The 72089-nt window shown below is 37.1% G+C and overlaps 1 protein-coding gene and 1 non-coding gene across 2 annotated transcripts; one reads left to right on the top strand and one right to left on the bottom strand.

Moving 5' to 3' along the window:
- Positions 1-40309: 40309 nt before the first annotated feature.
- LOC133780972 (small nucleolar RNA R71) lies at positions 40310-40416 on the bottom strand. Its single transcript, XR_009869775.1, has one exon. It is a non-coding gene; the product is annotated as a small nucleolar RNA R71 (small nucleolar RNA).
- An 18617-nt stretch (positions 40417-59033) lies between these two features.
- LOC133777786 (pentatricopeptide repeat-containing protein At2g36980, mitochondrial) lies at positions 59034-61672 on the top strand. The gene has a single exon (XM_062217523.1). The coding sequence runs from the start codon at positions 59380-59382 to the stop codon at positions 61249-61251; it is 1872 nt and encodes a 623-aa protein (XP_062073507.1). The 5' UTR covers positions 59034-59379; the 3' UTR covers positions 61252-61672.
- The last annotated feature ends 10417 nt before the right edge of the window (positions 61673-72089 follow it).

Below are 72089 nucleotides of genomic sequence, written 5' to 3'. Positions count from 1 at the left end.
ATCAGGGCTTTAATTTTCTCGGAATTGGCTTCAATTCCTCTCGAGTTAACTATAAATCCCAAGAACTTCCCTGATCCTACTCTAAAAGAGCATTTAAGGGGATTCAGCTTCATCTGATATTTGTTCAAGACGTTGAAGCATTCCTGCAAATCCCTTACATGCCCTTCTGCCCTTTTTGACTTGACCAGCATGTCGTCGATGTAGACCTCCATGTTTGTGCCGATCAGTTCCTTAAACATGTGGTTGACTTGTCGCTGGTAAGTCACACCAGCGTTTTTCAAACCGAAGGGCATTACTTTGTAACAGTAAAGCCATGTATCAGTTCAAAACCTAGTGTGATCCTCATCAGGGGGATGCATACTAATCTAATTATACCCGAAGTATGCATCCATGAATGAGATAATCTCATGTCTTGTAGTGGCATCGACCAGCTGGTCGATTCTTGGGAGTGGGAAACAATCTTTGGGGCAGACTTTATTTAGGTCTGTAAAATTCACGCACGTACGCCATTTGCCATTCAGCTTGGGAACTAGCACGGGATTAGAGACCCACGATGGATAAAACGACACCCTGATGAACCCATTCTCCTTCAGCTTCTCGACTTCTTATTTTAAGGCCCTTGATCTATCTTTGTCGAGCAGCCTTCTTTTTTGTTGTACTGGTGGAAAACTCTTGTCGATGTTTTGGACATGGTTGATGACTGCAGGGTCTATCCCGACCATGTCTTTATGCGACCAGGAAAAAACCTCCTGGTTCCTCCTTAAAAACTCCACCAATGCTTGTTTTGTTGTTGTCTCTAAATTTTTACCGACTTTCACAACCCTGGTTGGATTTTCTTCATCGAGTTGGACCTCTTCAAGGTCCTCGATGGGGCCAATTTCTTCCTCAAAATCCCCAAAGCGAGGATCTAAATCCCTATCCTCACTTTAGGCAACACCTTATTTGGTGACATTATCACCCGAGTGGGCCTGAGCATCAGTTGCCACTTGCAACTCTTTCCCGTGAACATCTCTCGATACACCATTCTTTGCCTTGGTGATCGAGGCGTTGTAGCACTCCCTTGCTTCTTGTTGATTTCCCAATATGCAACCTATCCCTGCGTCTGTTGGGAATTTCATGGTGAGGTGCCATATCGAGGTGACAACTCGTAGGTCAACCAGAATTGGTCTCCCAATCACAACATTGTATGCTGAAGGACAATCAACTACTATTAAAGTAATGAGTAATGTCCTATTAGCAGGTGTAATACCTACTATAACTGGAAGCCTAATCGACCCTGTTGGGGCGAGCCCTGCACCGGAAAACCATAAATGGTTTGGTTGCATGGCTCCAGGTCTTTGACCGACAGCTTCATTCTTTCCAGCAAAGACTTGTATAGGATGTTAACCGAACTCCCTGTGTTGACCAACACCCTTTTCACCATCATGTTGGCAATTTGTATGTCTATGACCAGCGAGTTAGAGTGTGGGAATCGTACGTGCTGGGCATCGTCATCAGAGAAGGTTATCAATTCCTCCTCTGTACGAGCCTTTTTTGGTGCTCGATCTTCCACACTCATCATCTCGATGTCCTGGTCATGGCGTAGGGTTCGAGCGTATCGTTCCCTTGCCTTCCCACTGTCTCCTGCAAGATGTGGGCCTTCGCAGATGGTGAGTAAAGTGCCTGCCATAGGAGCTGGCTGTAGAGGTGGCGAGCGTTGGCGTGCAAACGCCTGCTCATTGCCACCTTCAGCCTCTTGCTGAGACCCTCCTGTGGTTCGCACATATCTTCTCAAATGTCCCTGCCTGATCAGGAACTCAATCTCGTCTTTCAATTGGTTACATTCGTTGGTGTCGTGCTCGTAGTCGTTGTGAAAATGACAGAACATTGTCGTATCTCTCTTGGAGATATCTTTCCTTATAGCTGTGGATCGTTTGTAAGGCACGCTTGAGCTGGTCGCCTGGTAAACTTCAGCTCGACTTTCGACAAGGGCCGTGTAGTTGGTGAATCTCGGCTCATATCGATTTCCTTTGGGGCATTTACTCTCAGAAGCTGAGGGTTCATTGTTCGCCCATTTTCCACCATTCCTACCATTGCCGTTCCCGTTTCCTTTGCCATTGCCATTGGGCTTTTCCGACCCGTTGGCGGCTTTGGCGGGCTTTTCTTTGGGTCCCTTGTCTTCGGTTGGTGATTTCCCTTCGTTGGCAAACGCGTCTTTGAGCTTGATATATCAATCAGCTCGATCCAAAAACTCTTGGGTACTTCTAACCCCATGCTTTCTGAGGCTACTCCAGAGGGGCGAATGGCGCCTAACTCCAGCAGTTAGAGCCATCATCTTACCTTCATCGCCCACTGTCTTGGCTCCAGCTGCTGCTCGCATGAAGCATTGGACATATTCTTTCAAGGGCTTTCCCTCTTTCTGGCGTATCTCGACCAGCTGGTTGGCCTCTGTGGGGTGTACACGACCCGTGTAGAACTGTCCGTAAAATTCCTTCATGAACATTTCCCAAGATACTATTCTAGCAGGAGGGAACTTGAAGAACCACTCCTGAGCGGTGTCAGATAGTGTCGCAGGGAAGATCCGGCAGCAGGTGTCTTCCGACACGTTTTGTATGTCCATTTGTATCTCAAACTTATTAACGTGAGATACTGGGTCTCCGTACCCGTCGAAGTTTGGAAATGTAGGCATCTTGAACTTACTGAGGGTTTCAACCGTAGCAATCTTCTGTACGAAAGGGGTGCCCCTCCTCCTATCATACTTGATATGGGACGTTCGTCCCCCGACCAGTTGCTGTACCGCCTGGTTTAGGGCATCAATCTAAGCCTGAACAGCTTCCAGGACTGCTGGGGCCGCTGGTGCCGGGGGAGCGTACTCGTCGTGCCTCTCACGGCGTTCGTTAAGTACGTCCCTAAGATCATCGTCTCTATGTCTTTCCTCGCTAGCTCTTAGCCGACTAAAGACATTCGACTGCCTAGGTTGCCCCCCAGCGTTGTGGCTAGCTGGCCTATTTTCTCTAGGTGGGGGGCTTCTGCCTCCACCTCTCCCTTCATTTCTCCGGCCAGCATTTCCTCTGCCGGAAGCAGCTTCATTATAGCCATGGCCATCTCTAAATTATGGCTGACTATGGCGTGACCGGCTGTTCATGCTATTTCCTCCTCGGGCTGGCATCTCCAGAGCGTCAGGGGGAGGCATGCACTGGTCGTTGGGTCCCCGTGCATTATTATGCCGTGGGGGGCCCTTGACCGCAGAGCCTGACTCGATGTTCCTTCTGTTTGCAGAAGGACGCTGCCCATGCTCGGTAGATTAGACTCTTCATCTCCTGGGCGTCTAGGGCTACAGGGCGGCTGCCCTACCTTATTCTGCCTCTGGCATTGGGGATTGCCTCGACTAGCCTGTGATGGAGGCTGCTGCTCAGGATCCCTAGGTGGGACATCATCCTGAGCCATAGGCGGCTGCTCCGGCCTTTAAGGGCTTGTTGGCTGGAGCGGAGGGCTTGGATTGGGACCTCTTCGAGGTGGTGTGCTTGGTGGTTAATCTGGCTGGGAGGCTGGTACAGCTTGACTCCTAGCCAGTGGAATGGATGCTTCAAGGGCGGTCATGGCATCCCTCTGCCAACGATCCATTTCCGCCTGCCGCTCGCTCAACTCTTGGCGCTGGCATTTTATTTCCCTTTGCTGCAGCGCCATCGTCTCCGCAGCATTCTCCTGATTAGCCCTCAGATTGGCCAACTCATCTTGCAACACTCCTAGCATTGCCCTCAGCATTTCAGAGTCTAGTTCCTCCTCATCAAACTCCAAATGTGGTTCATTCTCAGCCACATTTGGAGGAGGAGGTTGGGATGGTGCAGCGCCAGCGGCCTGTCCAGTCTTCTTGGATGTTTTCGCCATTAGATTTTTTCATCGTTTTTTGTCAAACTCTCAATGAAAGCACCAGAATGTTGACCCTCGATTTGGCCAACGACACGGAGTCAAATATACGACAAAAGATAGAACAATAATTGAAAAGGATAATCTAACGGAAAGGAAGAAAACACCAAAGAATTATAGTGGTTTGGCCCCAAAGAATGGTAATGACCTACGTCCACTTAGTGCTATTGTTATTATTGAATCTCAAAGTAGTGATCAAAGAGCTAGAGTTCTTGAGTTTCACCAACTTTGGAAGAAATACAATAAAGCGATGAACAATTCACTATAGCTCTCTTTCTCTCAGTATTTAGCAAAAAGATTCAGGGATCAAAAGTCAAAAGTCCCTCCCTTGAGCTATTTCATGCATATTTATAGGCTCAATGAGGGTTACATATGCCAACGTGCCCTATCTTTCCTTAATAATCGTTTTTATCCCCAAAATTTGAAAATGATGACGTGGCAATAGAAATGACAAATGGCAAGGAATGGTTGGGTGATCTGGCTTAGGAGTGACCCGGTAGGCCAGTGAAGAATTTTGACTGGCCAGTCAAATGTCATGACCGACCAGGCATGACCTTGTCCGACCAGTCACATGTTTGTCTGCCCAGGCATGACCTTGTTCGACCAGTCACATGTTTATCTGCCCAGGCATGACCTTGGCCGACCGGTCATGACCATGTCCGACCAGCCAAGTGCATGTCTGTCCAGCCAAGTGCATGTCTGCCCAGTCAAGTGCATGTCTGCCCAGCCGGGTGCATGTCTGCCCAGTCAGGTGCATGTCTACCCAGTGAAGGTTTGGCCGACCAGCCTGAATGTGATATGGATCGACTAGACAGAGCAGGGCTACGCAAGAGATCCCAGAAACGGCTTCAACAAGAATCGGTTTTGGCTTGCGCGGGAATCTCTCAGTTTATCCCATGAATATAGTATATTGTTATATTTTTAATATTATTGTAAATTCAATATAATGAGAATAACAAAATATCCCGATTATGGGGGACATCATCTGTATGATCCTAAGCCTATAAATACACAGCTTATGGCATCATAAAGAGGGACTTTTTTTTCGAATTCTAATTTTCTAGAGAGAGAGATACTTGTATCTTGAGAGAATTCTTGTATTCTTGTAATCAGCACTGAAGAAACTCAGTTGACTCAGGTTCATCTGATCTTGAGTGTAGATCTATAATCACAACTCTAAGTGGATTAGGCTATTACCAACACATTGGGGCTGAACCACTATAAAAATCGTCTGTGTCATTTATTTCTCTTGAAGGTTTTTGTCGTTTTGACGTCTACACGTCGTTGCCTAAAAACGCGGTCAACATTTTGGTGCTTTCATTGAGAGCATGAAGAGAAAGACAAACGATCCCTGTAGTGTGATGGCCTAAGAACACCAATGCGGCCTCCAAGAAGACAGGCTCCTCTAAAGAGCCTGTCAGATCAAAAGGTCCTGGCCCACAAGACCATGAGACTGAGCCTATAGTCATGCTCGAGGATGTGACTCCAGAGGTTGAACAACTCCAGGAGGCCATGGGGGCCTTCCAGGAGGAAATGGCACAATTCAACGCCAGACAGGAGGCGTTCGCTTAAGAAATGGCTAGGCAGAAGGCTGCGTTCGAGCAGCAAAGATGGGAGATGGATGCCAGGAGTGAAGAGATCCGATGACAGCAGGAGGAGGCCGATAGGCGACATTGCGAGGCTGCACTCGCTCTAGAGGCAGCTACGCAGCTGACCCAGGCCAATGCCTAAGCTGCAGCACGAGGAGCAGCCACCCTAGGAGCGAGGGCCACAGAAGCTGGTCGTAAGAACACTGATAGACCTCATTCTCGAGGGCCAAACAGGAGTGGTAGTAACCCACCTGGTCGGGAAAAAGATGGGGTCTGGTCGGGCACTGCCTTAACTCAAAGGGGGAACTCCAGAACCCCCTCAAGGAGCCACCGATCAGAGACTTCCATGTCTAGAAGTCATAAATCAAGTAGCAAGAATACTCCACCTGAGCAGGAGCACAATAGAGCTCCTCGAGGTAAAGAAACTTCTCACTTCAAAGATGGGCATGGTCGTGATGAAGCTGATAGTCATCACACTGACCAGTCGAAGGAGAAGAATGATAACAACCATCGAGGAGGAAAAGATCACCCAGCTCAGACAGGAAGGCCACCACTACATCCCAACCAGTGCAGTGGCAAGGAGCATGTTCTGCATGGCAAGCCTTCCGAAAAAACTCAGAGTACGGTGTTCGATCGGTTAGGAAAGCACACTTCCCAAAAGGATTTAAGAGATGGCATTGTTGACAGGAGGAGGGCCGTCCCAGTCGAAGGGCGAGATCCAATCCGACCTACCAGTCAAGTAGAAATACTTGATGATGGTCTGCCGGATAAGAGCGCCCGAACAGGCGATCCCGAGAATGAATCCCAAGCAGTGGCCCTAGCCATCCAAGCCCAGCTTGATGCTCTAACAGCAGCAGTTCAGGGTCTGTCAAAATGACCCTCTGCGATCGATCCAGTTGACCACAGAATTGGCAGCCCGTTCTATGCTCAAATTAGAGCAGCCCAGCCACCAGCGAAGTACAAAGCACCGGTACTGCCAGTTTATATAGAAAAGGCAGATCTGATAAGGCGCGTGGGGAAATTTGAAGATCAGATGGAGCTGCTCGGGGTGAGTGATGACTATCGGTGCAGAGTCTTCCCCACCACATTGTCCGACACTGCCCAGGAGTAGTATTGGAAGTTTAAGCCAAACTCTATCACTTCTTGGGAAAGTTTCAGAAAGGAGTTTTGCAAGTAGTTTAGTGCTGCTCGGACCCCTCCAGTTTATGCCAATCACTTGGTGGATATTAAACAAGGGAAGGACGAATCTCTCAAGAACTACATACAAAGGTTCATGAGAGAAGCTAACCGAGCTACTGCAGTCAGAGATGAGGGGAAGATGGTGGCAATTTCTTCCGGCATAATCTATCGGAGTCCTTTGTGGGACAGCATTCATCGCAATCCAATTTCAATGTTACAATAATTTCTTGACCGGGCGGACAAGTACATGAAATTGGATGATGCAATTAAGAAGGGAGAGAAGGGCCTGAACAATCCGAGCGGATCGACTAATCGTCCCAAGAATGGGAATAACGGGTTTGACCGCCACAATGAAAAGAAGGCTAAGTTAGGATCAAATGACAAGCCAACTAAGTATGAACCTCGGTTCACCAATTACACCACTCTTTCGGCGAGCCGAGCGGAGATATATTTGGCAAGTCATAAGGAGGTCCCCTACCGGAAACCCCCACCAATCAAGAAGGAGATGAGTAAGAGAGATATGAACAAGTTCTGTCGCTTCCATGAAGACTATGGTCACGACACGAATGAGTGCATTCATCTCAAGGATGAGATAGAGTTTCTCCTCCGGTCGGGGAAACTGAAAAAGTATCGAGCAGAGAAGACCCAAGGAGAGGGAATTAATAACAATCCTGGGTTCAAGTGGCAAAGATCCCCACCTTTGCAACCTGAGCCTGTGGACTTCACTCTAGACACCATATGTGGAGGTCCACATCTAGCTGGAGATAGAAACAAGGCAAGGGAGAGGTATGCTCGCACCCTTCGTCATGAATTGGATGCAGCATCAACCTCCGAAGTCATGGCTGTAGAGGAGCGGCCTCCGAAGAACCCACGATACGAAAGTGAGTCCCTCACTTTCACTAAAGATGATGCTCGACACGTGAGATATCCTCATAATGACCCTCTCGTCATGACAGTCCAAATTGCGAATATGAAAGTAAAGAGATGTTTAGTCGACACAGGGAGTTCTGTGAACATTATTTATAAGTCATCCTTTGAGAGGATGAAGCTATCTATCAATGACTTGAAGCCATGCTCTCAAGTCATTTATGGGTTCACTGGAGAAGGGTTGTCACCAGCTGGAACGATCAAGTTTCCAGTCACAACGGGGGAGGCTCCCAAGCATGAGACAGTGATGACCGAGTTTTTGATTGTCGATTGCCCGTCCGCCTACAATGTGGTTATTGGTCGACCACTACTCACAACCTTGCATGCAGCAGTCTCTATATGGCACCTTTCCATGAAGTTCCCGACCAGTGCAGGCATAGGCTGCGTCCGAGGAGACCAGAGAGAGGCTAGGGAATGTTATAATGCCTCGGTAGCTAAAGCAAGGAAGGGGGCCAAGGAGAGCAACATGATTGTATGTGCCAAGATAGAGGAAGTAGACGAGATGGATGTCGATCAAAGTTTCACAGTTGTAGCCGATCAGGAAGAAATGTTAGAAGAGTTTGGCCAAGAAAGCATTCTTGGTTTAAGAGAACAAAAAGCCCCATCCGGTGATGAAGTCACCAAATAGGGCGTTGCCTAAAGCGAGGGAAGGGACTTTGATCCTCACTTTGGGGATTATGAAAGTGAGGTGGGACTGTCTGAGGAGTTAGAGGAGGTCCTAATAGATGAGAATGATCCGACCAGAGGAGTCAAGGTTGGAAAAAAGTTGAAGGCAGAAGTGAGAGCACAGCTGATAGAATTCTTGCGAAGGAATCAAGATGTCTTCACCTGGTCTCACAAGGATATGGTGGGTATTTCACCAACTGTGATCAGCCACGTGCTCAACGTGGATGAAAGCTATCCAGCAGTGTAGCAGAAGAGGAGATTGCTTGACAAGGATCGAGCAAAGGCTCTCAAGGAGGAAGTGGAGCGGCTAAAGGAAAATGGGTTCATAAGGGAAGCATATTACCCTGCCTGGGTTTCAAACCCAGTGTTAGTACCCAAACCCAATGGAAAATGGAGAACTTGTGTGGACTTTACCGACCTGAACAAAGCATGCCCAAAGGACTATTTTCCTTTGCCGAGAATAGACCAGTTGGTGGATGCGACCTCTGGTCATGAAACATTGTCCTTCATGGATGCGTATTCAGGGTATAACTAGATTAGCATGCATCCTCCTGATGAAGAGCATACAAGCTTCCGAACAGACATAGGGTTGTACTGCTATAAGGTCATGCCCTTTGGATTGAAGAACGCGGGAGCTACCTACCATCGTTTGGTGAATGGTATGTTCCGTGACTTAATCGGCAAGAACATGGAGGTGTACATAAAAAATATGCTGGTAAAGTCAAAGGAAGCTGAAGGACATGTACGAGACTTGGAGGAATGCTTTGCAATACTGAGGAAGTACAACATGAAGTTAAACCCCCTCAAATGCTCTTTTGGAGTAAGTTCTTGAAAATTTCTTGGGTTTATTGTGAACTCTCGAGGAATAGAGGCGAATCCAGAAAAGATAAGGGCTCTCGCAGAAATGAAGTCTCCGGCCAGAATTAAAGATGTGCACAGCTTGACTGGGCGGATTGCAGCTCTAAGCAGGTTCATCTCTAAATCGACAGACAAGTGTGTCCCGTTTTTTAACCTGCTTAGAGGGAGCAAGAAGTTTAAATGGATGGTAGAATGTGAGCAGGCTTTCCAAGCCATAAAGGAACACTTGGCCCAACCTCCTATTCTTTCGAAGCCAGTTGATGGAGAAGACCTCTTTATGTACCTAGCAGTCACGGAGCACATTATTAGTGCTGCCATGGTACAAGAAGAAGATAAAGTGCAGCATCCGGTGTACTACGTTAGCAAGCGATTGATAGGAGCAGAATCCCAGTATCCCATGATCGAGAAGTTGGCTTATTGCTTGGTACTTGCATCACGTAAGTTGCGGCCATACTTCCAGGCACACCCCATTAAAGTCCTTACCGACCAGCCCCTACATCAAGTCTTGCAGAAGCCGGAGTCATCTGGTCAGCTACTTAAATGGGCGGTTGAATTGGGCCAATTCGAAATCAAGTACCAACCGAGATCTGCTATTAAGGGTCAGGCTTTGGCAGATTTCTTTGCTAAATGTACTGGGATCGCAGATGTTCCCGACCAGCAAGAGCGTGGCACTGGGCAGAAAGAGGAACTTCCTACTTGGCAACTTTTTGTTGATGGGTCGTCGAACGAGCATCATTCAGGAGCTAGAATTATATTGGTCACGCCAGAGAAGCACTGAATTCATTGCACATTAAGGTTCGGATTCAATACTTCTAATAATGAGGCGGAGTATGAAGCCCTCCTAGCAGGCTTGCGCTTGGCTAGAGATATCGTGCCCTGTCGATTGAAGTGAACAGTGATTCCCAATTGGTGGTCTACCAAATCTTAGGGGAATATCAAGCAAGGGGCCTACACATGATGGCGTACTTGAATAAGACCAAGGATCTGCTAGCACAATTCGAGGAGTATACCATTAAGTTGGTACCACGGGAGCAGAACTCTAACGCAGACGCTCTAGCAAAACTAGCTAGTGCAAAAGATGTTGAAACTCTGAATATAGTACCGGTGGAATACTTGGCGGAGCCGAGCATTAGTGAACAAGAAGCCATGCCCATCACAATAGTTGACACTTGGATGACACCCATCATTGCTTACCTTGAGCAAGGAACCCTCCCAGATGATCGTAATGAAGCAAAGAAGATTATGAGCCAAGCTGCTAGGTACATTATGATGGATGGGGTGCTGTATAGAAGAGGGTACTCTTTGCCTCTACTCAGGTGCATAGCACCCGACTAGTCAAAAAACTTATTAGCTGAAGTGCACGAGGAGTTCTGTGGAGATCATGCTGGGGTGCAGAGTCTATCTAAAAAGATTTTGCGGCAAGGATTTTTCTGGCCTACAATGAACGAGGATTCTATGGAGTACGTAAAGAAGTGTGATAAATGCCAGAGATTTTCTAAAGTGCCCAGGGTGCCTTCGAATGTCTTGAAGCAAATTCAGAGCCTGTGGCCTTTTGCAGTATGGAGCATTGATCTGATCGGGAAATTACCCAAAGGGAAAGGAGGAGTACAATTTGCGGTGGTTGTTGTGGATTATTTCACCAAGTGGACTGAAGCCGAACCACTAGCCACGATCACCTCAAAGAAAGTGTTAGACTTTGTGGTTAAGAATATAATATGTCGCTATGGTCTGCCCAAGAAGATAGTGTCTGACAACGACACTCAGTTCGACAGTGCCATATTTACCAATTTCTGCACTCGGCATGGCATCACAAAAAGTTTCTCCTCGGTGGCCCATCCACAAGCCAATGGGTAGGTTGAAGCCGTAAATAAAACTCTGAAGGATACTTTAAAAAAGCGTCTAGAGCGAGCTAAGGGTGCTTGGGCGGAAGAATTGCCAGAAGTCCTTTGGTCATACAGGACTACTGCCTGGACAACAACTGGTCATACCCCCTTCTCCTTGGCATATGGGTATGAAGCCATGTTACCTGTGGAAGTAGACCCACCATCTCATCGAAGAGCCATGTACGACCAGGAGAAGAATCACCAATTGCTAGTTGAATCTTTAGATTCCCTCGAGGAGAGACGAGAAAAAGCAAGCTTGAGAGTTGCTGCTCATCAGCAAAAGGTGGCTCGCTATTTTAATTCCAAAGTCAGAGATCGAAAGTTCCAGGTCGGAGATTTGGTCCTCAGAAAGGTGTTCATCAGAGACCCGGCGGCTGGAGTACTAGGACCAAACTGGGATGGACCGTATCAAATTGAGCAAGTCTTGCCGCCCGGCATTTACAAGCTTGCTCGGTTAAATGGAGAGCTGATCAGGAACTATTGGAATGGCGAGCACTTGAGGAAATATTATCAATGAATACTGCTTATAGAGTAGTAGCTTTGTATCAAGTGCTTAACTTGTTATATAAGTTTGTTTGTGAACTGGCTATTTGCTAACCAGTCATGTTATTTTGAACAATGTTATTTTGTTTGAGACTCGTAATTAGACATGTTTTGTCATTTTTTTTACGAGTAATAAAAGAGATCACGCGCAGTGCGGTCGAATCTTGCTACAAATTTTGTATATGTGTTAATTATTCTGGCTTTGGCAGTGTTCAACTGTCATTATAACTTAAAACAAAAAAGGTCTTCTAAAAGAAATACCGGGCAGTGTTCAACTGGTCGGTATCCATCAGATGAATACCAACATTTAAATAGTTGCATGTTTTTGCAGTGGTTAACTGCTGAAATATCTTTTGTAAATTCTATGTGTTTAACGAGTAATAGCTGCTCGGACAAATTCGGTCAAGTAGCAAGTGATCAAGGATTTTTCAACCCTCAATCACTTGGGGGCACATAGGGTATACTGGCGTACACTTCAACACAGGCAATAAGAGCACGAGCAAAGATATTTGTTTTTAGGCTGACTTGTAAATTTTTGAAGTCCAAAAAGGCCATTAAGCTAACTTGTTTGACAAAGCTTAAGTAACTTGGATTTTTTTTAAAAAAAATTTAAGTTAAAAACAGATATTCGTGTAACAATAAACATTATGCTCATAAAATCTTAAGAGCAATAAGAGTGTGAGAAAGTATACTTTGCATGGACTTATGAAATGTCTAGAATTTCTAAGTTAGAAAACTAAGTACTCATACGAAAATATAAGGCATACATCAGAGTGACTTTGGTATTCACAATAAACTTATAATGTTTTAAGTCTAAAAAGACTTAGAATGTTTCAAGTTTGCCAAAAAAAAAAGTAAAGTATAAATGTCAATAGCTCGGCCATACGAGCAAGAGTACATAACAAAATACAAAACAAAAGTCTACTAAAGAGCTGGTCGGATGACAACTTGTCTGGTCAGATGGAGGCCTCTCTGGTCGGATGAGAGATCACTGGTCGGCTCTGGCAGGTTGATCAACCCCTTCCTCAGCATTAGCTGCTCCTTCCGATCGGAGTGCCAGCAGGATTAGCTGCTTCCTCGGCAGCCTTTGCCTCACATTTCGCAAACTCCTCCGCCTTGACCTCCTCTGTGAGAAAGTCAAGGTTGAGAGGCTTGTTCAGCTTCCACACCTGGTAAAAGCAGTTGAAGCAGATTTCCTCGTAGCGAACAAGATCGGCTTCTTTCTCCCGCCTTAGCTCCTCATTCTCACGAGTCAACTCCTCATTCTCACGAGTCAGTTTCTCCAGCTGATCGGTCAGTGACTTGTTGGTTTGGACTTGCTATTGATTCTCATCAGACAGTCTCCTAAGAGACTCATCCCGCTCAGCCACGGTCCTCTCTGCCTGCTCCAGCTTGGATTTGGAGTCTTTCTCCGAAGAAGTTAGAGTCTCTACTCTAGCTTGGGCATCCACTAGTTGATTATTTAGGACCTTGATCAACTCCTTATAATCAACTGCTCGGAGCTGAGCGTGACTGATGGTGACAAGCGACTGCATGGAAAACAGGAGGTTATTACAAGTGAAAATATTAATAACAGACTGTCTTAAGATAAAACACTTACATTCATCAGCTGAGCAAGCCCTCTTCTTAAGACGACTTCAACGCTAAGCCGAGGAAAGGATTCAAATCTTTGAAGCATTGAAGTATCATGGATAGTCTCATCAAGTAGTTCCTTTCCGAGGCCACTAGCGGTGCGGAGGACCTCACTCGAGCTAGTCAAGCGGGTAGGAGTTAGGCTCGCAGAAGGAGGGAGCGAGGAAGGAGTCAACTGCGGGATTGCGGTTGACTCATTGGGCTGCCTCCCTTGGCTGGGCGGAGTGGTCCTTAGGACTTTGCTCGGAGGGGTGGAGCCACTTCCTTCCCCAGATTTCCTCTTTGGGGCAGAAGGGGCGTTGAAATGCCTAAACATCTCTGAATCTGCAAAAGAGAAAGTACAAGATTTGTTAGTAAAAAATAAATAAAGCAATATGTGGATAAGTACATTACTACTACTAGATAGTTCTATTAATCCCATATGACCAAGTTAACAAACATATCACTATGACTACTAGACCTGAGTTGAGGATTTGGTCGAGGAAGTCATCCTCGTCGTCGGATGATGAGCTTAAGTCCCCCTCAAGCTGGATGGCTTTCCCCTTCCTAGGCTGTGTGGGAATAGCAGGTCTGCGCTGGTCCTCTGGTTGGGGCTCCTTAATGATGAGATTGCCTAGTCTGCGGGAGTGAGGAGATGGTCCAGGAGAGAGCTGATCGGTCACTACCTCAGTGCCGGCGTTGGACTAATCAGTTGCATTATTTTCCTTAGTAGTGCTCTCCACTGTGATGTTCTGGTTACTTGGTAGCAGGCTCACCATCTGAAGATTTTCTACAGTAACCAAAATTTTCACATCCTTCTCCTCGATGCACATGTTGGCTAACTCCTCTGCTCGGTCAAACATTTCTTTTGTGGTGGGCAAGGGTTGCTAGAATGGACCCGCATGCGTAAAAGCCACGTTGCTGGCTTTGATGTCCAACATGAGAAAATACTCTGTATAGTATTTCCCAGGATTCGACTTGTGAGCAATGCCATAAAGGTATTTAACCCCTTTATGCCTATGAAAGAGGTGGAAAAAACCTGTGTTCTTATGGCTTGGGTTGGTTCTGAAGTCGAATAAGTACTGTATTTCGTGAGGAGTAGGCGAATCCCAGCCTTGTAGGAAATAAAGAATGAACAGAGCAGACAACGCCTGAATCCCGTTAGGAGCGATCTAAAAGGGAGAGACGTTGAAATAATCCACTACTAACCGGAAGAAGGGGTGTAGCGGGATGGTAGCTCCTGCATATATATGGTGCCTAAACCAGGCACAGTACGGTCCGCCAGGCCTGTTAACCCTCTGATGAAGGCGCGGACATATCACATTCACCCCTCTCAAGCCTAAGGCTTGGATGTGTTTGTCAAACATCCCAGGGTTGAGTTTCGTAGGCTTGGCGGTAAACCAAGAAGGTGTTTCTTCTCCTTCCTTCCTTGGTTTTTGGATAGCCAGATGCTGGATCTCAGTAGCGAATTTATGGGTAATTTTTCTCCAAGGCTTATTTGGTTTTGGTGTCTGGCAGGGTGGTCTCGAAGAAGCTGCAGTGCGGACCTCACTGTGTTCCACCACTTTCTGTACCGCTCTGCGGGCTACTTGAGGATCCTGGTCCTGCGGGAGTCTGTTGGACTTCTTTACCCTCATTATCGACTGTTCACCTTGATGAAGGAACTGCTCTTCGTGAAGAAAATATAAAGCTGAACGAGGAAGGATCTTCTTAAAGCGGCGGAGGCGATCCTCAGGAGTGCGACTGTCAGGAGACTTCGACGAGGAGTCGCTGCTTTGAGGAGTATCGCTAGACTGCGAGACGGACGTGTCAGAATTCGTGTGGTTGTCACCTCCCCTATAATCGAAGCGATTCATCTACAAAAAATAAAAATGGGGAGGTAACCATACAAATATAATTCAACAGAGCAATGTTTATTTTTCTACTTAGAAAAAATTTATCTAAGTAGTAAAAATATAGCATGCATGAGGAAAAAATAATTTTAGTGCCTAAAAGTGCTTAAAGTGTTTAAAAAGGGTGGTGTCCGAGTGGCCCATGTGGTGTCCGAGCGGACACCTTGAGATGGCCGATCGGGTGCCATGCTTGTCCGAGCGGATGGCCAGCATCCAAGCAGCTTGGTCCGAGGGGCTGCGTGTGGGACTGAGGAGCAGCTTGGTCCGAGGGGCTGCATGTGGGTCCGAGGAGCAGCGTGGTGTCCGAGCGGACACCAGAATCCGAGGGGCGCAACAGGTCCGACCGATCGGATGCGTCTCATCCAGGTGCGTGTCTGAGGGCTGGTGCGTGCGTCCGAGGAGACGGTGTGTGCGTCCGAGGAAAAGGTGCGTGTGTCTGAGGAGTGCCGAGGGGCCTTGTCCGAGCAATGCAGGCGTGTCCGATCAGACCAAGCTAAACACCCAAGCAGTCCTAGGCATATTCATATATTCAAAAGAAAAAAGGGAGCAATGGCCAATCGGCCATACCCCAAACATACCCGAACCTCAACCATAAACCCATTCCGAAAAACAAAGCCCCTAAATCCCTAGGACATAAACACCATTCTTATCCAAAACACATAACCACAAGATCAAAATGGGGAATTTGTAAAGTTTCTAATGTTCTAGAGACCACATTCATATCATCAAATACCCATAAACACATACATGCAATTTAGGTTGAAAAATTCATTTTTCTTCAAATTTCCATGAAATTGAAGACAAGATTGAGTTACCCATAACCTAAATAACATTAAAACAACCACAAAATACATTGCATTTCCAAAGATTCACACATAGTTCAAGGGGAAAAATTTCCAAGAGGGTTTCGGCCAACACTCATATTTTCATGGAGTTTAAAAAAAAAAATAACAACACAAGTGAAGATGAAGGAGAAGACTTACCCAATCTTGAAGAGCCCTTGGATTTTCTTGGAGAATGCTTGAAGAAATAAAAGCTCCTCCTTGAAGATCCTTAGACTTTCGGCCAAGAGGAGAGAACCAAGTGGGTTTCGGCCAAAGAAAGAAAAAGAAAGAAGATGAGAAGTTTTTTTGATTTTTTGCTTTCTTGTGTGTGTGGAAGTGTAAGGGTCTATTTAAAGGAAAAAAAGTGGGAATTGCCACTTATTTTTGGACTCTTGGAATTCCTTAGATATTTTTTCTCCCCACGACTATGAGCAATTAATTGCAGTGATCGTGGTCTGCCATGGAGTTGTGGTCTGTTGCATGGGCGGGAAGATGAACAGTTGGATTTTTATTAATTATGTCGTCAGCTGTGGAGAAAAAAGTTTATTATGTGAGAGCATCATATAATAAACTTGGGGGGCAAATGTTATCCCCAAAATTTGAAAACGATGACGTGGCAATAGAAATGACAAATGGCAAGGAATGGTTGGGTGATCTGGCTTAGGAGTGACCCGGTAGACCAGTGAAGAATTTTGACTAGCCAGTCAAGTGTCATGACCGACCAGGCATGACCTTGTCCGACCAGTCACATGTTTGTCTGCCCAGGCATGACCTTGTTCGACCAGTCACATGTTTATCTGCCCAAGCATGACCTTGGCCGACCAGGCATGACCTTGGCCGACCGGTCATGACCATGTCTGACCAGTCATGACCATGTCCGACCAGCCAAGTGCATGTCTGCCCAGCCAAGTGCATGTCTGCCCAGTCAAGTGCATGTGTGCCCAACTGGGTGCATGTCTGCCCAGTCAGGTGCGTGTATGCCCAGTGAAGGTTTGGCCGGCCAGCCTGAATGTGATATGGATCGACTAGACAGAGCAGGGCTACGCAAGAGATCCCAGAAACGGCTTCAACAAGAATCGGTCTTGGCTTGCGCGGGAATCTCTCAGTTTATCCCATGAATATAGTATATTGTTATATTTTTAATATTATTGTAAATTAAATATAATGAGAATAACAAAATATCCCGATTATGGGGAACATCATCTGTATGATCCTGAGCTTATAAATACACGGCTTATGGCATCATAAAGAGGGACTTTTTTTTTCGAATTCTAATTTTCTAGAGAGAGAGATACTTGTATCTTGAGAGAATTCTTGTATTCTTGTAATCAGCACGGAAGAAACTCAGTTGACTCAGGTTCATCTGATCTTGAGTGTAGATCTATAATCACAACTCTAAGTGGATTAGGCTATTACCAACACATTGGGGCTGAACCACTATAAAAATCGTCTGTGTCATTTATTTCTCTTGAAGGTTTTTGTCGTTTTGACGTCTACACGTCGTTGGCCAAAAACGCGATCAACAATCGCGTATCAATATAATAATAAAGAAATATTCAATGCAGTTATTATAAGATTACAGCTTAAGGAGGAAATAAATCAGGTTATACGACCAGCCTGGTCGTATTAAAAATTAACCCTAACGATGCGGTGTGCTTCTGGTCGATAGTCGAGCAGTACTTTCACCACGTGTCAACCACATGTGAGAAATCTGTGCCACATCATCAGCAACCGTTTTTTGGGTAAATAATAACAACTCTAAGGAAGTAAGGCATTACAAGCTCTGAACCCTCCAGCCTGGAAGACACTCCTGTCAATTCCATCTCTTCACCTGAAAAGAACAAAGAGGAGTTAATTCACAGGAGCAATGCTTCAAAGGTATAATAAATATATATATATATAAGAACAATGATCCTACCCTCCGGGCTAGGGGAGGAAACTATTACGATTAGCTCAGGTGTATGAACCGGGCTAGGCACGACCTCCAACTCTGGGGTTAATGGAGGGGAAGGGGAATCTAAGGCTACAATCTCTTGGATCCTAGGGGGTTAAGGTCCCTCCTCGGGGCTGGATTCATCTACGTACTGCCTAAACCCAGGAGCAAATGCACCTTGGAGCAAAGAAGGCCAAGTCCTAAGGTTAGTCCCATATTCTTCGAAGATAGAGGATCTAAAGTTTAGTGTGTTATCAACTACAATGGTGCCTCTGGGATAGTTGTGGTCATAGCGTACCACCAAGCGATCCACGCATTGGAGGAGGGTTACGTTTGTTGGGGTTTTATGCTCTAATTAAAACCCAAATTCTTTGTAATCTCATTTTATTATCAATAAAATAATAGAAATTAGTTTTTTGACTTGGTCAATCACTTTGCTCACATGTTTTATTTTCATGATTATTTGTTTAATATAAACTTCTATTAAATCCCGAGCATATAGCTAATCTTATTTATAGTGACGTAATCACAGTGGAATATAAATATGATTATATGTTCAAAATAAGTTAGTCCTAAGATTAGTCAGTGCACAGGATTTACACTGACTTGCCAATCTACAATATGATCTACCTACACATTACAGTGTTATGTTCTTTCCAGAACATTAGCAAAGTAGATAAGATCAGATGTATTTGTTACATCAGATTGGACTGATATTGACATTTGATAAGATAAGTAAACATACTGTTATTATCTATTCTAGTCATATCATATAGTTGACCATAGGTCAATTCAATCTCAATTATGAGTGGTTAGTATTCTAACTGATTGTATTAAATGAGTTGTTTGACTTGTTCGTTACCAGCTTACCCTACGGACTAGCCCATACTTACATCTTGGGAACTCGGTAGTATAATTGAGTGGGAGTGTTAATCATAGATATGAACATATATAGCTTCTGATGAAGAAGTGAAACGATGGTTTCCTTTTAGTTTGGTTCAAGGTGTTAAATGATAGAGATCTCATTTCAGTAATTAAATTAGTTTACTGTTACAAGGAACTAAGAGTTTTAAGGATAAAATACAATGAGGGGTAAAACAGTATTTTAGTCCCATCTCATTGTAGATCGTCTATAGAGGATTGAGTGACAATTATGGTTGTAACAATGGATAATTAATAGCGTATCTATATTTGTTATAGAGCGTTCTATGAATTCAAGAGTGCAATTGCGAGTCTTTAGTGGAGTCACGAGAAATTAATAAGTTAGTAAATTTATTAGTTAGATTTATGATAACTTATTGGAGCTTGATTTCATAGGCCCATGGTCCCTATTGTACCTTGGATAAAATCATCTAGATAGTCTCAATTAATTAATTTAATTATCAATTAGAATTATCAAATTTGATCAAGTCAATTTTAGATAGTTTCAGAAAGTTATGTAATTTTGAGAAGAAAAGATTAATTATGGCAGATTTATCAATTAAGATAAATTGGTATCTAAATTAATAAATAAGTTTAAATCAATGTTCAAATTATAAATAATTAATTTGATAAAGGATTTAAATAATTGTTTAATCAATTAAATCAATAGAAAATAATACAGGCATTGATTTTAAGTTTAATGGGTTTATAATCAAATGGGAAATTTCACGGGCCTAAAGCCCATGATAATTTCGACCTAGGGCTTTAAAATGCCTATTATTTTATTGATTTTTTAACTAAATTAAATGGCCTAATTGAGTCTATAAAAGGAGTGCTTAGAGAGAAGTCAAAACATAAGTTTGATAAGTTTAATCACTGGTTTTTTGATAGTTTTAGATTCTCTCTAAACACAAGTCATTTTCCAAGCATCTTTGTTATTTTCTCTTCTTCTCTCTATATCTATCTCATGTGTTGAGAATTGCCCACACTAGTCTATGTGATTCTAAGGATACATTGGAAGATTGTGAAGAAAATAGAAGATCAGTTCAGTTTCTTGATAATACTCTGCGACAGAGAGGATACAAGAGTTAATGAAACTGAAGGAAGGACTCTTTCATTCCACTGCGTATACTATAAGTATTCTATTCTTTGTTTCTCTTTGAATTTAATTTTAGAAACATGTTTTAGGCTATCTCGTATTAATTTGTTTAATATTAGATATACATGAAAATAAATAAAGATCTTGTATAAAGTTTTCCCAACAACGTTTAGATCCAAATCAGTGGGATGGCGGCTAACGAGCTGGTTGGGATTAAGACGTATTTACCTAAAGCTAGCAACAGTCCGATCTAACTCTCTAAAGGGGTATGGGTTACCTTGGTCGGAGGGGCCGGCTGCTGCCCCTGACGCAGCTCGGTCAAGATCGGGTCCCTGATCAGCTTTGGGAGCCCGTCTTTTTTGCACAAGAGGCACCTCGGCCTCTTCCTCATCAGTGTCCTCAGTGGCTGGCAAGGCCTCTTGAGAAGAGGGAAGCTCGACGATAACTGGGAGCGGAGCTCGGGTCCTCAAAGCTAGTGTTTGACCCTCGCTGATCAAGTTACATGCCAATATCGTGGCATCATTCACGACCTGGTGATAATCTTTTTCCCCGGGGGGAAGACTAGACAAAGTCTCGTACTGACCCCCAAGGGTCACAGATTTGCCCGTCCTTGCAAATATAGCTGCACGAGGAACAAACTTAGTCAGAACATACGTAAAAAAAAATAGTTTACAATGAAAGGGACAAAATTCACGTGATGAGATTACAAAGATATAGGACTTACGAGGACGGTTGAAGTATTGATATTCACAGTTCTTGAACCCATTCGACATAAAGAATAAATATTTATAGTCGTTTGGATGTCTGGGAAGCTCGATGACGGAGGTGGAATTCGGAAACCGCGTAAGGTAGTAGAACCCATCACCTCGCCCTTTCTGGTCGGGGCTTGCTTTGTGGCAGAAGAAATATAAAATATCTACCAGAGTGGGGAGCTCCCTGTAACGCCCTGGGTAGCCAAGATCGTTACATTGTGTATTTATAAAGGTGTAGGACTTGCTAATCAAGTCATTTAGTTGAAAACGTGTCACTAAAACCATTAATGAACTAGGGTTAAAAGATTTTGGTTATAAAAGATATATTTTATATAAATAAACATTTTGTACATGGGATCCCAAAAGAAATAACATTTAAAGGTCAGTTTACAAAATTTCTAGAGTACAAACAACCACTAGCCACTCTAAGGGCAAAATAGACATTTATGGTCCTCCTGTTCCTGTCCCTCCCTCAACAATGGCGGTTGAGCAGCTATTCATGTACATTCCGCCTCTAGAGTTCTCCAAGTCAGGGCTGATCAAGCTTACCCTTACCTTTACCTACACAACGTAGCACCCGTGAGCCAAGGTCCAACAAGAAAACATAACATCTAGCACAAACAATGATAATAATCAAATAACTCTTTATGCATGTTCATACACTTAGTAGTCCATACTAATCACATAGTCCATAGACATAACCAGAAAATCCACAAACTAATACTCAACTATTCAGCATGTTATATTCAACAGTTAACAACGATAACCAAATCACATAGTAATCAGGGTCGACGTTCTTAGGTCGCACCCTCTGTTTACCCCACTGACTCCGGTCCGCTACCAGTGGCTGAGCTGCGCCCTGTGCGCCAATGTAAACCCCAGCAATCTTAGGCCGTTTGTTTACTATTCATATGGCATAATACCAACTTTCATAATGCATACAAGAATATGGAGCCCTTAGTCCCGTCATTAACTCACAACCGGGTGTAGTTTTCTTACCTTTAATTCCCAAGTGTTTTGATTACGAGCGATGACCCTTGAGCACAATTCATTTCCCGAGCCCTAGCTTACACCTGGTCACAACCAAGATAAGGGATTCTATCAATAATTGTATAAAGGTTTTCGGACTAAGTTCTAGCCTCCGGGACATTGAATTCCACTAAACATGGTAGTGGAATTGATCTCGAGCACCCTAGGTTAGGTTCCCGCACCTAAAATCTCCATAAAGCCATAAATTCCCTTAAGAGTCGCGGCCCAAGCTTTCTATGCCGCAGCCCACCCCTATCCAGAGGCCCAGCCTCACTAGTCAACAGACACGGGCCGTGGCCCAACACTCCCCATGCCACGACCCGCCCCTCTTCCTCAGCTCCCATTGGCTCCAAAGGGCTGCGCCACAGCAAGAACTGAGCCGCAACCCGACCCCTTCGATCCCAGAAAACCCACCATTTTTAACTCTCAAACCTCACTCAAATCGACCCAAATCCATCCTAATGACACAAATCAATTAACACAAACATTCTAACATGCTTCCAGCGGCATAACCCAACAAAAATCTAGCCTAGAAACCCATCAAAATTACACTTTAATCCTTGAAACCCATAAGCTCAAGAACACCAAAACCAGCCAGGAAAACACAGAATTCAGACACTAAACCATAAATTAGAGCTTACCTTCACTGAAGAACCAATCCTCCAAGAAATTGCTGAGCTAACTCCCATGTCCTTAGCCTCAATTCAGTCTTAAATTCAAAACCCAAGAACTCTTAGAATCCAGCCCAAAGCTACATAATCAAATGACCAAAACTGTAATTCAAGTCTTACCTCAACTCCTGGTTGAATTCCTTAGCTACTACTGAGATAATCTCCAAAGCTTCAACTCAATTCTCTGAGTTTCTAGCCAAGTCCTCCTTTTGGTTTCACTAGCTTCCTTGAGAGAGAGTTAAGATGATAGGAATGAGCTGGGAGGAAAAGAAAGGGTTGGTTTGGCCTTGTTCTACTGATTTCTTAGTTTTGTTTAATCTATCCTTAATTAATTAAGTCAATCCCGAGGCTCGGGGTACCAAAAACGTCCCTGAGGGCAAAATGGTAAATTTCCCCAGTATTCCCTCCTAGGCTTCCTAACCTCAAATATGTCTCCAATTATTTATTTCCATAACCCGATAACCCAAATAACCATCTAATACCCAAAATACCCCTTGACTCGGCCCGAGCCAAGTATTGGGTCCCGTTGTGACTTCCCCGCTAACTGGCTCCCTAGGATCGCCTCAAGTCGCATGCTACAGATATATCCACATAATAATGTGGTCCTCACAATTATAACATATAATCACATTTATACCCTCGACGGGCTAAAATTACAAATATACCCCTTTAAGCTAAACAGGCCTACATGCATACTAATACTCGTAGACATGCATTTCATATATCCTTATACTCATATAAGCATGCTTATCACAGAATCATGCATTACATTATTTAATTCACACATAAACCAATTATGCCCTCCCGACATACTAATCAAGGCCCTTAAGCCTTATTAGTGATTTTTGGGTCGTTACACTCCCACTCATGCCTCATAAACAGATACTTTAGTCCCGCCAAAAGTTTGTAGGAATTCGGGAGGAGCTGAAAGGGATCCGAATTTCACGTAGTTTAAAAAATCTACGAAGTATTGGTTCAGAGGGAGGAACTGTAACACCCTGTTTCGAGTACCTTTAAACGACTCGGGTCGAAATTTTTTCCCTGAGTTAAGAATATTATTTTAAATAATATTATATTTGTTTGGAATTTATTTCCATGAGTTATTGCTAGCCAAATTATGAATTTTGTGATTAAAAGTCAAGATAAGACTTTCGGTCTTGGATCGACACAAAAACTCTAATCGGGTAAAAATCTCAGAAAATAAAATGAAAAACTATGGCAAATATATTTTTGGCATAAAATACATTCATAAAAATTAAATTTTGGTAAAAAAATAATAAACGGAAGAAGAAATGGAAATTTTAGGGCATTTTGTGTTAAAATACTTAATTTTACCGAATTGAGGAATTTTATTCCATAAATGGACCTTAGGTTAAATTGTAATGTGTGACTAATTGAATTAAAGACATTTAATTGAATTATTATGTGTTAAGTTTTGTTTTTAAAACTTTATAAGAGTGAAAAAGGTGATAGAAAAGTGATTAAGCTTTAATCACATTTTATTAATGTTAATGACACAAAGTGACATAAAGCAAAAACACTCAAGTGTTTTAGATATTTTTAGAGTTGTATAAGCTCTTCCAACCCCCCCAAAACCAACCTCCCTTTTCTCCTATCACTCTCATTTTGTTCAAAAATTTCCTCTCAAGTTTTCTCACCATTTTCAACTAACAAAAGCCCTAAGAAACCTTGGAAGCTTAAGCCTTGATCTTGGAAGAGTTTCTCTAAGGTAAAAGTTTCAAAAACTTGACATTTGTAAAGTTTTTAACCACAGTTCTTTCAATAACTAACTATATATGTTGTTGGGGGAGTTGGTTTAAGGTTTTGAAAGAGTTTTAAAGGATCTAAAGCTAGTAGAAACATCAAAAACCCAAACAAGAACAACAAGAGGTAAAAAGTTTACTTTTTCTGGTTGTTTTTGTATAGTTTTATTTTAAAGCATTATTTTGTGTATTTAATGCTTAAAGTTTCTTGTTGATGATGTAATAAGGCTATGGTAGTTTCTCGATAATTTTTATGATGCTTGTATGTTGATTTTTGAAAATAGGGACCCAAAATCCCTAAGGGTATTGTTGAAAACCCTAAAACGCCGTGACTTCCAAGTGTCCAAGCATCTACTATAAACTGATTTTGTAAAAATAAATTGTACTGTAATGTTTTTGAGATGAAGTACATAAATTTGACCTTTTGAAACACAAAAAAACGTTTAGAAATGAGTGAGTTATGTTATTTCAAAGTTTAGGTAAAAAAAAACTTTTTTTTTTTCGTATTCTTAATTTCGAGACCAAGTTTGGACAGCCACTGTATAGGGCAAATGAGCCCGTTTTTTCTAAATTTTGGTGGACATATTCTTGGCATAACCTAATATTCTACTGTAAAATATAGTAACAAAATAATGAATGGTTTGAGAGTTATTAAGTACCAAAGTTTGAAATAAATAAGGACTTGAAAATAAGGTCATTTTTACTTCAATGTTTGGAAAATATTTTCACCAATAAAAAATGCTCCTTTTGACTTAAGATTTCATAAAGACCTAAATGGCATACCAAATAAAGAATTGAGAAATTTTTGTAGCAATTGGGTAAGTAAATTTCAAGTTATAACCTAACAAATTATGTAGTTAAAAAATATGAAAAATTGGGTTTTCACACTTAATGTAAAAATGAGATTTTGGAACTTAAGATAAAAAGTACATTTGTGCTTATTGCAAGATAAAAACTTGGTAAGTCTTAAAAACATTTTGACCTAAAATACCACTTTGAGTTTAGTGAGAATTATTTTTATTAAAGAATTTTTATTCTTTCTAAAAATAGAATATTTAATTTATTAATAAGTTGAGAAATTAAAAGAGGGTTTAAAAACCCTATATTTGAGAAAATAATTAAGTAAATTATTTTTCTAGTAAGTAAACATGATTAATTGACTTCGGAAAATTAACTAGTTAAGATAAGAAATTATTAGTGATTTTCCTAATTAAGTTAAAATAGACTATTTTCTTATAACAGGTTTTAGAGATTAAAACCTTAAGAAAAATAAAAGGAAAATTAAGAGATTATTTTCTTGAAAAATAATTAAGGAATTTAATTAGTATTTCTGGATATAATACCGGATAAAATCCTTTATATATTTAACCGCCTGTTGAAAGTACGGGTTAATAGCGGAACTTTTAAAGAATAAGATTTTTAGCGGATTGTGGGAAAATACTATTGCAATACCCGAGCTTAAGTATCGAGACCATAGGATAGGTCTCCCTGAGACTTAGGGTTTAGTCTCAAATTTCTCAATATGAGTTTCTTGAATGGGTTTAAAACCAAATAAGGATCTTTAATCCTTACAAGTGATTTTTAAAATGAGCAAACTGTCCAAAATAATAATAATGAATTATGGAGTGCCATAATTAATCTGAGTATATTATATGGATAATTACAGTATTGGCTAAGCATAACAGGACTATACATTGGAGGGTGAAATCCTGCTGAGAGCTAAGGACTCCAAGTAAGTCAACTTCTTTTGTGTGGCTACAACGTGAAATGACTACTGTATTGTATGTTAGTATAGAGACACATGCACATATATACACTATCGTAGAAAGTTTGCAGAGAGACGTTAGTCTAGTGGGTGCTGATTAAGAAAATATGACCGATAGATATCTGTCATATTCTAGACGGCTAATCCCCGTCACACTCATTGTGTTATTATGTCTGGTTCATTACCGCGACGAGTGGCCAAAAGGTGAGGATTGTTGGTTTAAACCTAGGGCGCCAAAATGAATGGGACCTAGGGGCCCTCATGCTTACTTAATTAGTGAACGGTTAGAACCCGAGCAAGTGCTCTAATAAGTTATTCCCGGATAGTAGCCGTGAATATTGGCCATTCAGTGAGAGTGCATAGAGATACTAAGGGTTGTTAAGTTTGAGTGAGGCTGAACACCCTAGGGGCAATTTCTCACCAGCACCACTGATTAACATAGAAGTCTCTGTAAAATCGTGTAATTTCAATTACACTCTTGAATAGTAGCAATGCCCTCGGTAGCTTGATGGTTACCCTTGTGAGGGATTTACTCTTGGATAAGTAGCGATGTCCTAGGTAGCTCGATAGTTACCCTTGATGGGGATATTTATTGGCTAGATCTTAGTGTTGAGACTCGATTCTCTCTTACAGGTTAGCATTTATGCTGGAGGGCATGATACGCTCGAATTGTTGGAAATTGTCGAGCGTTGGTCTTGAATTATATTGTGATATATTATATCTGCTTGCTCTGGGATTTTCTGAGTGCATGGATTTATTTATCTATCTGTAATAGTTTGCCATTGGTTATCAGGCATGACCATAAGTTTTCCAAGACGCTTTTGCGTCCTTGAAATTGATTGTTTAGGGTCCAGATGGATCCGGAACCCTAATTATGTTAAGATATTGTTACCAGTGGTCAGTGACCACTTGTCTTCTCTGCATGCTTTTTGTTTAAAGTTGAACTTACTAAGCGTTTTTCGCTTACCTAGTTGTTTCATTTTGTAGGTAAGAACAAGGGCAAGGCAGAGCAGTGAGCGTTGAAGTCTACCTTGTGAATGTACATGTGGACCGACCTTTTGGGAAGCTGTTTTTTTTTTTTTTTTGGAAAAGTCATTTTATTTTCATAAACTAGGCTCAATTTACTCTTCATAAACTATGTTTGTATTAAATATTAAGTATGGCCATACGACTTTTAAAAAGTTTTTTTTATACGGGTTTTTGAGACATTTTGTTACATGAAAACGTTTATATTTCCGCATTATCGAGTCTTGAAAATCCGGGTCTTTACAGGAAATGCACCAGCCTTCAGGTGCTCATCACTCCAAGCCCCAAAGTCATCTTGGAAGGGGGCACAACTCCTTTCTCCTTCAAATGAAGGTCGGGCGAGGAGACTGTCAGCTCCCATTTTGATGTTGTGGCTCAGCATAATTTTGTTCACCTTTCCTTGAGTCTTTATCTTTGAGACTATACACTCAGCCTCGAAGAATGCATTGGGGTCGATGGTAACTTCTCTCCCCACCACCAGACCAAAATGTGGGATAAGAGATTCGAAGGCAATCTACTTCCCTTTGTCTTTGTGTTGAGTGGATGAGCTCGCGACATTCTTCTTAGGAGGTGCCATCAGATCACCTGACGATAAAGCGACCTAGTTTGTAGGTGACCTAAGATGGTCAATAACTATGGTCATGGAGGTACGAAGGATGAAATGGATTACTTGCGTTATACGAGCTAAAGTTTGTCCTAGCCTCATCGCGTGATGCCACGCGATATCCTAGGCTACGTGCCTTGGTTTCTTAAAATCCGCAGATACTTCAGGATCCGCGTGTCAAAAATATCAAGCCCACTACTTTCTTTTGAAAAGCGATTTAGTGCAAAACCGCCTAAGGAATCATAACCCCTAAGCTACCTGGTATCAAACCTAAAAACCATTAGGTTTCTATACCCCAAATAGGTATTTAAACCAATTTGCCATTAGGGCTACCCTAGATTAACCCATAAATTTGTCTATTTTTATGGATGTATTATTTCTAAAATACGTTTGGGTTCGCTCATGGAGCCTAAACCGAAACCTATTTCCTATTAGCACTTAGAAATAGGCTAATGATACCGAACAATGAACATTGTTGAAAAAAAAATCTCATTGGATAAAGAAGAACAAGAAAAAACTTTTCAAACCGGTGATAAAATACTTACAGGAAATATGTTCGATTCGAAGAGGGTGTAGATACGGCCAGGGGAAGTTTTTGGAAAGCTTCTGAAGGTCTGGGATATGATGAAAAGTTCTGGGAATTCTTAAGAAGGAGAAAGGAAGCTTGAGAGTTTGAAATGGGAGATTTTTTTAATACAAAGGTGGTGAGGTTTGAGGACTAATCACCCTATTTATACGTAAACTACAGAAATTAATCTGGGCCATCCAATTGGGTTAGCTCGAGATCCAAGGGCCAAGATTAAATAGACTAGATGGCGGCAAAAAGTTGACAGGACAATTATTTCAGTCCTCGAAACCCGAACAAATGCCAATCGCAGAAGGCCACGTGTCCAGTACTTGAGTAGTAGGCAGGCACGATTTTGTGTGACAAAAGTCTAAAAGCCCGTACTGTGTATGTCAGAAAGTGACGACATCAAACACGAGTAGAGCTTGGGGGGCAAATGTTGTACCCTAATTTTAGCATGAGTTCACTCACTCAGCTCGGGTACAGCTGGCAGGTAAATACGTGGAAAGATAACCTAGTAGAATAGCTGATTATTAACCATGAGCAGCTTGAGATTCATAATGGCTAGACCTAATATTAGGCGTCCAGAGTTCATTCCGAGCTAAGAGTACAATAGCTGTCAAACACGAGCTCGGAGTCAGATAGCTGTCAAAGCACGAACTCAGGTGAGATATGCAGCTCGTGATGACTTAGACATAACGCATACTGAAGGATCTCAAGAGTCGAGGATTCTTTATATGCTCATTAATGACCAGGTTGTATCGTATTTATGTAATTTATTACGCGAGATAACAAGAGCGTATTTATTATGTTATCAAATCATATTCCAACATAAATGGGAATAATCTGTATTAATTATATACCATATGTGTAATTACGCGGTTTGTTTACATGGTTACCCAAACCTGTCCATGGAATTCCCCTATAAATACTGGGAATATTAGACAGGAAAGTGGACCATTATTCGGTATTACCGAAACTCTGCCAAAATAGAGAGAGAAACAATAATAATATTGACTCGTGCACTAGGTGGATTTTAACCACTGAACCACGTAAAAGTTCTATGTTTTTGAGTGAGTTCTTGTTATTTCATTATGGTTTACTATTAAGCACTAATCTACCCATTTTATTTCTCAATATCTTGTTGGCGAAAAATCGTGTCAACACGTTAAAACCAATAATTTTCGTTATCTACACACTTATTATATAGAAGAGATATGTGATTTTAAATAGAGTTTGCAAAAATATAGTTTTTTTAAAAATTATTTTATGGCATTTATTTATTTATTTTTTACTTTTATGGGTTTAGTTTCTTATATTTTTGTATAAAAGTTTGTTTATGTCATAGTTTTACTCTTAATCAAGTTTTATTAATTTGGAAGGGTATGTTTGTAATTTTATTATTTTTTTAGCTTATTTGATTTTTTTATATATAACTATTTTTAAATTAAATTTTCTTTGGTTGTTTTGCAATTTTTTTTTCCTAATATGAATTGTATTTATTTTTTTATTTATTATAAAAAAATTTCATTTTTTTAGATTGTACGTTTTTTTTTTTCAAAGTTTGGTAAGGTAACCAGTTACTTGATTGATTTTTCACAGTTATATATATAAAAAAAATCCTAGAGCTATGTTAAATAACATGTATGAGGAGAGATAACCAATTACTTGTTTGATTTTTCACAATTATGTAAAAAAAAACCTCCTAGAGTTAGGTTAAATAACATGTATCAAGAAAGGTAACCAGTTACCATAAGAGGGGTGACGGGTCACTCATATTAAAAATGAAAAGAAACATCAAATTTGAAGGAAAAGAGGAATAACACTTCATTAAAAAAGAAAAAAAAGAAGTAAGTATGACTTTAGTAACATAGATAACCAGTTACCATAAAGAACCCATAAATATACACACACATCGGAACATGAGGGTAACCAGTTACTCCTAGAAATATATACACAAAGAACGTGAAGGTAACTAGTAACCACAGACCCGAAGATAGAGAAAAAAAAAACATATCTGACCACAAACCACCCTCCTCCCTCGCCTTCGACCACCACCAGAACCCCCCATCCCCTGCGCGCAGAACCCCGTCGCAACCCCAACCATCCCCGTAGTTTTGCGCAGTTCCGAGCACCACAAATCGCACTAAGCCTAGGCACCACCCTTCTCCCTCGCCTCAGCCTAGCCCCGTTGTTCTGGATTTTCGAGCTCGCCAATGGAATCGCGCAGAGATGCGCGGATTGGGGCTGAGTTCGTCGATGGCATGCCTGGGTGTTCTGGGCTGGGTTTCGCAGAGGTGCACGCCTAAGGTGAATCTCATGTGGTGAGGGTGGGTGGGCGGAGATGGTGAGGCAGGCGAGTGGAAGACAATGGAGGTGGCGGCTAGAGCAAAAGGAAAGAGAGAATCGTGCGGTTGGGTTTGGAAAGAGAAAGGGTTTGTGTGGCTGGGGTTTGAGAGTGAAGAGTGAAATGTTAATTTACAATGGTACCTCTATTTGGCTGATGTGATTTGGTTTTAAATTTAGCTTCCATATTTTTGTTAGCTAGTAATTGTGTTTCTCATATTTTATTTATTTTTTAATAAATTTTCTCATACAAATTATGAAAAGTATAATTCTCATATTTTTGCACAGCGATGACATAAAAGTCATATTTTTTAAAAATTCCCTAAAAATTATATAAGAACATGGATGGGCTTACTTAAGTCCACAAGACAATTTTCTTTTCTTTGAGAAATTATAGTAAATGGTTCAAAGGAGTAACATCAATAAGCTAATGTCTTTGTTTTAAAAATTGTAGAAAAATGACCATTTTACATTGGTTGATTACTTAGATTTCACTTATCATATAAGTCTTTCATTTGCATCAATTGACCTCTCTTTTTTAGGGTGATAATTAATGAATGTCCCTTATTTTTAAGTTAGAGAAAAATAATATTTTTTCAAAATTTTAATTTTACTATATATTTATTTTTCCAATTTTATATTTTCTATCATTTATTTATTTATTTAGAAGTGTATGACTTTAATATAGTGGTATATATTAGTTTTGTTCAATTAGTTTTTATTTTAAAGTTATATTGATTTTTTTTTTCATTTTTTTATGGGTTGTTGGTTATTATTTTCTTACTAATATATATTTTTTTGTATGATATATCATTTTTTTTCAATGATATTTAGTTTCTATCTTGTTATACATAATGGTAGTATATAATTTTGTATCATGGTATATACATTTTAATGGTAGTAGATAATTTTGTTAGCATAATATATATATTTTTGAGTAATAATTTTGTAAGTTTTGTTGCTATATTATTTTCCATCTGACTATATGTATTTTGTGATATGGTATATCATTATTTTTTAGATAATGTTTAGGTTTTATCTTGTTATATGTAATGGTGGTATATAATTTTATTAGCATGATATATACATTTTAATGGTGATCTATACTTTTGTTAGCATGATATATACATTTTTTTTAGTAATAATTTTTTAACTGTTGTTGGTATATTATTTTCCTACTCAGTATATATGTTTATTGTGGCATGATATGTCATTTTTTTGTATATGATATTTATTTTTTATTTTTTTATATATAATGGTGGTGTATAATTTTGTTAGCATTGTATATACAATTAAATAGTGGTATATAATTTTGTTAGCATTATATATACATTTTAATGGTGATATATAATTTTGTTAACTTGTTATATATATTTCATTTTTTTAAGTGTTGGTATATTGTTTTCCAACTCGGTATATATGTTTTTTTGAGGTATGATATATTATTTTTTTAGATGATATTTAGTTTATATTTTGTTATATATAATGGTGATATATAATTTTATTAGTATAATTTATTCATTTTAATAGTGGTATATAGTTTTGTTAGCATTGTATATACATTTTTTGAGTAATAATATACTAATTTTATTACATAGTATATTAATTTAATATATAATAGTACAACAAATAGATATATCATGCTATTAAACATATACACCACTTTTAATGGTTACTACTCATGGATGCTTATTTTAATGTTAACCATTAGGTTAAGATCAATAGTTCATATTTATAGTTGTTAATTAATATTTCTAAAAATAAAATTTAATTTTTTCAAATTTTTGGAAGGGTTACCTGATGAAAAAACGTGTATTTATTATGAAAATATAATATTTGTAAACTTTTAATTTTTCAAATGCATGTCAATTTCTAAATATAGCTAGTGTTTCTTATTGGTTGGAAACACCATTAATTATGGCAAAAAAAATGAAATTCAAAATTAATGTAGAAAAAAATATTTACTTGTTGGTGACTTGCTATACCAAATCACTATGTTGTCACATTATCATAATTGTTAGTACCCATCTATGGGTAGTAACCATTGAGAAGTCTTCCATACATGTTATTAAACATATATATAATTTTGTTAGCATATATATGTTTAATAGCATCATATATCTATTTATTGTACTATGATATATTAAATTAATATACCATGTTAGTTTACTTATATATCATAATTTAAAAAAAAACACAAACAAAGTCAATTAATATAAAATAATAATAACGAAATTTGATATATTATTGCACAAACAATGAATATACCGTGTTAACAATAATTAAAAAAAATGTAATATTTATATAATATTAACCATACAACTTTGATATATCCTCCCACAAAAAAAAACATATATACTAGTTGAAAAATGATATACCAAAAGCTCATAAAAAATGAAAAAAAAAATCAAAATAACTTTAAAATAAAAACTAATATACATATACCATAATATTAAAATATTTAAAATGGAATAGTATCAATTTATTTTGCTAAAGAGCATACTCGATAATATTGAAGATGGTTATGCTATTTTACTACAAAATTGAAAACATAGTCATTTACTTACTTTCACGCACCATTAAAGTTAATTTTGTACCAAACTTCATTTTCTTTTCTTTTCTTTTTTCTTTTTTAGGCAATCTAATCATTGTAAATAGAATTGTAGAGAAACATTGGGATAATTTCCATCCAATGGTTTATTGTCTAACCAAAACATATGTAAACTAATTCATTAATCAATTAAAAAAAAAAGCAATCAACATAAAAGATAGTTGTCCTAAAAAATTAGATAAAAAGCTATACAGTTGAAAAGAAAAAAAGAGTTTTTTCTTAAATATATATATTTTTTGTTTATTTTACTTTTTTACAATTTTTAATTATTTTTTTTAAAATACGTACTCAAATTTTCAAAAATATGATCCTTAAAGTTTCATAATTACAAAAATATAGTCTTAGGAAAAACAACTAAAAATCAACTTGAAAACAACTCATTGCATCAACCCAAAATAAAATAAAAAAAAACAAAAAAATAGTATATATTAGAAATATTAAATATTAACAAAAAAATAAATAAATCTAAAAACAACATAAAAACAACTTGAAAACAATAACAACAACAAAAAACAAAACCATAAAATTGAAATATATATTTAACCGTAAAAATAAATTTTTTTAGCAAAATTAAGTATTTTCTGTAAAAATCTTAAAAAAACATAAATAATAAGTCCAATAGGAATTTTGAGGGTCTTTAAAATATATGTATAGGAATTAATTAATAAGTTTACTAGTAAATAGTAAAACTTAAAAAAATAGAAAGATAGAAAAATATTTCTTTTATTTTGTTTGGTAAAAATAAAAGAAAATAAGATGACAGTGAAATTACAATGGAATAATGTTATGCAAATTATTTTAAATTAAAAATAAAGGTAAATAAATAATTTTATTTAGATATATTTTAGAGCACTCCCAATGGATACTCTACTCCATATTTTAAAATACCTCCAAAAAATACACATTTTTCTATTTTACCTATAAGTTTTACATTATACTATACATCAGATTCTTTATATATTTATCTACATCATTTAGATATTATATCTTCAAACATATTTTATTAATTAAAGTAAAATAAAATAATTGAAAAAGAAAAAAGAAATAATAAATATATATATACTAAATGGGAGAGAGAAAGCTTATATAGAAAAATAATAATATTAAAATATTATATAAATGATATGTAAATGTGGATATGGATTAATTGGAGTTTGTGCATAGCTATTATAAATATATGTATAAATGAGCTGATGGAATGTGTTTTTGTGAGTTTTAGCTAAATATTATAGATAAAATGTATTACAAAATACATCACCAAAACATATATTTTTTTATAATTTATCTCAAACTTTTACATTATACCATATATCAACTTCTCTATTTTTTCTCTACATCATTTCAATATTATATTTTTAAAAAATATTTTATTCATTTTAAGAAATAAAATAATTAAATATAATAATATCATACTCATATATATACAAAAATTTATAAAAAAATAATAAAATATTTATAGTTTGATGAATAGTGTTTCACTACAAATAAAGAAATATTATTCATTTAGGTAAAAAAATATAACTTTACATCACCCATTGGAAGACTATTTAACAATTTTTTCTCTATATTATAAAGAATTAGACATTTTACCTCTTTCATTAGGAGTGCTCTAGTAAACAAATTCTTTTTATTTTTCTCTTCAATTCGAAAGAATATAAATTGGTGGGTATTTTTCTCTTTTATTCCTTTTTCTCTAATCTATCAAAAATTGCAATCCAAAAAAATTTAAATACCCTACCAATAATACTTAATGTAATTCGAGCATAATCTATTAAAAAAATATTATCAATATAATTTAAATACTTTTTTTTTTCAGGATAAATAGCAATTCTATTAAAGGTCTAATAAGACATAACTTATTACATGTCGAAATTACTTTCCTTGAGTAAATATAAGTTTTCCAAATGAAATAACTAAATTATGCAAACCAGCCTTTAAAGATTTCAAAAACTTTTGAAAAGAAATACATTATAGAATCTTCAACTAAAAATACAATAACGTCGTGGCAAGTTTTCTTGTAGTGTGAAGGAACCTCACTTTGTATTTTATATGAGAATATTAAAGTTTATAATAAGAGCAAAAGGCCAAAAATCTTTCAAGAGATTAAAGATGATAAAAATATTAGGGTGTTTGGTGGAAGAGTTTTACTTTGTGGAATTTAGTTGGGAGGGTTAATCTCAAACTCAAGTGTTTAAAGAGTTTGAGATTACCCAAAAAAAAATACATTAAAATGGGACTCATTTAAACATAAACATTCCACTAAAAATCATACCTAACATAAGTTTGGTTTAATATTCTCATTCCCAAGAACTCAATCCCCATAACAAACAACCCTATTATTAAAACATAAAACAATGCTAACAATAATGTAAAACTAAACTAGCAAGCAAACAAAGCACCAAAACACACACACACCCACATCATTAAAGATACACAACAAAACTTCAGGAAAAATCTTGCAACAAAACATCAAGTAGGAGAACCTGAAATATGCAACCACGCTAGCCATCACCATTGTTGTCCAGTGTCAATTCTTTGACCACTCCTTGCGACATCGCCACCATCATCATCACCTTCGTCATCTTGCGGCTCAACAAACGATGATACTTGATTAGAGCTCAAAAATATAATTTTATTAGTTTTAAAGTTTAAAATAAATTAAATTTTATTTAATATTTTCATGGATTTATTGTAATATATTTTATATTTGAAAATATAATTTTAATTTAATTTGTGTTCAATTTTCATGAAATAAAATGTATTTTGACACAAAGAAAAAAAAAATTATAAATAAAGAAATGATGAAAAAGTGACATTTTTTAAGGTAAAATAGGCCCAAACCAAGCCCAAAAACCACCTGCAACTGTCACGTGTGGGCTTTTGATTCACCAAGCCAAGCTGCCAGTCAGCTGAGCCGCCAGCCCAAGCTACTTCGGAGACGCCACGTGTTCGCGTGCTACACTCCTTCTGAGCCGCCAGCGAGCTGAGCTGCCATGCCTGGCAGCACCTAACGTGCGCACCTGCCAGCTGCTGCCACCGCTTGACGCGTCAGCCTACTGAGCCAACCAACATGCACCACCGGTCCCACTCGCCTGTCATCTGTCTCCCACGCCCCAACACATTTCTGCAGAGCCAATCAGCGCGTGACACATGGTCAACGTGTCTCCTTTACTACTGCAACTTGTCTCCTACTTTTTCCACTTTGCTACTGCAACGTGTCTCCCACTGTTTTGTACACGATTTTAACACATTTTGAGTCATATTTCCACTATAAATAGAGTCAAATAGAAAAGAAAAGGAGGAGATGAGGGAATTAAGTGTGGAGAGTATAGTTAGAGAGAAAAACATTTATTTCTTATTTTTCTTTCATTTCTTTTGCACTTTTTGAGTGAAAACAATATCTATTTTGGGCTAAATTCTCTTGTGGAAAGGCTAGAGTGAAATTCATGTTTCAAATTATATTTTTAATATGTTGATTTTTTTCTTCATTTCTATATATTTGTTACAATTAAATTTATTTTCTTCTAATTTTTATTCTAAATTTATTGATGTCTTTTACATAAGTCTAGTCATGCTCTTCTTATGTAATTTAGGCTATTGATTTAATTTAAGATATTTGTTATATTATATGTTTTTTTACTGCATTCTGTCATTGGTATTTTTTCGCTCTAAGGTATATAATATGATATGTTTTTAAAATTAGAAGTTAGTATAATTTAATTAAGAATAATTTTTAAGGTGATCTTTATTATATATTTTTTCCAACTATAATTAATGGTGTAGAATTATAATTGAGTAGAATGAATCAATTTTATTAATATATATATATATATATGTTTGCATGAATGAAACTTGTGTCTTCCATATTTTCTTTTTGATTTTAATTCATCAATTTTGTTTATTTAGTGTTTAAAAATTATTCTTTTTCAAAGTTACATTATTTCAAAGTTTCTTATTTCTAATTTACTAATCTTTCTTTTTACTTGTACTTTACCTATCTGTGGATACGACATAGCCCGATTACTACTGCTATTGCTTAGAAGTTTATTGGACGATATCAATTTTTGATTTAGTATAGTCAGAGAGAAAAATATTTATTTCTTATTTTTCTTTTACACTTTTTGAGTGAAAACAATGTTTATTTTAGGCTAAATTCTCTTGTGGAAAGGCTAGAGTGAAGTTCATGTTTCACATTATATTTGTAATATATTGATTCTTTTTTTTCTTCATTTCTATATATTTGTTACAATTAAATTTATTTTATTCTAATTTTTATTCTAAATTTATTAATGTATTTTACATAAGTCTAGTCATGCTCTTTTTATGTAATTTAGGGTCTTGATTTAATTTAGGATATTTGTTATATTATATACTTTTTACTACATTCTGTCATTGGTACTTTGTCGCTCTAAGGTATATAATATGATAGATTTTTAAAATTAGAAATTGGTATAATTTAATTAAGAACATATTTTAAGGTGAGTTTTATTATATGTATGTTGGCGCGGTTCTTCAGCAACAGATAATTAATAGAATAAAGAGTGGGATTAGTGCTAAATAATGAACCGTAATAGATGAATGATCTCGAAGTAAAATGATAACACGACTACTTTTTTAGGTGGTTCAAAGGTTAAAATCCTTCTAGTCCACCAGCCAATATTATTAATATCTTTCTGATATTCTTTACAGGGTATTTCTTTACAAAATAGAATCCAACCCCTTGCAACTCCCAGGGTCTCCATATTTATAGAGAGAGGGCATCTGGGGGTTGGCAAGGGAGGCCATCCCGTGACCTTCTTACCCATCATGTCACTTCTGTGACATTCATGATTAATTCCTAAAACCTAACACTGAAGTGTGGTCTAATCAATAGGTAAGGGGGATAATGGGCCGCACGGCCCAACCCAGTCGTGGGTGCCTGAACACACACGTTTATGCTGCGTGTCCGAGAATTCAGGGATGGATCAGACACGTGATGTCTGATATATGCACGTTTACATTGCGTGGTTGACTTTACAAGGGGTCAGGGATGCCAACTCAAGCTCTCACTTCGAGCTTGATGTACTCTCAGCTCGTGGTGTCCATACTCCTGACCTGACTCCTTAGTAATCTCATTAAGCCTTTTGTTACCTCGAGCTAAAGAGGTAGGACCTGGTGACAGCAGCTCCGGGTATGTGGCATCCACGTGGCTGATATAATTATGCCATTTCTCAGCTCGCTAATAGCCAGTGGATATTTAGGGCGTACAATGTATTTTCCAACAATAATTAATGGTGTAGAATTATAGTTGAGTAGAATAAATCAATTTTATTAAAATATATATATGTTTGCATGAATGAAACTTGTGCCTTCCATATTTTCTTTTTTATTCTAATTCCTCAATTTTGTTTATTTAGTGTTTAAAAATTATTCTTTTTTAAAGGTACATTATTTCAAAGTTTCTTAATTTTAATTTACTAGTCTTTCTTTTTACTTGTATTTTATCTCTCTGTAGATATGATATAGCCTGATTACTACTGCGACCGCTTAGGAGTTTATTGGGCTATATCAATTTTTGGCGCCATTTTTGGGGAGGTAATTCTACAATTAAATGTTTGCATAGTAAATTAATTTTTTTTATTTAAAAAAATGTAGTAAAATTGTTTTAATTTCTCTTATTAATTTTTTTCCTTAGTAATTTTTATTTTTAGTTATGTATTTATTTATTCATTTTTTTGTTTTTGTTTTTGTTATTGTTTTATTTTATTTATTTACTTTTAAGTTTAGAATTTTATTTTCTAGATTTAGATTTTTTTTCGAAAAAAAGCATAAAATTTTGAATCATAAAAATTTAATGCATAAAAAAACAAAGTATTGAGAACATATGTGTAATTTTGGAAATCAATAAAAACCAAACTTGTTTTGTCTTAGAAAAGTTGGTTCTTAAATAAGGTATGTGTTAGCGTTACCCTCCAACCTTTTCTAAGAACCCCAGGGAGTTCTAGAAAAGTTATTGGGCCTAAAGTGGTATCTTGGAAGCCTTCCCAATTGGCCTGAGAACTAGGGGTGTTCGTGGTGTGGGTGGTGCAGTTTTTCTCTAATTTTTTAGACCGCACTGCATATGCGGTTTGAGCAATTTTCCAAACCGCAACCCGCATTACATAGACCTTAAACCGCATAAGCCGTACCGCAAAAATGCGGTGTGGTGCGGTGCGGTGTGGGCAATTTATACCTATCGCCAATAATTTAACAATTAAACATTATAATTAATAAATATTCATAATAAATCTCATAACCATAGAGTGTTTAACAAAATAATTAAATGTACAACAAACTAATAAATTTTTAGCAAAACAATAAAAATATAACAAACTAATAACAAAGAAAAAATGTAATATAGAAGTAAAGATTTTAGTAAATGAGGAATATCTTTAGATTGAAGTAGAATATGTGTTAACATCCTATAAAACATTATATATTTTTTCTAGATATTGTGTATATTTTACCATATAAATATTTATGCATTAATTTTAAATGTGGTAAAAAAGAAAAAAAATAGGTAAAAAGTTAATATATATAATGATGCGGTGCGGTGTGGTGTGGTTTGAATCGCATTTATAAAATTTAAAACTGCAAACCGCACTGCACCGCGCAGTTTGGAAAAAATACAAACTGCAACCGCACCGCGAAGGATTCTAAACCGTAAATTGTGGTGCAGTGTGGGCAGTTTGTGCGGGTGTGGGCGGTTTTATGAACACCCCTACTGGGAATATTTTTGGTGTATACTTATTACACTATTACACACTTGCGCTTATAATACTTACAAAATAAATAAAAAATAACAAAACTTTATGCCACGAAATAGAGACGCACTAGAGAGATTCGTGAGACAACAAGTAGAAGCTTTAGAAAACTCTCCTAGTTCGTCATTTTCTTCCATTCGTTCAAATTCACCTGATTCACTGAGACTTCCTGAACCACCCACGATGGCTCATCAAGATGAAGTCCAACCAAGAACGCTATATGATTATTTACATCCTACGCGTATAGCCACACCTTCATGCATAATGTATTCCAACAATATGCCAAATTTCGATTTCAAACCCGACATGATTAACCTCTTACCAACCTTCCATGGGTTGGAAAATGAGAGTCCATACGTGAATATACAAGAATTTTAAAAGGTGGTGGCTACATTCAACAACCGAGTTGATGTCACCCACATTGTGAGATTGAATTTTTTTCCTTTCTCTCTCAAAGACAAAACAAAAAGCTGGTTGTATTCCTTAAGGCCTAGATCTATCAGAATATGGGACGAAATGACAAAAGCATTCTTCGCCAAATTTTATTCGCCCCATAAGACTAGCAGCCTTAAGAGGAAAATCTCTACCTTCATCTAGAAAGACCATGAAACTTTCCATTAGGTCTGAGAGAGGTTTAGAGATTTGATAAATCAATGCCCACATCATGGATACGGAAGCTGGCGTCTGATCAAATATTTCTATGACGGTCTCACAACTGGACAAAGACAATTCGTACAAATGATGTGCAATGACGAATTCCTTCAAAAAGATCCCGATGAAGCTTTCGAGTATTTCGACGATCTTGTTGAAAACTCCTACACATGGAATGGACCGAGTCCTATGGACAAACCACGATCAACCGGAATCTACCAATTGAGGGAAGATGACAACGTCAAAAACCAAATTGAATCATTGAGACAACAATTTGAGGCTTTCAAAAATCAAGAAGGTAGAGGAATCCACATGGCCACAAAAGTAGAGACACGAGATCCATGCTTCATCTGTGGAGGGACGGAACATCAGCCGAAAAAGTGCCTAGCTCTTGGTGAGTTAAGAGGAGGAAATGAGGAACAATGCAATGCTTTAGGAGATTACAAGAAGTCTTATAACCCTTTCTCAAACACTTACAATCTCGGTTGGTGCAACCATCCAAATTTCAACTGGAAGGATTCAAACCAAGCATCTCGGAGCCAATGGAGGCCTAAGCAGAAACAACTGCCAAAAGCATACATTGCTCCTCAAAATAACATGCTGTCAAGTAATTCTCTTGAGAATACCTTGCAAATGCTTGCGCAAACACAAATAGCCTTAACTCAATAGCTCAAATCTTGTTTCACACAAATGGTAGAGGAAATGAAAGACATAAAAATCCAAATGACAAAGCTAAACACTACTTTGGCAATTCAAGAGCGTGGTAGACTTCCATCTCAACCACTAATCCATCAAAAAGGGCAACACATGGCACAAACCTCCTCCTCTATAGATACAAATTTCAAAGAGGTTAATGTCATCACTACTCGAAGTGGTCAAAGTACTGTTTCGCCATTAACTAAGACAACGAGTACTTCAATGCCCGCTCCAGATGATGATGTGCCAATAAGCATTGCAGTAAAAGCTTCTTTTCCTCAAGCTTTGAAATCCACTGGAAAGGTACTGGAAAATCATGGTGAAATCCTAGACCTTTTAATACAAGTGAAGATCAACTTGCCATTGTTGCATGTGATCAAACAAGTGCCAGCTTATGCCAAGGTTATCAAGGATTTGTGCACTGTTAAAAGAAAGAACCATGTCAAGAAAACTGCATTCTTGGCAGAACAAGCTAGTGCGGTAATTGACTGCAAGACACCACCTAAGTACAAAGATCCTGGTTGTCCCACCATCTTATGCCAAATTGGGGAACATGAATTTGGTCAAGCCTTTCTAGACTTAGGAGGAAGTGTAAATCTCATGCCATATTCATTATACTTGCAATTAGGTCTAGGAGAACTCAAGCCCACATCTGTGGTGCTACAATTGGCCGATCGATCAGTCAAGAAACCTCGGGGATTAGTAGAAGACATTCTGATTCAAATTGAAAAATTCTATTAAGACTAAAGACATAACTTAGATCTTAAAAAAAAATACTAACACCACACAACTGTACACTGTTGGACCACTGGACCAGAGCAACCCTAAAGCGACAAGTTGCAATATTGAAGCTATGGTCAATAGCTAGTCCTAGTAGAGTATTTGAAGGCCTTGGTGACTAGCAGAGTGAGAAGAGTTTCTGACTTCTAGAGAGAAAATGAACGAGGCGGCTAGGGTTTTTTTTCTTAAGTTTTAAAACCATAAGTATTATTTATAGCAATTCATTTTTCTCTTAACATTCCATTAAAACTCCTAAATTTAAAATAACAATCTTGCCCCAGCACTAATCCTAATAACAATCTAATTTAAGTAAAAAAATTAGAGTTAAATATGTAATAACTTAAAATACTACTTGTTTATGAATGAATATTAAATAAATTACTTAATATTTATTAAATAAAACACATAATACAAAGACTCATGTCTCATATGGTTATAAATTAAAACTTAGCAATTATAAAGAATAATACAAAAAAATTAAAACTAAAAAATATAAGTAAATAAATATTATAAACTCAACTGACAATCAACATAGTTTGACTACAACATAATTATCAAAATTACAGTATGCTCTTCTTTTTCAATTGTTCTTTTATTTAAAAAAACTCCATACAAACATATTAAATCATTTGTCTAATAAATTCAGTTGGTGTTATAAAAAGATTGAATAATACAAAATTTTTCTATTATGGAAGTCTTCAAGCGACATGGAAGCCTTATCGCTTACCATTTTTTTTCTTGTCTTGTCAGTCTTTTTTTTTTTTTTACGGTTCAACTACTTTAATGTGTCTTACATCTTTTAAAGAATAACTAGCATGTATTATAAATTTATATTCTTCTAGGATACAAATAGTGGTCAACCTATGAATCATAGAGACATATAAGGAGCAAAAAATTAAGGAGTGGACAGGATTAAGAAGAGGAAAGGAAAAAAATAACATTCCCAAAAATGAAAAGTCACATTAGTTAAATATACATGTTTATTTGTATCGATTATCAATATATTATATTTCAGTTTTATGTTTTAGCTAAGTTTTCAAGCTTTGTAAATGATACATTATTTATTGACCATTTAACTACTTCTTCCCCCTTCAAATGTGTATTAAATTTCAAGAATTTTTAGTGAATCCGTGTCCACGTCAACTTTCATCTTACTATATTTGAGTAGAGATTGGTTTTTGAGTCGGGAAAAAAAGAACTTGTCACAAAGTTTTATTTTATTGTGGAACAACTTAAATGATTTGAAAAATAATTAACTCATATGAAAGTCTTCTAACATGTCTTCAATAAATTAACTCCAAGTATATTTTCTTTTTCCAAGCATTCAAATGGACATACCCTAACAAGGCAAAGGAGAGGAGTGTAAAAGCTGAAGAGCGAGGATGAAGGTGGGCAGCTGGCGATGGTGTTACGTGTATAGTGAAGCCTGTGAAGAAAAGATCTGTTATGGAAACTTGAGTACTATATTTGTAAGAATGACCATCAAAATTGGTCATACTCACAAACTAAGCAACAAAACAATTGATATTTTAATATATTCTATGACAAGTGGATATTTGAAGGAGTTTTACCATATCACTGCTTTGTATTATAGATTATTGTCTTTTTTCTTTTGTCCAATTGCTTTGTATTAAAGATTACATGTGAATAGAGAATAACATGTCAATATAAAAAATTAGTTATAAAGAATCTGTCCCTAAACTATATATAAAACATAAATATATTATAGACCTGCTTAGTTGGGGAGAAGAGATGCAACTATAGCAAGGTTGAGCTCAAATTTATTTACATATAACATGAAGCATCAAATCATATAACATTTATATGAAGTTTATAAATCAACTTGTATGTATATGCATATAGAGAAAATCGAGAATATCGTTTTATCTGTTAGCTTTAGAGAAATGAATTATATCTTTTCTCTTTTGTCTCATAACACTTATAAGTATAATAACACTAGTTTACTATACAATCTAAAATTTCAAAACAACCATTTTCAAATGTGTATGCACATACAACTATACATATACAAAGAACATAAATAGTTCATATAGAGAGAAGACGTACTGAAACAACAACTGAAGGCTTCATTATTATCTTTTCAAAAGGAAAATAAATAACAAGACACGTGGGATTCGTTCCAAAAGTAAGCAACAACTTCAAAAAGAGGAGTTTATTTTCCCTATATTTTTCATAGCAACACCATAAGTTTATTTACAAGCTAATAGAAAACATGTACAATAATAATGAGAAATCGAGAAAGACTAATTCAGTAAGAGAAATGCAGACAAAAAAAATAAGAATAACACCTGAGAAGCTAGATAGCTTGAGAAGCAATATTTCAAAGTGACCTAATTGAATTTTTTAAACTATGAATTTTTGCACATTGCTTCTGTTGTTTCGTTAAACTATGAATTTTTTAATATATATATATTTATATGTATACATACGAAGGAACTGAATTCTTTTTGCATGGCAGTGCATTATAAAAGGCAGAGGCAAGAATAAACATAGACACATTTTTACAAACACCTCATACGCATAGAAGCTATATGGTCGAAAAGTGGGATAAACGGTTGAAGGTCATATATCATGATGAAATAAGAACCATGAAAAAACCTTTTAAAGTGTTTGGTTATAATTTATATGCAGGTCCAGTTTTGTCCAAAGCTCAATAGGTGAGATTTTGTAGGCATGTAATCTGTGGAATAAAATAATGAAAATGGTAATGGTTTAATCCTTTTCAATTGGAACTCAATTCTCGTCAAAAATAGAAGAAAAAAAATGATGCGAACAAAATGTAACTACCGACGACAGTAAACATAAAAGACAGATCCAATATGAGAAGTAAAGATATATGAAAATTGACAACTACCTAACTTTCAATTAAGTCGTATGAGACATCGAGGCCTTCCTGTAGCTGAGGTAGTCGAACTCCTATGAACGATAGTAACGAAAGGAACAAGTTGAAGTCAGACATCAAGGCCTTCCTGCAGCCGAGGTAGTCACACTCCCATGGAGTGTTTGCCTAAGTCGTCTAAAGCTGCCTCTCAGAACGCGTGAAGCTGTCGCCCAGTCCGCCGATGTAGAGGAGAACAGAAAAAAAAAGTTAAAATGTTGGAGAAGAAGCGTAAGTGAGAAGAGAACGGTGAGGAGAAGCTAAGGCAGAAGCTTTGAGATATCAAGCAACGCGCGAGAGAGATGACAGGGTAACGTGGGAAGATGACAGGAGAGTGGGTGATGATGTACTGAAACAAGGATGGGCAAAACACTTTCCAAAAAAAAAAACCCAGACAAGTCCAAAACAAAAACCGCTCAAACTACCTAAATAACCTTATTTAAATGAAGAATTACATGTTTTTTGATTAAACAGTAAAAGTAATATATAGAATAATTAAGGGATAAAAATAGAAAAAAAGATGAACCAATAGCTGCTTATGCGCTCTTTTACTAATAGTATAAATATTAGGAACACATAAATATTTAATTTCAACCTCACAATTTCAAATGATATAGCTAAAATCAATTATACATGATTATGTGTAATATTCGTATATGTCAAGCGTTACTCTTTTTTAAATATAGTTTTCAAATTGATTATGAAAATAACATTGAATGTGTGCAAACAATTTGGAATTTTTATTTAGATAGTTTATAAAAGGAGAGACCAAAGAAAGAGAAACGCAAAATGTGTGGGGAAAGAAATAGGATAAGGTTAAAAAAGTAAGAAATACTTTAAAACTCAAACAATTATTGTTAGTTTAACAATGTTAAAAAAAAAAAATTTAAAAGATATTTACAACATTAAGTATAGCCAATATTTTTTCTTTTACGAGAAAAATACCTAAAAAAAAAACGAAAAGAATGTATATATATATATTTTTTCTATAATACAATTTATAACTAATTTATATGCAAATAGATTTATATACACTATTATTAAGTTTTAAAAAAATGTATAAAATAAAAAAGCATAAACATAATAAAAATTAATAATATCAAGATAATCGAGATAACATAGTTATTAATATTAATTATAAAACAACGATGTAAGTAAGAATTTTTTTTTTAATAAAACATTAATTAAATTTATAAAAATATTAAATATTTTTAAAAATGCCATAAAAGTATTTTTTTCTCCTGTCATATTTGTTATTGTCATAAATTAAATGTCCAAATATTTTAAGAATGATTCACCATTTATTATATATTTTTTTATGTATTTCCAAAGAAAAATTAAACAAAAATAGCATTTAGGGACCTAAATGATATGATTTGAAAATGTTGGGGACCTAATTGATACTAATATCCCCAAAAATTCAGTTCGATGACGTGGCAATCAGAAGTGAGAAGTGGCAATGCATGGTCAGTAAATGGCACATTAATAGTCAATAAATGTATTGGCTCTTCGGATTTGTGATATTTTTGGTCATGAAAATTATTTATCTGGTTTGAGAGTGATTTGACCGACTAGGTAGAATTTTTGTCCGACCGGTAAAGATTTTTGACTGACCAATCAAATGCTTTGGTCGACCAGTCAATTGTTTTGGCCGACCAGTCAAGTGTTTTGCTAGACCAGAGATGTGTCATGCTAGACCAGAGCAGTGTAATGCTAGACCAGAGATGTGTTATGTTAGACCAGAAATGTGTCATGTTAGACCAGAAATGTGCTAGAGGAGTGCTTTTGCTTATGCTGACCAGTAAGTTGTCTTGTCCGACCAGTCACTTTGGGGATGGATTTGGTTGGTGCACGGATCAGAATCTTAAAAGTTACCGCCTACTTCAATAAAGCCTCAGTAACAACTTCAACCCAAATCATTCTCAACTGCCGCGGGAATCTCTCAGATGTCCCGGAATAATAGCTATATTATTGTAATTTAGATTTACTTATATTTTATTAATTAAAGTCTGTTGGAAGAACCAATGACCCGGTCAAAGGGAATATCTGATGTACGATCCATGAGCCTATAAATAAATGGCTCATGGCATCATTTTGGGGAACTGATCTTTTTAGACTGAGAAAAACTCTCTAGTTTTGAGACGTTGGGATTGATTCTTGGGGCATTTTCTTAGAGCTTAGAGAGATAAAGCTTGTATTCTCTAGAGAGAGAAACTCTGTATTTTTCTACTTACACTTAAGAAGCTCAGTTGGCTCAAGTTCATCTGATCTTAACTGTAGGATCTATATATCACAACTCCAAGTGGATTAGGCTATTACCAATAAATTGGGGCTGAACCACTATAAAATTATCAGTGTCGTATTTTCTATTGAATGTTTATTGTAGTTTTGACATCTACTCGTCATTGGCCAAAATCGTGGTCAACATTTTGGTGCCCAAGAATGTTGACCACGATTATCATATCAAGATGGCGCCCAAGAATACCAATGTGGCATCTAAAAAGTCAGGCATGTCGAAAGAGCCTGCTAGATCATAAGGTCCTGGACCGCAGAACCCAGAGACTGAGCCCAGGGTCTTTCTCGAGGAGACCACTCCAGAAGTTGAATAACTCCAGGAAGCAATAGGTGCTTTCCAAGAGGAGATGGTGCAATTCAATGCTTGGCAAGAGTCTTTCGCTGAAGAGATGGTTAGGCAGAGAACTGCGTTAGAGCAGCAAAGGCGCGATATGGAGGCCAGAAGCGAAGAGATTAGACAACGACAGGAGGAAGTCGACCGGAGACATCGTGAAGCATCACTTGCTCTAGAAGCGGCTACCCAATTGACCAGATGGTAATGCCCGACCAGGCGGTCACGACCTTGGAACTTCGTCAGTTGCACCAACCATCCAAGCCCAGCTTGACGTGCTAACGGCTGCAGTGCAAGGTTTGTCAAAACGACCTTTCGGGATGGATGCGATAGACTACCGGAGTGGTAGCCCATTTTGTGCCCGGATTAGAGCAGCCCAGCCGTCGAAAAAATATAAAGCACCGGTGCTACCAGTATATACAGAAAAGGCAGATCCCATTAGACATGTTGGGAAATTCGAGGACCAGATGGAACTGCTCGGGGTGAGTGACGATTATTGGTGTAGAGTTTTCCTGACTACTTTGTCAGATACCGCCCAGGAATGGTATTGGAAGTTTAAGCCGAACTCCATTACCTCTTGGGAAGCATTCAGGAAGGAGTTTTGTAGACAATTCAACACTGCCCGGACTCCACCAGTTTATGCCAACCACTTGGCATATATCAAACAAGGAAAATATGAGTCTTTAAACAATTATATACAGAGATTCATGAGAGAAGCCAATAGAGCAACTGTAGGAGATGAGGGGAAGATGGTTGCCATATCCGCTGGGATAACTTATCGGAGCCCTTTGTGGGATTGTATACATAGAAATCCAATTTCGACACTTCAACAATTTCTTGACCGAGCAGACAAGTATATGAAATTGGATGATGCAATCGAGAAAGAGGAGAATGGCATAAATAATCCGGGCAGATCAGCTGACCCTCCTAAGAATGGTGGAAAGAAACGTGGGAATAACGGGTCTGACCACCATGAAGAAAAGAAGGCCAAGTCTAGTTCAAACGAAAAGCCAACCAAGTATGAGCCTCAGTTCACTAATTACACCACTCTCTCGACTAGCCGAGCGGAAATATATCTTGCTAGTCATGAAGAGGTTCCATACAAGAAAACTCCACCCATCTGGAAAGAGATGAGTAAGAGAGACATGAATAAGTTTTGTCGTTTCCATGGAGATTATGGTCACGCAGGAATGAATGCAATCACCTCAAGGACGAGATAGAATTTCTTCTCTGGTCGGGCAAGTTGAGAAAGTACCGGGCATAGACACCCCAAGGAGAAGGAGGCAGCAACAATTCTAGGTTCAAATGACAGAGATCTCCACCCTTGCAACCTGGACCTGTGGACTTTACCTTAGACACTATATGTGGAGGTCCACACTACTGGCTGAGGATAAGAACAAAGCAAGGGAGGGGTATGCCCATATACTTTGACATGAGCTGGAGTGCTAGGATCAGATTGAGTGAACGAAGCTTGATCAAGAACCACTGGAATGGCGAGCATCAGAGGATATATTCTCACTAAATACCGCTTTCAGAGTGGTAGTTTAATTTCAAGTTGTTTAACTTGTTATTTAAATTTGGTTTATGAGCTGGTTATTTGCTCACCAGTCATCTATTTTTGAACAATTTGTGTTGTTTAAGACTCATTATTAGACACGCTTTTTCCTTTTTTTTACGAGTAATAAAAGAGACTACGCATAACATGGTCAATTCTTGCTACAAATGTGCATGTGTGTTAATTATTCGAACAGTGTTCAACTGGTCGGTAAAATTGGACAGTGTTCAACTGGTCGATACGTTCAAGCAGTGTTCAACTGCTCAAATATTTTCCATATATTCTATGTGTTTCACGAGTAATTAACTGCTCGAACAGATTTGGTTAAGTAGCAAGTGACTAAGGATCTTTCAACCCTCGATCACTTGGGGGGCACATGGGGTATACTGATATATAATTTAACACAGGCAATAAGAGCACGAGTTAAGATATCTGTTTTTAGGCTGACTTGTAAATTTTCGAAGTCCAAAAAGGCCATTAAGCTAACTTTTTTGACAAAGCTTAAGTAACTTGGAATTTTTAAAAAAAAAAAAAATTCAAGTTAGAAGCAGATATTCGTGTGACAATAAACATTATGCTCATAAAATGTTAGAGCAATAAGAGTGTGAGAAAGTATACTTAGCAGAGACTTATGAAATGTCTAGAATTTCTAAGTTAGAAAACTAAGTACTCATGCGAAAATATAAGGCATACACAGAGTGACTTTACTATTCACAAAAAACTTATAACTGTTTAAGTCTAAAAAGACTTAGAATGTTTTAAGTTAGCAAATAAAAGTAAAGTATAAATGCCAACAGCTCGGCTGTACGAGAAAAATATCAAAGATGCTAAGCAACAATTGTCTTCACAAGAAAAAAGAGTAAACTACTGGCCAGGTACAAAGTTTAGCTAATCAGGTGCAAAGTTTTCCTGGTCGAGAGAGCAGATACAACTTCCCTGGTCGGCTGAGCATATATCATTGGTCAAGTAGGAAACTCTGTTGTTGAGCATGACTAACATCGATGAGTCCCTGGAGTGAATCAAACAAACACGAACAAATAAATGCAAAGAAAAAATATTTACTACCCAGTAAAATATTTTCTCTTAGCAGTAAAATATTTTACTACCCAGATAAAAATTTATGAGAGCAACAACAATAATCATAAATTTTTGGTGCCTAAATGCATAAGCCATAAAGTTCTGAACAAGCCTAAGGAGCTAAGAGGGCCATGTATCCGAGCGGATGCTGGGGTGTGTCCGAGTAGACTGCTTGATGCCCGAGCGGATGGGCGTATGTGTCCGATCGGAAGGCGCGTGTGTATGGGCAGCTGGCGTATCATCCAAGCGGATGTGTGTGAACCCGGTCGGCTGGGCGTATCATCCGAGCAGATGTGGAGTGGTGCTGATCGGATGGCGCGCGCGTGTCTGGGCAGCTGGCGTATCATCCGAGCGGATGTGTGAAGTCACTTGAGCAGCCAGGCGCGCATCCGAGGAGCTGTTGCAGGTGTGTTTGAGGAACTGCTTCCGTGCATCCGAGAAACTAGGTGCACCAAGGGAGGCGCGCATCCGAGGAGCTCTGCCCTGATGCTGAGGAGCCAGCATGCCAAGGGCTGCTATCCGAGGAGGTTATGTGCCCTAAACGGAGAGGGCATTCCCAACCCACAAGGCGGGCGTCCAAGCAGCAGGAAACAAAGCACCCAAGGGTCAGCAGTTAAGAAATTATTTGGGTCCCGAGGACCAAATAGGCATTTCAAATCAGCTAAGCAAGCACAAGTTTACTAAAAAAATGTGGAGCAAACATGTTTTCCTACTCATGGGGTACTACAACAAGATCAAAAAATGGAATTTGAAGAATACAAAAGTGAAAGTTACTGACCGGATGGAAGCTTTTGGATGACCTCAAAAACATCTTGCTAGAGAAAAAGTTTATCATACGAGTAAATCATACAATAAACTGTTAGGAGTGTGTCCTAAAAGCATGTAAAGACATTTGTTTTTTCTGTGAATAAATAAATACAATGGTTTATTATTATTGTCATATTTAGATTGTTAAATTATTGTTTGAATAATTTTGTAAATATCAGAAAAATTCCATATTCATTATTGAGGATGTGATCTTGTATTAGTACGAGAGAATTAAGATCACATGAATGAATAAAAATGGTCAACAACGACAAATTAAAGTTATGGAATTCTTTAATTGGAGTTGTAAGTACGGTTTACTGAGTATCATAATGATACAAATAATCTAGATTCGGATTATTGATGTGGTAAGACATCTCGGTAAAGGTGCTTTATATAATATGATTATATATGACATGGATCGATGTGAATTAAAGTCTTTATCCAAAAACCATTTAACAATAAAGACTTGTAATTCATATCATAACAGATGATCATTTATAGATCAACCTAAATCCTGAGTGTTCATGAACTCCTGTTCATGTTTATTAAATTTTTTGATTCACTCGTTAAGGTCTCTTCAAAGAATGAGGCTAATGACTTTTGTTTTGGAGATTTAATATCATGGATGGCTGGGAACATGTATCAACAACACAGAATCTAATCTTTCCTAACGGATCGTATATTAGTTCCCTTAAGGGTTAATTCTGGAACTGAATGATTTTGAGCTCAAATCTATAATTAGATTATAGATTAATTATTCACTAGTGAATTAATGGTACTTAAGGAATAAGAAATAAATTAGAAAGGTTAAATGGTAATTCTCCCATTCTAATTTATGAACTAATTAATTAGAGGGTTGAACTATTATAAGATGGTTATATCAATGGACGACTTAAGAAAAAGATTTCTGTAAAAGTATATCTATAACATAAAGAGTGCAATTCTGAATTTATAGTGGAGTAATATCAGAATTAATAAATTAACTATTATAATTAAAGAGTTTAATTATTTAGTTTCAATTTATTGGAGCTTAATGTTATAGGTCCATGGTCCCCAGAATGGCTCAAACAATCACTGTCAAAGGCAAATACAAAAATGGGCAAAAATGACTTATGTGATAAGTAAAATATTTTTCTATGTATCAAACATAATTATTGTTTAATTATGTGTAATTAATTAATTAAGAATTAATTAATTATTTGATTTAACAAAAATATAATTAATTTTGAATTAATTTATTTTTGGGATTTTTGGTATTTAAATAATAATAAAAATTGGGAAAAATCACATGCATGCACATGCATGTGGTACACGTGTGGCACATTGCACATGCACTGTGCTACACGCATAAGAGATAGACTTGGTCTCTTGATTCCACAATTTTAGTTATTTAAATATTAAATAAATAATGAGATATTTTGATTTGATTTAAATATTATTATTTAAACAAAAATCTGATAACTGATCAGTTATTTTGAATTTGTTTAAAATAACAAATATTTTAATATATTGGATATTATTAAATATTGGATATCAGTTTTCACAGAACGTAAGTTTTCAGGGATAGAAAAATATCTAGGATTCTCTCAGAGAAAAAGATCAGTGACAAAACAAAGGTCATTGTTCTTCACAAAACGTAGGTCCAAACTTTATCAGATCTCATGTGTTGAGAATATCTGATAAATAGTTATTGCCTATTATTTGTATAGCGAGCCCACACTCGTTCTTTGGGTGACTGAGAACATTTTGGAAGATCTTGGTGTGAGATCTCAAGGATTCAGCCATACGAAAAGATAGCAGCAAGGAAGGACCTGAGGTAATGTTTCTATTCTTGTCCTTGATTCAATATATATATGAGTGTGAAGAAGTAGATCTAGAAATCTTATGGGATTAATCTGACAATTTGATTGTTGTTCCGCTGCGCATAATCTCTGATTTGATTAATAAAAACCAACATAAACTTGGGGGGCAAATGTTATCCCCAAAATTTTAGTTCGATGACGTAGCAATCAGAAGTGACAAGTGACAATGCATGGTCAGTAAATAACACATTAATAGTCAATAAATGTATTGGCTCTTCGGAGTTGTGATATTATTGGTCATGAAAATTATTTATCTGGTTTGGGAGTGATTTGACCGACCAGGTAGAATTTTTGTCCGACCGGTAAAGATTTTTGACTGACCAGTCAAACGTTTTGACTGACCAGTCAAATGCTTTGGCCGACCAGTCAATTGTTTTGGCCGACCAGTCAAGTGTTTTGCTAGACCAGAGTTGTGATATGCTAGACCAGAGAAGTGTCCTGCTAGACCAGAAATGTGTCTAAGAGATGTGTCATGTTAGACCAGAAGTGTGCTAGAGGAGTGCTTTTGCTTATGCCGACCGGTAAGTTGTCTTGTCCGACCAGTCACTTTGGGGATGGATTTGGTCAGTGCACGGATCAGAATCTTAAAAGGTACCGTCTACTTCAATAAAGCCTCAGTAACAACTTCAACCCGAATCATTCTCAACTGTCACGGGAATCTCTCAGATATCCCAGAATAATAGCTATATTATTGTAATTTAGATTTACATATATTTTATTAATTAAAGTTTGTTGGAAGAACCAATGACTCGGTCAAAGGGAATATCTGATGTACGATCCATGAGCCTATAAATAAATGGCTCATGGCATCATTTTGGGGATATGATCTTTTAGACCGAGAAAAACTCTCTAGTTTTGAGACGTTGGGACTGATTCTTGGGGCATTTTCTTAGAGCTTAGAGAGATAAAGCTTGTATTCTCTAAAAAGAGAAACTCTGTATTTTTCTACTTACACTAAAGAAACTCAGTTGGCTCAAGTTCATCTGATCTTAAGTGTAGGATCTATATATCATAACTTCAAGTGGATTAGGCTATTACCAATAAATTGGGGCTGAACCACTATAAAATTATCAATGTCGTATTTTCTCTTGAAGGTTTATTGTAGTTTTGACATCTACTCGTCGTTGACCAAAATTGTGGTCAATAGATACTAAGTCAAATTTTGGGACCTAAGTGTTACAAAGTGTAAAGAATGAGGACCACAACTGAAAATAACCCTAATATCTAATCTTTAGTTTTGGCGGAAAAACTACCCAAAACCCTTAAAAGTGTGATTCCATCACTAGGCAATGGAATAGAAGATTCGATGAATTTATGAAAATAAAGACATCAACAAGGTTTGTTTACTCAAGAAAATAAAGACAGCAACAAGGTCTGTTTACTCAAGAAATCACTGTACGGTTTAAGGCAGGCTCTTAGGCAATGGAATAGAAGATTCGATGAATTTATGCACAAGATTGGATATGACAAGAGCAAGTATGATCCATGTGTATACATGAATGGACTAATATATCTCCTACTCTATGTAGATGATATTCTGATTGTAGGCAAAGAAGAATAAGAACTGAATAAATTGAAGCTGAAACTCAAAGAGGAATTTGAGATGAAGGACCTAGGTGAAGCTAAAAGAATTCTAGGCATTGATATTAGAAGACAAAGACCACACACCATTTTTCTGTCTCAGAAAGGATGCTTACAGAAACTTCTTAACAAATTTGGAATGAAGGATTCAAAACCAGTAAGGACACCACTTGGCCAACATTTCAAACTTACTCAGAAACAATCACCCAATTCAGATGATGAACAAGAACATATGAGCAGGGTTCCATATGCAAGTGGGGTTGGAAGCTTAATGTATGCCATGGTTTGTATAAGAATTCTAGCCTAAATAAGGGGCTTGTATTTTGTAAAGATGATAAGTATTCTGTACAAGTAAATGGATATGTGGACTCAGATTATGCGGAAAGCTTAGACACAAGAAGGTCTTTGATAGGTTATGTATTCACAGTTTTGAGAGGATGTGTAAGCTGGAAATCAAATCTTCAAAAGGTAGTTGCTCTATCAACAACAGAGGCTGAGTATATGGCAGCCACAAAAGCTATAAAAGAGGTTATTTGGTTGAAAGGTCTCACCAAGGAGCTTGGATTCAAATCATCATACATCACCCTACATTGTGACAATCAAAGTGCTCTTCATCTCATGAAGAATCCTATGCTTCATTAGAGGTCAAAGCACATAGATATAAATTTACACTTTATTAGAGATATTGTTGCAAACAAGGATGTTGTTGTTCAGAAGATTAGTACTCATGATAACCCTGCCGACATCTTCACCAAAAGTGTTACTCAAGAAAAGTTTAGGCACTGCCTAAACTTATTGAGAATTGAAGATTGCCGATATCTCTCTTAATGAGAGATATAATTCATTGGAATTACGGAGCAGTTCTACAATATGGCTTGAGATTATTCAGTTTGCTAAGTGACTAAAACAAGTGGAATTGTTGGGGTTTTAGACACTTAACAAACTATTTGTCTAGTAATAACAAAATTAACGGTAACAACTCAACAAAACTCATGTCCTATAAATAGAGGAAGTCAGCAAAGGCTGAGGGATGAGATGATTAGAAGAGTTTTTGTTTACTGTCTTGTAGAGAAAAGAGTCTAGAAGTTTAAATTTTTCTCTCTATTTTTGTTTGAGTTTTGGAGCAAGACTCCTTTGAAGACTTTGTTACCAGTTGATGTTTTTTGATGTACTAGTTGATAATCAATAAAGAAGCCAACACTACTAAGCGAGCCCTAAAAAAGTTTTTCGCGAGTCCTAAAAAGTTTTATTTTAAATTTTTAAAAAATTAGATGGAAGCCAAAGCTCCCGTCAGAGCTTCGACGATGACGGCGGTGCCACCACCCCACGGTGGTGGTTCGGTCCGGTCCTTTAGTGGATTTTGAAGCCCAATGCACAAGGAATGCAGTGGTGATGGTCATTTGGCTTGGGGTGGCTCGAGGGGGTCGGAAAATGCACAAAATGTTTCAGAAACCCACATGGTCATCGAACTTTGGGGGATCCGTCGACTAGGCTAGGGGGCGCGTGAGGCTAGGGGCTCGCGGGGCTGGGGGTTTCGGGGGCCAGGGAACACCGTGGGCTAGTGCGTGTAGGTGGTGGGTGGCCGGAGAGTCGTTGTATGTGGCTGGCCAGTGAGGTTTCATGAGAGAAACCCACAAATTTTTTTGAACTTTGGAGGCTTTGTCGACTAAGCTAGGTGGCGCGTGAGGCCATGGGCTCGCGGGGTTGGGGGTTTCGGGGGCTGGGGAACACCGTGGGCGCGTGTAGGCAGGGGGTGGCCGGAGTGCCGCCATTCGTGGCTGGCAGTGGGGTTTCGTGAGAGAGAGAGAGAGAGAGAGAGAGAGAGAGAGAGAGAGAGAAGGGGGAAGAGAGCAAGGAGAGAGAGAGAGAGAATGAGTTGTTGTTTTTTTTCTTTGAGATTTAATATATAATAAAACTTTAATTAAAACAAAATTCAAAATTTTAGGACACACATAAGTTTTTAGGGCTCGCGTTGCGAGTCCTAAAAGAAATTCTTTAAGGATTCTCAATGAGTGTCCTAAAAAGTCCAGGAACTTTTGTTAAAAAAAAATTCAAACTTTTAGGACACGCATCAGTTTTTAGGGCTGGCGTTGCGAGTCCTAAAAGAAATTATTTAAAGAATCGCAATGAGTGTCCTAAAAAGTCCAGGCGATGTTTGTTAAAAAAAAAATCAAACTTTTAGGATACACATAGTTTTTAGGACTCACTCCGCGAGCCCTAAGAGAAATTCTTTGCGAGTCCTAAAAAGTCTAAAAGTTGTTTTTAGGACTCGCATCTAGGTGAGTGTCCTAAAAAAATGTTATAAAATAGTGTTTTTGTTGTAGTGCAAGCCTATTTGGGCTGTTCTCTCCCATGGAGTAGGTATTTTTGTGATACTGAACCACGTAAAACATTATCTCCATTTCTACTCACTGTTTGTATATTTCTTCTTATATATATTGTGTTTTCATAGGGTTTGTTCATTGTTACATACTCTTGAATATATTTGTATTACTAATTGTTTTTTTGTCTTTGAGTGTCTTTTCACTACAATAAATACTAGGAGAAAGTTCGTGCAATATAAGTTATGTTTTTTTGTTTTATTTAGAATAATATAATATTTAGTAAATTTATTAACTAATATTATTTTTGAAATATATAAACTCCATCTTATGAATATTTGAAACATTTGCATCTCTTGAAAGTTGCTGTTAATATTTGACAGATTCAATTAAAACTAACAACAGAAATTAATTTTGTTAACTAACTTTACAGGATGATAATATTAAAAGTGCAGCATTTGTTGTATATATTTATAGTTTCCTCGAAGTGTATGCATAAATCATTCCTTTACAATCACTAAGATAATCAATATGAGAAAAACCTCATGCTACATTCTTGTTCTCATTGCTCGTCAATTGCTTTCTTATAATCTAAAGTGCAACCTCCATAATTTCAGGTTGACAAATTAGTCTGTAACATTCCTTATTAAGAGGATCCACACTATTGCATACCTCCAATAATTTTCATTTTTCAAATGTAAGAACATCATTCACTAGGAAAGACCCACCGTTGAGGTTTGATGGTTTTATTGAGCAAAGTGTGGGAATTGAACTGTTTGCCCCTGCTCGCTAATATATTAATAACGTTTTCAAATTAATAATTAGCATTGCCTTTGGTATTATTAGGGCGAAAAAACAAATGAACGTCCTTCTCTATTATTGATAAAAAGTTGAAAAAGAAAAAATAATAAGGAGAAAAAATCCAGTGGAACTCAACCCTCAAGTTATGGTACAATCTCATTCATTGCTAACCATTTAATTTTGAAACCAAGGGTCCACAATTGAACCGTATGGGTGGGGCTAAAACATATGCCCCCACTTAAAAAATTTCATACAAATATTTTTTTAGATTCTACATTAATGTATCACTTTTGACATTCTACAAAATTATAATTCAATTTTTTTTTATATGATGATAAATATTATACATGCATCTTACTAATTTTTGAAAAATTATAAATAATTTATGATAATAAAATAAAAATTCAAATAATTTATTTTATACTGGTATAAAAAATTAAAAAAGTGTGCAACCTACTATTTAAACTTTATATTTCACATCTTAAAGTACACGTGAATTGAGAAAAAATTTCAAGCATAATGAATAGCATTTCTCTAAATTAATAAGCTTCTAAGAAATTAGGATATCATTTTTAACTTGAAAAATGTTATATGCATTCTTTTTTAGTTGATATATGTTTTTTTTTTAGTGATTTATAATATATTTAACAGTTACCATACAAAATGTTAATGAAATTTTCTTAGCACTTCTCATCCAATTTTAATGGAAAAAGATGTACATATCAAAATTTAAGGGTATGATTGGTAGCCAATTCAGATCCAATTATATGATTTTGGAAACTTAAAATTTGTGGACCCCACAATAATAAATAATTAGTAGATTATTTTCAAAAACTCATTTCAAATATGTATTCCAATTTTATGAAGTGAAATGAAAAACAAGAAATTCTCGTTTTCTATCTTTTTCTTATATATCTGTCACATAATACATTCTTATATATTTGTTTTCTTGCATATAATCTTATATATATATATATATATAAATACAGTGTAATTTTTCTATTCATGAAAAAAAAAACATTGTTCTAATCTAATTAAATAATTAATTTCTGGATAAATATAATAAAACTTTGAAATCCAATAATTAATTTTATAAAAAAATATAAAATATATAAAAAAAATGTGTCATAACAAATAACTTGATTTTATAATGAACTCTTTTTAATATTAAATTTAATCCTATTTTTTATTTTAATTCTAAACAAGAAATGAAAAATATTGTGAATTGTTTTGATTTACAAACTAAAACGACTTATTTAATTAAAACAAATATATCTTAATTAAAAAAAACAAAAATTTATGTGAATAAATTATTATTAATTTCATGTTTAATATTAAAATTTATTGATTATTATATAACATTTGTTAAAATTTAATTTAATTTAATTAAAATAATTTTCTTTTTTATTTTGATTTTGTTATATTTTCAAATTTTATACCAATCATATATTCTGATTTTAAAATTAAAAATAGTTTACAGACATTTAATCAATTACATTTTCAAAAATATTATACAGATATTAAAAATAATTTATAGATATTGAATCAATTACATTTTTAAAAATATATTTTAGATATAAAATTCAGATTTCTTTTTTCAAAATCACATTTAATTTTAAATATAGTTTTCTAATCTCAGACCAACTGATACTAACATTTTACAGATTTATACTCTCCAGGGGAAAAAAAAGAAAAGGTGCGGTTGTAAGAAAAATTCTCCATTGCTCACTTCCTCTTTCTCGGTTCTTCTCTTTTCCATAATCGGTCGAACTCGAAGTCGTTTGAAGCCCGCCGGAGCCTGGCCTTCGTAAACGGACGCACCACACCGCCAGTCGCCAGAATCCTAGTCCCTCGAAACCTCTGCTTCAAGCTCCACAGCCGCCACGCCAGGATGGGATTACGACAAGGCATGAGCAGAGTCAAACATATTAGCTAAAGTAGGATGATGGGCATCGTTGAGTTTTGAAAATGGAATGATATGCAGTTGGAAGTAATTCGGGTTACATCTAAGATAGTGGCCTATGCGAAGTCGGGTCAAATCACTCATGCTCGCAAGCTGTTTGATGGAATGTCACATAGAGACTCCGTCGCTTGGAATGCAATGCTTGCTAGCTATTCTCAACTGGGTCTTCATCAAGAAGCTCTTTCTCTTTTCTGGAGCATGAGAATTATGGACACCAGGCCTGATCACTTCACCTTCACTTCGACTTTGAGTGCTTGTGCTGGTGCTTGTGAACTGCGGCACGGGACTAAAGTTCATGCTTTAATACTTGTTTTGGGTTACCAATCTTATGTGCCTATCAATAATGCGATGATTGATATGTATGGCAAGTGTCTGAGTCCTTCTAGTGCTACCAGAGTATTTGATGAAATGAATCTCAGAAATGATACATCTTGGTGTTCACTCTTGTTTGCGCGTACGAAGTCTTTTCAGTTTGACATCGCATATAAAGTGTTCTTAGCTATGCCGAGGAGAGTGGAGATAGCTTGGAACATAATGATAGCAGGTTATGCACGAAATGGGGAAATTGAACGTTGTTTGGCATTGTTGAAAGATATGTTGGAGAATTCATGTTGGCCGGATCAATGGACTTTTAGCTCTCTTATGAGTGCTTGTACTGAATCATCAGAATGTTTGTATGGATTCATGGTACATACCTTTATCATTAAAAGCGGTTGGAGTTCAGCAGTGGAGACAAGGAACTCACTTTTGAGTTTTTATGCTGAGCTAGGCTGTCGAGGTGATGCTATGAAGGTTTTCGATTCCCCTGGAAATCTAAGTCAAGTGTCATGGAATGCCATAATTGATGCAAATATGAAATTGGGTGACACTGAAGATGCATTTCTTGCATTTCATAAAGCTCCTGAGAAGAATATTGTTTCATGGACATCTATGATCTCAGGGTATGCGAGAAACGGGCATGGTGAACAGGCTGTTAGCTTCTTTGTTGAGATGATGAGGAATGGTTTCAAGTCAGATGATTATGCAATTGGAGCTGTGCTTCATGCTTGCTCGACCTTTGCAGTGCTAGGACATGGTAAAATGATTCATGGATGCATATTTCGTAATGGTTTCCATGGTTATGTTTATGCTGGCAATGGCTTAGTAAACATGTATGCTAAATGTGGGGATCTAGAAGGATCAAATCGAGCATTTGGCGAGATTCCAGATAAAGATCTGGTCTCTTGGAATGCCATGTTGTTTGCATTTGGTTTACATGGAAAACCTAACCAAGCTCTAAAGTTATATAAAAAAATGGTTGCAACTGGAGTAAAACCAGATAAAGTGACCTTCATTGGCTTATTAATGACTTGCAGCCATTCAGGGCTTATAGAGGAAAGTCGTGAGTTTTATGAAACTATGAAATCAGTTTATGAACTTTCCCCTGAAATGGATCATGTGGCATGCATGGTAGACATGCTTGCCAGAGGTGGTTATATATCAGAAGCAAAAGAATTGGCCACCAAGTATCTAGGAACAGTTTCTTCGGAGTTAAGCTCGTTTGAGGCTCTTCTTGGGGCGTGCTCTGCACATCAAGACTTTAGGTTAGGGACATACTTGGGAAAAGCTTTGAAGGACTTAGATCCGCATAAAGAAATAAGCTATGTGATGTTGTCAAATTTATATTGTGCTAGTGGGCAGTGGAATGAAGCTGAAATAGTTAGGCAGGCAATGCTAGACAAAGGAGTAAAGAAAATGCCTGGTTGTAGCTGGATTGAACTAAGAAATAAGGTAACAACTTTTGTTGCTGGTGACCATTATGCTCCACATAAGGTAGAGTTGCATAAGATTCTAAATTCCCTAGAATTTGAAATGAAGAATCCGTGTTTAGTTAGTTTCGAAAATTGAATCAAAAAGAGAAATCTGTATACTTACAGCATAGCTCATTCAATGTCGCTAGCAGGAAGCAGAACCATACATATCACCATGCAACTTTGTTAAGAACCAACTTTTTTGAAGTTTGAGATTGAGAGCGTTGCTGTACCATTAATCACAGAAGGCCGAGAGTAAAATGAAGAAAGGAATAAGTTGAAACTGCCAATTTTATTTTCTGTGTTGAATTTGGCTGCGTGGAGCTTGCATTGAGCATCAAAATGCTGCTCATATTTTTAACATGATCCATTCATTCATTCATGCTAGACTTAATTTGCTTTAAATTATTGATAAAAAGAAATGCGGCTCTGTATATATGTACAACTGTTCACCAGAGTGATGCCAGAAAACTGTACTTGTCCTTTTCTCTTTTAGTCAAAGGTCTATTGTGGATGTTTGTATTTGCGTTATAAATATTTACTCGAAAATAAAGAAACGAAATATGATGAGAAAATGTCTTTAAAAAAGCAAAGTATGAGAGATATAAGAGAAGAAAAAAGAGAAGGCTTTTCAATGCAAAACCACCTGTGAAGTCAAAGAAATTGACAAACATCTTATTTTTTTTGAAAAGATATCATCTTCATAACAAGGCCAAAAGAAGCCAACGGAATACAACTGACTACAACTCAGGAGGCAACCCTGGCCACCACACCTTAGTGTTGGACAAGCTTAGAGCCAATTTCGCCAAAGAATGAGCACTAGTGTTCATGATTCTATTAGCTGCACCTCTTTCAGCACACCTCCAAATTCGGGGATAAACACAGAGAAACTGAATTTAGAGCTTGGCAAACACGTAAACAATCTGACTCAACCCGTATATCCTTATAGCCCAGTCGAAGACACAAAACAAGGCCCTGTAAAATCGCCATCGCCTCAGTCACATGTGGCTCAATGGTAGAGTTCATCGGCACCGCGGAAGAGCCAAGGCAATGCCCTCCGTTGTCACTGATAACAGCCTGAGGCCCACCTTCATGTTTTCCTCATCAATCCCAGCGTCGACATTCAACTTTACTACACTTTCCGGAACGGTAACCCAACCCATCTATTGACCATCTCCCACAACACCGCTTGGATCTGGAGAAGGATCCTCTACGTTAACTTGAGCCTCTTGATATCTACCAAGATACTCCAACACCCATTCAGCCACATACTTGTCATCCATCCAAATATGTTGATGGACCATTTTGTTCCACCTGTACCAAATTCTCCACAAAAGAACAATAATTTTTTCTCCCTCTTCCTTAGACAGAGACCACATACAATCAAGGAGCCATTCATACAAAGCCATACCGCATCCTATAATCTCTCTGATACGAATAGGAAAGTTTGCTTTTATGCTCTTCAAAGATGAACAACCCCCATAAGGCATGATATAGGTAGTTTCAACCTCTCCATTACAAATGGGGAAGAGGATATCATTAGGGACACCGTGTCTAGCTAAGTTAGCCATTGTGGGGATCCAATTAGATGATGCCTTCCAAATAATTTTTTTTATGTAGGAGGTAAATTCAAAGACCATAAATAGTTCCACCACCCACCAACCACCAACCACCATCCTCTTTGCCGCACCAACCACCAATACCCCCATTTAACAAAATACATTCCAGAATCAAGATAATGCCAAATTAACTGCCTTGGTTTGTGATTGAAAAACAATAATTTTAAAAACTGTTATTCTGAAATGAAAATCTGAATATTGGTTCAAAGTTTGTGAATTGTTTTTGAGTTTTAAAAAGTTGAATTTGTGATTGGTAAAAAATCTGAAAATATAATAATATCAGAATATGTGATTACTTCAGTTAAATCTGAAAACTAATTTAATAATTGTAAAGAAATATTGCATAATATTAAATTTTAATTTATCAAACTAAATTTTTTTATATCATTTACATACAATAATATTATTTTTTTAATATATATTATTCTTTTCAAAATTTTACTTTTAATTATCAATAATATCCTTATATCCTTTAATATTTACATTATCTACGCATTGAACTCTAAATATATATATTTTTTGTATCTTTTTAATTTATAATCAAATATATTATTTTATAATTAATAAATAATTATAAAATTACTTGAATTTAAGTACAAAAAAAATGCTTAAATTTAAAAAATTTTAAGATTTATAATAAACACATATACACATCCAAATAGCATTTCTAATGAAATGGGTAACTGAAATATATTATTAAATATTTAAGTCAAATTTAATGCATTTTTTAAAAAAAAAAAGTCAAACTTTGGGTTTTTTGGATTTTAGTATTTGATAAATTGAAAACTTGATATTATCGTTTTCAGTTTTTGGCCTAATTTTTGGATTCAAATTTGAAAATAATTTTTCAAATCACTGAACCAATCATGTATTTTTATTGGGCTCACTGATTTTCTGTTTCCAAATTCATAAAATAGATATACCAATCAGGCCCTAAAGTATCTTCCCCCATATTCAAACAAGTTGGGACTGAAAGAATTAGGGATGCACATTTTCTCCATGGGGACGGGGCCCGCGGGGAACCGCCCTATTCCCGTCTAAATGGGGAACGGAGCGGAGACGGGGATAATTTTCAATTCCCGAATGTTAAATGGGGCGGGAACGGGGATATCACTCCCCGCCCCGACAGGACCCTGTTTAAATTTTTAAATATTTTATATATTTCTTTATGTGTTTTTGTAGTATAGTAGTAACTTTTTTAGTATTTTAAATTTTATTTAGGATAGTGTTTAATATTTTAAATAATAAATATTGTGCAATATTTTAATTTACGATTTTTATTTAAAAATTTTAATTTAAAATTTATTTTTTAAATAAATGGGTTCCCCGTGGGGATTCCCCACCCTGTCCCCGACGAGAAATAAGCGGGGATGGGGGCGGGGACGGGGATTAGAAATATAAATGGGGACGGGGACGGGGGGAGCACTCCCCGCCAATTCCCCGCCCCGTGTGCATCACTAGAAAGAATCGTACATGCCTCATCATTTGAAAATTTTGCTTTAATAACCTCCACTTGCCGAACCCTAGCCTCATCTTTAAGATCACTAACCATTCCAAGATTCGGATTCCCACTGAAAGAAATTGTCCTTCCTGTAGTATTCTTAGGAATCCACCGATCACTCCTAATCTTCACCGATTTACCATCACCAATATCCCAACGAGACCCCTCCTCCAAAACTTCACGATCCCACATCACACTTTTCCACAAAAAAGAAGCCCTCTTCGAAAGTTTGGCCTTCATAAAAGAACGTGTTCACAAAATAAATCCCTTTAACAACTTTAGGAGCCAAAGAATCTGGATCATTGTGAATACACCATGCTTGCTTTGCTAACAAAGATTGGTTAAATAAGAAGAGATTCCTAAAACTAAGACCCCCATCCACCTTATGCTAACACAATCGGTCCCAAGTGCACCAATGCATCTCCACCCACAAAATCGGGCACACAATCTATGAATTTCATTAATCAAAGCCACTGGTAATTTGAATAAATTCATTGCATACGATAGAATTGCTTGGATAGTCGATTTAATGAGTAACTCCCTTCTCCCACACGAGAACAATTTGGATTTTCAGCCAAACAACTTACTCCACACTCTATCCCTAATATTTTGGAATAGACTATTCCTGCTTCTCCCCGCAAAAACAAGGAAGGCACAAGTATTTTTCGTTGCATGACACCAATGGAACCCCTAAAGCATTGGCAAGCAGATTGCTCTCCTCTATAGGCATCTGCGAAGAAAAACAAACTACGAACTTATTTAAATTCACAAGCTGCCTTGACACTTTTTCGTACCACCCTAACACTTTTTTAAACCAAACACACCCCTCCACTTTTGCCTCAAGGAAGAAAAAACTATCATCTACAAAGAACAAATGAGATATAGTCGGTCCTTGATGACCGCATTTCAATCCATTAATACTTCCTTCCATCACCTCTCTTTTTAAAAGAGAAGAGAGTCATTCCGCACATATGAGAAATAAGAACGAGGATAAAGGATCCCCTTGTCTAAGCCCGTGAGTTGGAAAAAAATCACCCACAAGGTTTCCATTAAGATTAATTGTGTACCTAAGAGTAGATATACACTTACAAATAAGCACAATCCACCGCTCGTGAAAGCCAAGAATTCTCATCATACCACACACAAAGTCCCATTCTACTCAGTCATAACCTTTAGTCATATCTGCCTTAAGAGCACAAAATCCCACTTTACCTTTTTTATGCCTCTTAATAGAGTTCAAGCACTCAAATCCGATCATGGCGGTATCAATGATAAGTCAACTCGGAATAAACACGCTTTGTTCCTCCGAAATGATATCCCCAAGTACCTCCCGTAATATTTGGTAATCACCTTAGCAACAATTTTACACAACACATTACAAAGAATAATAGGCCGAAAATGAGTAGTCTTTTTTGGGTCACTAGTCTTCGAGATCAAAGTAATTACAATATCATTAAGGCCCACGACTGAGGCATCCCTATTCATAAATTCCAAGCAAGCCACATACACTTCTGCCCCCACCACACTCTACTTTTTTTGATAAAATCTCGCCCCGTACCATCTGCACCTGGACTCTTATAGGGATGCATTTGAAACAAAGGTATTCTCACATCCTCATCCACAAACGGTCTAAGGAGCTACTCATTCATAGCTGGTGAGACACGAACTGAAGCCGCATTGAATACAGTCCCGCAATTCATAATAGAAGGGTTATCCGACTTAAACAAATTTTCAAAATAAGACTCAAAAACCACAACAACCTTACCCATATCTTCCACCCAAAAATTATTGTTATCCATAATCCCCGTAATCAAATTTTTTCCCCTCCGCTGGGAAGCACTATGATGAAAGAAAGCTGTGTTTTTGTCGTCGATTTGGAGCCATTTATCCTTAGCTCTTGTAGCCAAATATTTTTCGTCCTTATTTAGTAACACCTCCAACTCCTTTTCAGTTTTGACATATTCTTTCCAAGAACTCCCACCTATAACATTATCCAAACGTTCAAGCTCTTTTTTATTTTCCTTAATAACCACCTTGGTTCTCAAAAAAGAGTTATGGTCCCACCTTTGAAGATCAAATGCTACCCTTTTAATTTTATTAGACACAAGATTAAGAGAGTTTGCACCTTCACTGCCCCACATCCGAAGCCACCAATTCTCGACACTCCACCTCATCTGCCCAAGCCATTTCAAAGAAAAAATGCGACCTAGGCCTAATCGTGGAACGTACCTCATTTTCCAACAAAATATGAGTGAGTAATGGGCGATGATCCAATCCCCCAAATGGAAGATGAGACACGTAACAATTAGGAAAAATATCTGCCCATCCCTTATTCATAAGCATTCGGTCAAGTCGACATTGGACAAAAGTTCCATCCTCGTGTCTATTATTCCAAGTGAAACAAGCCCCTTCAAAACTCATGGCGCACAACCCCGTCTTCTCCAACGCCGAACGAAAACCTTTCATAAGCGTCCTAGCACGTGGCTGTCCTCCACTTTTTTCACTACTAACAAGGACCTCGTTAAAGTCCCTTCCACACAACCATGGTCTTGAAAATCCATCCTTGAGGTGAGAAAAGAACTCCCAAAAAGATGACCGACAACTTCTATCTAGTTGACCATATACACCTGTAAACCTCCACTTTCGAGAGATATGAGAAGTCATCAATGTTGGGAAAACTTATACAATATATTTATTTTCATGTAGATCTAATATTAAACAAGTTAATATGATACAACCTATAACATGTTTCTAAAATTGAATTCAAGGAAAAAATAATGATAAGAACACTTACATTATACGCAGCAGAATGAATGAGTCATTCCCTCAGTTTCTCTAACCCTTGTATCCTTTTTGTTGCAGAGTATTACCAAGAAACTGAGCCGTTCTTCAATTTTCTTTACAGTCTTCCAAAGTATCCTTAGAATCACCTAGACTAGGGTGGGAAATTCTCAACACATGAGATATATACAGAGAGAAGAAGAGAAAATAATAATGAGGCTTAGAAAATGACTTATGTTTATAGAGAGAATCTAAAAACTATCAGAAAACTAGTAATTAAACTTATTAAACTTGTGTTTTCATCTCTCACTTAGCATTCCTTTTATAGACTCAATTAGATTATTTATTTAATTAAAAATCAATAAAATAATAGCCAATTAACAGCCCTAGGTCAAAATTATCATGAGCTTTAGGCCCGTGAAATTTTCCATTTGATTATAAGCTCATTGGACTTAAAATCAAGACATGTATTATTTTCTATTGATTTAATTAATTAAATAATTATACAAATCCTTTATCAAATTAATTATTTGTAATTTGAACCTTGATTTAAACTTATTTATTAATTTAGATACCAATTTATCTTAATTAATAAATCTGCCCTAATTTGTATAACTATGTGAAACTATCCAAAATTGACTTGGTCAACTTTGAAAATTCTAATTGATAATTAAATCAATTAATTGAGACTATCTAGATGATTTTATCGAAGGTACAGTGGGGACCACAGGCCTATGAAATCAAGCTCCAATAAGTTATCATAAATTTACTAACTTATTAATTCTTCGTGACTCCACTAAAGACTCGGAATTGTACTCTTGAATTCATAGAACGCTCTATAAGCAATATAGATGCGTTATTAATTATCCATTGTTACAACTATAATTTTCACTCAATCCTCTATAGATGATCTACAATGGGTTGGGACTAAAATACCGTTTTACCCCTCATTGTATTTTATCCTTAAAACACTTAGTTCCTTGTAAATGATATTTCAGTAAACTAATATTAATTACTGAAATAAGATCTCTATCATTTAGCACCTTGAACCAAACTAAAAGGAAACCATCGTTTCACTTCTTCATCATAAGCTATAGATGTTCATATCTATGATTAACACTCCCACTCAATTATACTACCGAGTTCCCAAGATGTAAGTATGGGCTAGTTCGTAGGGTAAGCTGGTAACGAACAAGTCAAAGAACTCAAATAATACTATTAGTTAGAATACTAACCACTCATAATTGAGATTGAATCGACCTATGGTCAACTATATGATATAAATAGAATAGATAATAACTGTATGTTTACTTATCCTATCTACTATCACTATCGGTCCAGCCCGATGTAACAAATACATCCGATCTTATCTACTTTGCTAATGCTCTGGAAAGAACATAACACTACAATGTGTAAGTAGATCATATCGTAGATTGACAAGTTAGTGTAAATCCTGTGCACTGACTAATCTTAGGACTAACTTATATTTGAACATATAATCATATTTATATTCAACTGTGATTACGCCACTACACATATGATTAGCTATATGTTCGGGATCTAATAGAAGTTTATATTAAACAAATAATCATGAAAATAAAACATGTGAGCAAAGTGATTGACTAAGTCAAAAAATAATTTATATTCTTTTATTGATAATAAATGAGATTATAACGAGATTGGGTTTTAATTAGGGCATAAAACCCCAACAAACTCCCACTTGCACTAATTGAAACTAGTGCCTTAATTCTACTAATCCCATTTCTTTGATATGCTTATCAAATGTAATTTGTGGTAGTGTCTTTGTAAGCGGATCCGCAAGATTGTTTTTAGATGCAAGCTTCATAACCTTCACATCTCCCGTGGCCACATATTCTCGAATAATGTGATACTTCCTTTCTATATGCTTACTCCTCTTGTGACTACGAGGTTCTTTCGAGTTGGCTATCGCTTCTATATTGTCACAAAACAACACAAGCGGTTTATCCATTTTTGGAATAACACCAAGATCCAAATAGAACTTCTTTAGCCAGACTATTTCCTTAGCTGCTTCTGATGCGACTATGTACTCTGCCTCCATGGTGGAATCTGAGATTGCAGGCTGCTTTACGCTTCTCCATATCACAGCTCCACCCCCAAGAGTAAACACCATTCTAGAAGTAGACTTCCTATCATCGACATCAGTCTGAAAATCTGAATTAGTGTAGCCTACAGGGTTCAGAACACCACCCTTGTAGACTAACATATAATCCCTCGTCCACCTTAAATACTTCAGGATATGCTTAACTGCTATCCAATGTTTCAGTCCTGGGTTTGACCAATACCTGCTCACTACTCCCACTGCATAGTAGATATCTGGTCTAGTACACAACATAGCATACATCAAACTTCCAACTGCAGATGCGTAACAAACTTTTCTCATTGCATCTTCCTCTTCAGGAGTCTAGGGAGACTGCTTCTTTGAAAGATTAACTCCATGGCGGGACGGTAAACGTCATTTCTTGGAATTTTTCATTGAGAAACGTTCAAGCACTTTATCTATGTAAGCTTCTTGAGATAGAGCTAAGAGTCTGTTATTTCTATCCCTGATGATCTGGATACCTAGAACATAACTTGCTTCACCCAAATCCTTCATCTGGAATTGTGTGCTCAGCCAATTCTTCACATATGATAATTTCTTAACACTGCTTCCAATGAGTAAGATATCATCTACATAAAGAACTAGGAATGCCAATATTTGATTGCCTTCAGTTGGTAAACACAAGGCTCATCAATATTTTGTTCAAAGCCATAGGTTTTGATTATTTCATCAAACCTAAGGTTCCAGGAACGAGAAGTTTGCTTAAGTCCATAGATGGACCTATTCAACTTGCAAACTTTTCTTTCTTGTCCAGCTACTTTAAATCCTTCTGGCTGATTCATATAAATGACTTCGTCAAGCTTTACATTAAGAAAAGTTGTCTTGACGTCAATTTGCCAGATCTCATAGTCGAGAGCGGCTGCCATGGATAGGAGGATGTGAATGGACTGGAGCATGGCTACTGAACTAAAAGTTTCCTCATAGTCCACACCTTCTCTTTGGGTATAGCCCTTTGCCACTAATTGAGCTTTATAAGCCTCGATATTTCCATCAACACCTCGTTTCTTCAAGTGACTTTTTATTTTACAAATGCCACATGGAGAATACTTGTCGTTATTTTCCTTTTGTTTTTCTTGATAACTCTTACTTTTAAAATTTTCTAGTGATTTTCTCCCATCAGCTTTAGATTTTTGAGATCGTAAATTAATTTTAGACTGAAAGGCATTTTCAGTCGAATTTTCACTATGCCTTTCTCGCCTACTTTCGTATGCTTCAAGTGAGCCCATTAATTCAGTTGGTGATAGAGTATCTAAATCTTTTGTTTCTTCTATCACATAGATTATGTCATCATATTTTTCTGCACAAGAAATTAGTATTTTTTCTACTATTTTATTGTCAGAAATTATTTCCCCATAGGCTCCCATTTTATTCACTATTTCTCTAATTCTAGAATAGTAATCTTTTGCAGTCTCATTATCCTTCATTTTAAGATTCTCAAAATCTCTTCTAAGCTTCTGTACTTTAACTGTGCGTACCTTGATAGTTCCTTGGAACTCCTCCTGCAATGTGTCCCATGCTTCTTTTGTTGTTGATGCGCCCATAATCCGTGGAAAAATGTCGTCTGCCCACTACTACAAAAAAAGTTTTTTAGGACTAGCATTGCGAGTCCTAAAAAAGTTTTTAGGACTCACGGGGCGCGAGTCTTCTATTTGAGAGCCTTAAAAACTAAGGTTTGTGAGTCCTAAAAAATCCCATTGAGTGCCTTTAAGTAAGATTTTAGGACTCGCAACGCGAGTCCTAAAAGAATGTTTTTAGGACTCGCAATGTGAGTCCTAAAAAGTCTTATTTTTAATTTTTAAAGAATTAATTGATAGCCAAAGCTCCTGCCGGAGCTCTGACATTAACGGCGGCGCCACTAGCCCACAGTGGTGGTTCGGGAAAATGATCAATCATTTAGTGGGTTTTGATTCCCAAAGCACAAGGAATGCATTGGTGGTGTTCGTTTGGGTCGGGGTGGCTCGAGGCGGTCGGAAAATACTCGGAAGAGTTTGGGAAAAATAGCACCACCGCGACTTCAAACGACTTTAAGCGGCAGAGGGCGGCGCATGAGGGGCTGGGCTCGCGGGGGTCGAAGGTCGCCGACCTTCTGCGTCCATTGCGCCGACGCGTGTAGGAGAGGGGTGGCCAGAGCGCCGCCGTCTGTGGCTTGGTTGTGGAGTTCGTGAGAGAGAGAGATAGCGAGAAATGGGGGAAGAGAACAAGGAGAGAGAGAGAGAGAGAGAATGGGCTGTTGTGTTTTATTTTTATTTGTGAAGTAATAAATAGTAAAAACATTATCGTAATTTTAGTTAAAAAAATTGGAGGGAATTTGAAATTTTTTAAAATTCAAATTTTTAGAACACACATAAGTTTTTAGGACTCGCAATGTGAGTCCTAAAATCATTCGAGTCCTAAAAACATTCTCGTATTTTAGTTAAAAAAATTGGAGAAATTTAAAATTTTTTAAAATTCAAATTTTTAGAACACACTAAGTTTTTAGGCCTCGCAATGCGAGTCCTAAAAACATTCTCGTAATTTTAGTTAAAAAAATTGGAGGGAATTTGAAAGTTTTTTAAATTCAAATTTTTAAAACACACATAAGTTTTTAGGACTTGCAATGCGAGTCGTAAATACATTTTCGTAATTTTAGTTAAAAATTTTTGGAGGGAATTTGAAATTTTTTAAAATTCAAACTTTTAGAACACACATAAGTTTTTAGGACTCGCAATGCGAGTCCTAAACACATTCTTTTAGGACTCGCGAGGAGGTGTTTCTTTAAAAAAAAATTCAAACTTTTAGGACACACACGAGTCCTAAAAGAAATTTCCAGGAGTTTGTTTTTAGGACTCGCATCTAGGTCAGTGCCCTAAAAAAGTGTCCTAAAAGGGTATTTTTGTAGTAGTGGCCATAGCTTG

The sequence above is a fragment of the Humulus lupulus genome, chromosome 5, assembly GCF_963169125.1.
Source record: "Humulus lupulus chromosome 5, drHumLupu1.1, whole genome shotgun sequence".
Lineage (NCBI taxonomy): Eukaryota > Viridiplantae > Streptophyta > Magnoliopsida > Rosales > Cannabaceae > Humulus > Humulus lupulus.
The sequence above is the reverse complement of the archived record's forward strand: the minus strand, read 5'-3'. Positions and strand labels throughout refer to the sequence as shown.

Bases quoted from the DNA above. Each gene is read 5' to 3' on its own strand.
- LOC133777786 (XM_062217523.1), top strand. From the start codon at position 59,380: ATGCAGTTGGAAGTAATTCGGGTTACATCTAAGATAGTGGCCTATGCG.